General features: G+C 38.6%; 1 protein-coding gene across 2 annotated transcripts; it reads right to left on the bottom strand.

Annotated features, from left to right (window-relative positions):
* Positions 1–42910: 42910 nt before the first annotated feature.
* ENC1 (ectodermal-neural cortex 1) lies at positions 42911–57303 on the bottom strand. Of its 2 annotated transcripts, XM_081321909.1 has the most exons (3): positions 57157–57303; positions 49670–51471; positions 42911–46071 (listed from the first exon to the last, which is right to left on the bottom strand). In XM_081321909.1, the coding sequence occupies exon 2, from the start codon at positions 51457–51459 to the stop codon at positions 49690–49692; it is 1770 nt and encodes a 589-aa protein (XP_081178035.1). In that variant the 5' UTR covers positions 51460–51471; positions 57157–57303; the 3' UTR covers positions 42911–46071; positions 49670–49689. The 2 variants fall into 2 exon arrangements, with proteins under 2 accessions (XP_081178035.1, XP_081178034.1); XM_081321908.1 differs by lacking the exon at positions 57157–57303 and having other exon boundaries at positions 49670–51647.
* Between the last annotated feature and the right edge of the window lie 14786 nt (positions 57304–72089).

The following is a 72089-nucleotide window of genomic DNA, read 5'->3' as shown; positions in this document are numbered from 1 at the left end:
GATCACACACAATAGACCATCCAAGAGAGAGGCAATAAAATTTAGGAATGATCAAAGGATAGGAGGACATCAGTCTATGCCAAGCGATCTCAATAAAAATCAGAGTATTGTGTAAGGTTCCTGACTAAATTAAGCAAATACTAAACTAAAAATAACAGGAGAATGAAAACCCAGAAAAACTTTAAAGATAAGGATATAATGAAAGCAGGAGATATTTGTTTGAAAGAAAAATCCAAACATCTATATACAAGTAGCAATATCAGTGAAAGGAGGCATTTTTAAAAGACTTCCTTTTCTTCTGCTGCTGTGTTCTAAAATGTTTCCCAAAGAAACATACGTAAATCAGTATAGTTAGTTACTTAAAGCAAAATTGTTTTAAAAGGGAAACAATTATCATTAGGGGTTATTAGTCCTAGTGGCCAGTCATTTAAAATATTAGCCAGCAGTGTGCTACAACTGCCAAAAAAACCAACACAGTGCTAGGCTGCATTAACAGAGGGATAGAATCAAGATCATGTGAAGTGTTAATACCACTTTACAATGCTGTATCCAGTTTTGGTCACCACAATGTAAAAAAGATGTTGAGACTCTAGAAAGAGTACATAGATCAAACTCAATTTCATTGAGGGCCGCATCAACATTGCGGTTGCCCTCAGGGGGCCGGGTGGGTGTGGCCTGGATGGGCGTGCCTAAAGTGCGTATGGCCTACTGGGTGGGCAAGGCCAGCTCTACATTGTTCGCATCAAGAGTGCCTATGGGGGCCTGGGCAGGAGTGGGACAGATCTGAGGGTCTCTGGCAGGAGGAGGGTCTCTGGGCCAGGGCCAAGGCAGTGGGGGCCGTTCCCTCACTGTTTCCAGGATGGCTTCGCGGGCCGCATGAAACCACTTTGTGGGCCAGATCTGGCCCCCGGGCCTTGTGTTTGACATGTCTGACATAGAAGAACAACAAAGATGATTAGGGGACTGGAGGCTAAAACATATAAGGAACAGTTGCTGGAATTGGGTATGTCTAGGTTAATGAAGAGAAGGACGAGGGGGGACATGATAGCAGTGTTCCAATAACTCAGGGGCTGCCACAAAGAAGAGGGAGTCAAGCTATTCTCCAAAGTGCCTGAAGGCAGGACAAGAAGCAATGGATGGAAACTAATGAAGGAGAGAAGCAACCTAGATTTAAGGAGAAATTTCCTGACAGAACAATTAACCAGTGGAACAACCTGCCTCCAGAAGCTGTGAATGCTCCAACACTGGAAGTTTTTAAGAAGAGACTGGACAGCCATTTGTCTGAAATGATATTGGGCCGTGGTGGCGAACCAATGGCAAACCTATGGACTAGCCCATATAACAGTAGTAGACAATCTGCCTCTCTGTGGGCATGTGCACCGTTGCCCCAGTCCTAGGCCTTCAGCTGGGTTTTATAAAACCTTTTCACTTTAGGCCTCCACTGCCATGTGCAAAAAGAAAAAAAATCAGTCAATTTTAACTTCTCACGGGGAAAAAAAGATCTTGCAAAGTTGGAATTGATTGAACTTTTTAGTCCCACCCAATCTGCCGTTACCACTGCAGCTACACCCACCCAATGGACTACACCCAACCAGCACCTGACGATACATGTGGGGTTTGGGTTCCAGTTTGGGCACTCGGTCTCTAAAAGGTTCGCCATCACTGGTATAGGGTTTCCTGCCTGAGCAGGGGGTTGGACTAGATGACCTCCAAGGTCCCTTCCTATTATTATTATTATTATTATTATTATTATTATTATTATTATTATTATTATTATTATTATTATTATTATTATTATTATTTTGCATAAAATGAATCATCATTCCATCTAGTCAATAGCAGCTTTCAGATGTTCACACCTTTCATGCATGTCTCTTTGACTTTATCCCTTGATGAAATTGCAAAAATTGGGACATCTGCAAAATATCAGCAGAAAAGTAGAGCATTCTACCTCTGCTGCAACTAGTAGTCATCCAAATTTTTGCCACACAATTCTGGTAGCCATAGTGAATACTGTAGCTCATGTGCAAATTATCAGTTGATGTTGCAATCATCTCTAGGACTAGCCCAGAGGTAGGCAACCTTGGCTCTTTTATGACTCACGGACTTCAACTCCCAGAATTCTTGAGTCAGCATAGCTGTCCATGAGTCATAAAAGAGCCAAGGTTGCCTACCCCTGGACTAGCCCATATAACAGTAGTAGGCAATCTGCTTCTCCCAAGTCAATAATGAATTAGTTGCAGTTCAGCAATATTTAGACAACCACAGGTTTTCCATCCTCCTGTAGTTCAAATGGTTCCATACTGCCAAAATTTCAGGATCCACATCAAAATAGGATTCAAAAAATAGTCATAACTTAATATTATATCTATATATCAATTTTCCATCAATGAACTATAGGAAAGGCACAGCTGCAAGACCTGAGATACATTTCATTAGTGGTATTTATTTATTTTTTCAGATGTAATGGCTAACCAATTAACACCACTAAAGGCACCCCACTTCATCCAACTTAAATATAAAGTAGCAACATTTCACTAAAACAATGCAAGAAGCACAATGCTATATTAACCCTTTATATTCCTTTTGTTCATTATTATATTTTAATGTTACTCATTCATACTTCAGAAAGCTCATACATAAAAGCTTCTACTGAACTTGTTTCATTTTAAACTTATACTTAAAACTTCTTTAAAGAGAAGTTCGCTGAGGATGAGTTCCAGCACAAGTCTGAAAACTCAAAAGACTAAACCTCCGGTCCCGGTAACTGACCCAGATTGGATCCTGCAACTTAAAACATCTAGATGATGAACGTACTTGTGATGCTAGAGAAAGACCTGTTACAGGTTGTTGCAAAAGGGATTGTATTTACAAGAAGTCAATAGGAAAGTGAAATGAAATACGGTAGCAGAGCAATCCTCAAGGAAAACCAGTTCACTTTGTAGTAGGCTTCAATTTAAAACATGTAATTCAATAGTTTATAGAATAAAAACCAGCACTTTCATTTTGTCCCTTCTTTGTGCAATAGCTACATGGAATCCAGTGTTAAACATCTAACATCTAATCAGAAAGATAACTGAGTAAAATGGCAAAGGCTATAGAAGCAGAGAATGACCAGAAATACCATTAAAATCAACAGGTCCAAACCAGTTATTATGATTTAATCCCATGGAAAATATAACCATTGTTATATAAATGAAGTTTACAAGAAATTGCACATTTTTCAGAGAAAATAGCACACCATAAACAAGAAAGAAATATACACTGGCTTTTTTTTAAAAATGATAGTGTAGAATATTGTCTTTCTGACTGAAATGAGCAAAGGAAGCAAAATCTGGTTCAGTAAGTAATGGAAGCCTGTTGTTCTTAAAAATCCAACCTTCTTTCAAACAGCTGTTGTCTCCCTGCCAAGAAAAAAATGAAAGCCACTCTCCTTTTTTCCTGTCATAGTAAGAACTCAGCAACCTGCTGGCTTTAAGAAGCCTTACTTTCCTACATCATAATATAAATAACACTACATGTTTATCTCAGCAACAATTATTTGATATAATGTGCTTACCTGTGTTTCTCAAAAAATAAGACTTGGTCTTATCTCTCTTTTTTTTGCCTCCAAAAGAGGCACCAAGTCTTATTTTCAGTGGGTGTCTGTGCAGGAGGTGTACTCACCTCCTGCACAGACAGCTCCACCCAGCTGAAGGAGCAGCTTCCCTCTGCAGCTGCATTTCGGCCTGCATTTTGCATTCAGGCCTTTCTGGAAGGCCTCTGTAGCCAAGTACTGAGCTAGGATTCAATCTATGGCTCAGTCCTTGGCTGCAGAGGTCTTGCAGAATCACTATGGATTGAATCCATAGCTCGGTTCTCGGCTGCACAGGCTTTCTGGAAAGGCCTCTAACTACAAAATGCAGGCCTGGCTGCAGAAGACGCTGCAGAAAAAGTGGGCTGGCAAGGAGAGGCCTGGCTGCAAGGTAAATGGGTACAGGGTGGGTGGGGCAGCTCCACACCCCCATCCCCATGCTAGCTTGATTTTTAGGTGTGTGCCTTGCCCCAAAACTAGGGCTTATTTTGGGGGTAGACTTTATATTAGACCCACCCAAAAAATCAACCTAGGGCTTATTTTCGGGAAAACACAATAGATTGACAAATGGGCTGATTAAAGCAAAAAACTTTATTTCTCTGGCTTCACCTCTAAAAACAAGAACTATAGAGAAATCTAAAGCTTCATTTGGACTAAGTAGCTGTTTCACCACTACAATGTGTGTGTGTGTGTGTGTGTCCATGTGCATGTGTATACACGTGCACACATTTTTTGTTCCCAGGCATGGAACTAGAATATTGGCATGGGAGCTGGGAGAGGGAGCTTCCAAGTGATAGGAAAGACTGTTTGTTTTCTCCCAAATATTTCACAGTCCCCCATCTACTTGATTGGAAAATATTACTGATTACAAACCATTTACTCCAACTAAACATGATATTTTTAAAAAAAAACTGCTGAAGTCTGTTAGTTTACACAAAATTATAATTACTTTTGTTTCTTATAGTAAGAATATTTGCCTGGCTCCATTTTCTACATAGTTGCACTCCAGTCCACCCACACAGAATTGGACACCCATGCAATTTTCTTAGCAACAGGGCCCTTTCTGGACAGAGAGAGAGATTTTATTTCCCAGTCTAGCAGAAGCCATGAACTTCCTGAATGATCCCCTGAATATTAACTGGGTCTGACCTTGATTAGCTTCCAAGATAAGCCACATTGTACCAATGTGCATATCAATAAGTAGGCTTCCTAATCCATCACCCTTGCCTTCCATCTTTCCAGGGTATTGATCACTTAATGGGGAGCTGTTTTTATTTGAAATGCACATCTCTAGATTCTCATGCATATGTGAGCTTGAACTCATGAAGCAGAGACAGATATTGTGCCTTTCATATTTCAGATAACAGTTCCTCCAATCCACTGACACTGGTCTTAGGGACTTTGGTGGACATGTATTTAAGTTTAAATCATCTGCTTGGCCCCTTTATTCCTCACATTAATGTACACTCACAAACCAATAATCTCCATAACATTGGTGACAATAAGGTAAAAGGTCTCTTTCTTCAGGGAAGAACAGGCAACAGTGGAGGTGGTTTGTATCACATAATACTAAATGCATGTTTCCTTACCCTCATATAGGACTAATAGTTGGTCTTGAAGTATTAGTGACCTTATACAAGCAGAAATCTGTCAAGAAGAATTAAATACAAAGCAGCCTGACATTTTCCCATGAAATTGAAGTAAGAATGATATATGGATCTTCATGGCCAACTACAGCTAATGATTTTCTGAATTTAATACTGAATTTAATTTCTTTCAATCAGATTTATTCATAAGACCATTTACACTTGTGTGCTATTTATAACAGTAGCATTTTTATCTTGATTTTCATAGTTTCCACAATTTGCAGATGAGATTTCCATGTAGATTCTTTAAATCAGTCTCCCTAGTGTAGCATCAGCAGATATGTTGGAAATGCAAGTTTCAGAAATCACAGCTACTATAAACCATAACTGTACTGTATTAAAATGTGCTGGTTTTTCTAGCTGTTTACCATATTAGGCAGAATGCAAGCTGTGATATTGAATGACATTTTCCTGGACCACAATATATTTTCTTCGGGGGAAAAACATCTTGAGCACTTCTAGTTTGGCACTAAATTAGAAGCAGAAACATGTCCACATGGACACAGGCCAAATGGATTGGGCATATCTATTTAAAGCATTTAAACTCTACTCTTCAGCCTGCAAGGTATTGGAATTGGCTTTCATAATAATGATGATAATTATAACAACAGCAACAATGACAATAAACAAGAAGTTGTGATCTCAGAGTTATAGCCTAAAAGTCAGAGCCTAGAGGGGAAAAGAAAGAGATGAGAAAAGAGAAGACTGGAACACTCAAGCATCATATCTTAATGTTTCTGAATTCCAGTACTGTAATGGGCAGCATCTAAAGGATACCCCAGTGACATCCTTGCCCTAGAGCAGGGGTGTCAAACTGCCAGCCCAGGAGCCGGATGCGTCAGGGTGAAACCGCACCCACCCCATTGCTGGCAATGGAAAAAAAGTCGCGACACGTCGCAATACGTCTCGTGACGTTGCGAGTTTGACACCCCTGCCCTAGAGCCAAAGGTTCGATGATAATAAAGCATCCAACCTCGTGTCTACACGGTCTGGTCAATAAAGTAGAGATGGCAGCTACAATAATGTGATCAAAGATCTTTTTGCTTTTTAGAACATCCAGAAGCAGAACATCCAGATTCAATCACAGTTTTGTTTCATACAGTATCAACCTATATGAAATATACATAGCATGTCTATATGTGTGTTATGTATGTGTACACTTTTGAGAGCAGGCAACAATTTCATTTTTAATGTGTGCCAGTGTGCCCACAGTAAAAAATGACAATAAAGATTATATTATTTTATCTTATCTTTTTATGTACATCAAAAATGTCATTTTGTACATGTACAATGGCAATATCCATTGGAGCTGGGTAACTATAATAAATTTGAATAATAATAATAAATAATAAATAATAAACCTTTATTGTCAAAGTACAACATGTGTACATTGAGATTAGCTGAGCCTCCCCCTGTGCTCTCTCCCCCCAACACACAGTGACAACAAACCCTCCATCCCACCACACTATGTGAACCAACTACACCACACACCGGCCTCCCAAGTCAATTCTGCATAAGATTATGTCCCTAACAGCCCACGGATAAAAGCTATTGTTCAGCCTGTTGGTACGGCTGGCTATATTCCTATATCTCCTACCGAATGGTAGGAGAGTAAAGAGATACCGTCCAGGGTGTGAGTCATCCCTGAGAATCTTCCTCACTCTTCCAAGGCAACTAGCCCTGGCGATGTCATCCAGTGGTGTCAGGGAACAGCCCACAATGTCTTGTGCTGTGCTCACTACCCTCTGTAATACTTTCCTATCCGCGGCTGTCAGACCAGCATTGTTGTTAGTTGCGAAGTCGTGTCCGACCCATCGCGACCCTATGGACAATGTTCCTCCAGGCCTTCCTGTCCTCTACCATCTTCTGGAGTCCAGTTAAGCTCACGCCTACTGCTTCAGTGACTCCATCCAGCCACCTCATTCTCTGTCGTCCCCTTCTTCTATTGCCCTCAATCTTTCCCAGCATTAGGCTCTTCTCCAGTGAGTCCTTCCTCCTCATTAGGTGGCCAAAGTATTTGAGTTTTAGCTTCAGGATCTGGCCTTCTAAAGAGCAGTCAGGGTTGATCTCCTCTAGGACTGACCGATTTGATCGCCTTGCAGTCCAAGGGACTCGCAGGAGTCTTCTCCAGCACCAGAGTTCAAAGGCCTCAATTCTTTTGCGCTCAGCCTTTCTTATGGTCCAACTTTCACTGCCATACATTGCAACTGGGAAGACCATAGCCTTGACTATACGCACTTTTGTTGACAGGGTGATGTCTCTGCTTTTTAGTGTGCTGTCTAGATTTGCCATGGCTTTCCTCCCTAGGAGCAAGCGTCTTTTAATTTCTTGACTACAGTCCCCATCTGCAGTGATCTTGGAGCCCAGGAAAATAAAATCTGTCACTACCTCCATTTCTTCCCCATCTATTTGCCAGGAATTGAGAGGGCCGGATGCCATGATCTTAGTTTTCTTAATGTTTAGTTTCAACCCAACTTTTGCACTCTCCTTCTTCACTCGCAACAAGAGACTCTTCAGTTCCTCTTCACTTTCTGCCATTAGAGTGGTATCATCTGCATATCTTAGGTTGTTGATATTTCTTCCAGCAATCTTAATTCCAACTTTTGATTCATCTAGCCCTGCCTTTCTCATGATGTGCTCTGCATATAAGTTAAATAGGCAAGGCGACAGTATACAGCCTTGCCGGACTCCTTTCCCAATTTTGAACCAATCAGTGGTTCCGTGTCCAGTTCTCACTGTTGCTTCTTGGCCCGCATATAGGTTTCTCAAGAGACAAATAAGATGTTCTGGTACTCCCATCTCTTTAAGAACTTGCCACAGTTTGTTATGATCCACACAATCAAAGGCTTTAGCATAGTCAATGAAGCAGAAGTAGATGTTTTTCTGGAACTCTCTAGCTTTTTCCATGATCCAGCGTATGTTGGCAATTTGATCTCTAGTTCCTCTGCCTCTTCGAAATCCTGCCTGTACTTCTGGTAGTTCTCGATCCACATACTGCTGGAGTCTAGCTTGTAGGATTTTAAGCATAACTTTACTAGCATGAGAAATGAGTGCAATGGTGCGATAGTTTGAACATTCTTTGGCACTGCCTTTCTTTGGAATTGGAATGTAAACTGATCTTTTCCAATCCTGTGGCCACTGTTGAGTTTTCCAAATTTGCTGGCAAATTGAGTGTAGCACTTTTACTGCATCGTCTTTTAAGATTTTGAATAGCTCAGCTGGAATACTGTCACCTCCACTAGCTTTGTTGTTGCTCAGCTTTTCTAAGGCCCACTTCACTTCACATTCTAGGATGTCTGGCTCGAGGTCAGTGACCACCTCATTGTGATTATCAGGGACGTTAAGCTCATTCTTGTATAGTTCTTCTGTGTAATTTTGCCATCTCTTCTTAATCTCTTCTGCCTCTGTTAGGTCCCTGCCATTTTGGTCCTTTATCATGCCCATTTTTGCATTGAACGTTCCCTTCATCTCTCCAATTTTCTTGAAAAGATCTCTGGTCCTCCCTATTCTATTGTTTTCTTCTATTTCTTTGCACTGTTCATTTACGAAGTCATTCTTATCTCTTCTAGCTATTCTCTGGAATTCTGCATTCAATTGGGCGTATCTTTCTTTTTCTCCCTTGCCTTTTGCTTCCCTCCTTTCCTCAGCTATTTGCAAAGCTTCCTCAGACAGCCATTTTGCTTTCTTGCATTTCTTTTTCTTTGGGATGGTTTTGGTTGCTACCTCTTGTACAATGTTGCGAACCTCTGTCCATAGTTCTTCAGGCACCCTGTCTATCAGATCTAATTCCTTAAATCTATTTGTCACCTCTACTGTATATTCAACAGGGATATGATTTAATTCATACCTGACTGGCCTAGTGCTTTTCCCTACTTTCTTCAGTTTAAGCTTAAACTTTGCAACAAGAAGCTCATGGTCTGAGCCACAGTCAGCTCCTGGTCTTGTTTTTATTGACTATATAGAGCTTCTCCATCTTTGGCTGCAGAGTACATAGTCAATCTGATTTCTGTGTTGACCGTCTGGTGATGTCCATGTGTAGAGCCGTCTCTTGGGTTGTTGGAAAAGGGTGTTTGCTATGACCATCGTATTCTCTTGACAAAATTCTATCAGCCTGTGCCCTGCTTCATTTTGTACTCCAAGGCCAAACTTGCCTGTTATTCCGGTTATCTTTTGGCTTCCTACTTTAGCATTCCAATCCCCCATGATGATAAGGACATCATTTTTTGGTGTTAGTTCTATAAGGTGCTGTAGGGCTTCATAGAACCAGTCAATTTCATCCTCTTCAGCACCGGTGGTTGGGGCATAGACTTGGACTACTGTGATATTGAATGGTTTGCCTTGGATTCGAACTGAGATCATTCTGTCATTTTGAGGATTGTATCCCAGTATTGCTTTTCCTACTCTTTTATTGACTATGAAGGCTACTCCATTTCTTCTGAGGGATTCTTGCCCGCAGTAGTATACCTGATGGTCATCTGAATTAAATTCACCCATTCCTGTCCATTTTAGTTCGCTGATACCTAAGATGTCGATGTTCAGTCTTGTCATCTCTTGTTTGACCACGTCCAGCTTTCCTTGATTCATGGATCTTACATTCCAGGTTCCTATGGAGAAAAAATCTTTACAGCATCGGACTTTCCTTTCACTACCAGACATATCCACAGCTGAGCGTCCTTTCGGCTTTGGCCCAGTCGCTTCATTCTTTCTGGCGCTACTAGTACTAGCCCTCTGCTCTTCCCCAGTAGCATATTGGACGCCTTCCGACCTGAGGGGCTCATCTTCCAGCGTCATATCATTTTGCCTTTTGGTACTGTCCATAGGGTTTTCATGGCAAAGATACTGGAGTGGGTTGCCATTTCCTTCTCCAGTGGATCACGTTTTGTCAGAACTCTCTGCTATGACCTGTCCGTCTTGGGTGGCCCTGCACGGCATAGCTCATAGCTTCATTGAATTACGCAAGCCCCTTCGCCACGACAAGGCAGTAATCCATGAAGGGGCAGACCAGCATACCAAACCACAATACCATACAAGAGGACGCTCTCTATGGTAGACCGGTAAAAGAGGGTCATTAGCTGTTGTTCTACCCTGTTCTTCCGCAAGATCCTAAGAAAGTGAAGCCTCTGTTTGGCCTTTCTAGCCACCTGGGTTGTGTTAACTTTCCAGGTCAGATCTTCACAGAGGTAGACTCCCAGAAATTTAAAGGAGGAAACTCTCTCTACACAGTCCTCCCCGATGTAAAGTGGGGCAGGTTCCTCCTTTTTTCTCCGGAAATCTAACACCATCTCTTTCGTCTTGCCGATGTTTAGGTGCAAGTTGTTGTTACTACACCATATGGATAGTTTTTGTACCTCCGCCCTATATGCTGTCTCATCCCCACCTGTAATAAGATCCACCACAACAAACAAGAGATGTGATGGGGAAAAATATGTTGCTAGGGCAGGTGGTTCCATGACTATATGGAAATGGAGAAAGTCCCAGATTTTCTTTTTCAGTTTGGTTGCAGCAGTCACAAGTTTTGTTTGCATATTAAGACCCTATTGAAATGGTATATCTATGCATATGCCTGCATTTTCTTACACTGTGGAACAGATTGTAAAGATAGGACTCTAGCATTCTTTAATTGCAGGAGCCAAGTAGGCTTCGTTTTTTGGAAAATATGTGTAAGATAATGGAAGAAATTATGTTTCTTTCAACAATGAGTAGTATATAGACCAGACATGTCAAACACAAGGCCCGGGGCCCGGATCCGGCCCACAAAGTGGTTTCATGTGGCCTGCGAAGCCATCCTGGAAACAGTGAGGGAATGGCCCCCACTGCCTTGGCCCTGGCCCAGAGACCGTCATTCTACCAGAGACCCTCAGATCTGTCCCACTCCTGCCCAGGCCCCCATAGGCACCCTTGATGCGAATGATGTAGAGCTGGCCATGCCCACTCAGTAGGCCATACGCACTCTTGCCACGACCATCCAGTAGACCATGCCCACCCTGGCCATACCCACCAGGCCCCCTGAGGGCAACCGCAATGCTGATGCGGCCCTCAATGAAATTGAGTTTGACACCCCTGATATAGACATTTAATACAATATCAGTAGAACAATGTTTTCAGGAAGAGACCTAAATATGGGAAATATTTTTAGAAATATTATCAAACAGCTTTATGTAGCTTTTTGTACATTTTAAAGCTTGGGATGCCCTTGAGATTTTGCAGTAGGGAACATGTAATCATAAATAAGCCATGGTGAATTTGTAACATTCCTAATAAACAGTCAGTAAACTTCTTTCTCTAGATATCAGATAAACTGAAACAAAGCCAAAATCCTAAATGTTGTTTATGCTTACTTTTTCTTCTTGCATGACAATATTTATATTTTTAATAAATTCAGATTCCCAATTAATAGAAAAAATGAGTCAAATTCATTGCTTATATGTTATCAAGTAATCCTTAGTATAATTTTCATTAAAAAGACAAGAACTATTTGAACCAATTAATTGTATTTATATTTGCTGTGAAGGAAATCAGAAACTTCTATTACTTTTAATACTTTCTGCACTTTTTTCTATTCTTTATTTTCTATTAGTTGTATTAGTTTTTATATTCTCTTTAAAACCTGCAATAAAATTTATTTAAAAAACCCAATCTCAACAATTGCTTTTAATGAACATTCACAGAGGAAGTGGGGAAGTGATATGACAATATATATGTGATGGAAAAGGCGAAGTTGAGACACAAGAACACGATGCTGGCATCTGTGTTTTAACTTTGGCTTTTCCATTTGCTATTATCTGATCAGGGACACTGAGCAGAAGTTTCCTTCCTTTTGGGAATAATCTTCTGCACATAGGAGCTTTTACTAGTACTTCATGAGAAGGAAAAGCATATTTCACACACATCAAATGATAGGAGAACACAGGAAATAGGAACTACATTTCTAAAACTTCATGGAGAGGGTAGGGCTTCCCACCCCCATCCCCAGAATTATACAGGGTTCAGACCAAAGATAGGGCAGACCCAAGGTCTAGTTATATCCTTGCTACAAAAATAGCTATTCCTATTGAGCAACAGATAGTCTTATACTTCATTACTATTACTATTAATAGCATTATTAATAGTATATCACTTCAATCTGAATTACTCCAAACAGCACACAATTAGACCAGCAATATATAATACATAAAATAAATTCATTCAATGAAACCATTTTGCATAAAAATAAGCACATTTGGAATTGAGGTCAATCAGCCTTTGAATGCTTTCCAAACTAGCCAGATTGTCACAAGACTTCCTCTCTGTATTGGTCCAATTTTAGGATATGTGCTGCCTAAGTGAGCACATCACAAGACTTCCATAGGCCACAATACCTAGAAATATGTTCTCATCAAGTCTGGTGTAATGACAAATTCAAGAGTTATTACCTGGACATAAATTACCTAGTTTGCGAGTATCATATTAATTAATTATATTAATTAATTTATTATTTTTTCTTTTCTTGTTTAAATTGTAATCATTTCTTAATTTGCATTAAGATAGAGATAGGGATATATAAATATTCACAAATTTTATGCAGATATAGCTATATCCTCAACTTTCTTAAAATGACTTGTACCTATTCTTGACTGTCTTTTGTTTTGTTTAAAATACAGTTCCTATTAAAACAGTTTGGGGAAATCCTAGCTGGAGAAAGGAAATAGTTACATGATGCCAATACAGGAAACTGATTTTCTCTGATCTAGATTGGGACATAAGATGACACAGCTGAACAAAGCTTGGTAATGTATTATTCTTTCATAGCAACCCATCATTCACATTATAAGCATCTGTAATAGCTATAATGGGGCAAATTTAATTTGAAGATGAGGATTCTCTTTGTAGAGGATAGCCAAAATTTATTCTTCAGGCAGTTACAAGCCTTAGAAAAGACCATGTGTATTTGTCTCTAAAGTGCCAAAATCTCTTTCTTTTTTTAATCTTAAAGAGAAATATTAGAAAGCACTTTGCAGATAAATTAGAAAGACAGAAACAAAAGAGTACAGGATACATGGAGGCATTGGGGAACAAAGAAGAAAAGTTTTATGCACAATATAGCAAAAAAGTGGCAACAGATGGCTGACCTTGGCTGATCTCAGAAAATGTTAAGAACATTGGACCTGGTTAATACTTTCATGGGAATTCATCAGGAAACAGATTGAAATTTTTAAAAAAAACCACTTACAGCAGACACTATTGGACACAAAGCAGAGAACACTATAGCAATAAAGAATATAAAATATGGACATTTCCTGACAGCTAGCACAAAATAAAGAGTGAACATAAATTCACAATTATTTTATCTGCAGTATTATTTTTTTATTATTTTTTTCAATCCCTATGGCAGATCTACATAACATAACGTGGTACACCAAGCTTTTTTTGAGTGCCATCAAACATCACTGGTAACAGAAAAACAGAGTTGGAAGAGACCTTGGAGGTCTTCTAGTGCAACCTTCTCCTCAAGCAGGAGACCCTCTACCATTTCAGGGCCAGGAAGAATCCACCACCGTCCTGAAAAACACACTGGTGTCTCCATGTAATGAGATATAAGAATGACCTTGGGAGACAGGAGGAACATTTGGACAAGAAATATCTCAACCCAGAGAAGAAATGGAGACAGATAAAGCATCTGAGACCCTCCCTAGATTTTCTGGAAAGCAAATGCTTTCAGGCTTGCACAATTATGTTACTGTACAATAGAGATGTTCATACTGAATGATTTTGGTTTCTCATATAGACTACCTTGAAGGGCTGACACTCCAACATCCAACCCTACACTGCCAACTCCATTGTTGCTGCCACACTGTTAATTCCGGAAAAACTGATTGACCCCCCCAGCTATTCCTTTGTGGCCCACTATTATTTTCATTATCGGTTTCTCTTCTATGAGTTTGTACTATAACTTACAATAATAAACTCATAGTTTTTTAGGCTACAGTCCTCAATACAATGGCTTGGAAAAGATTATGTAAAACATATAATATACTGGCTTCCTTGCTTCCTATGATATTCAAAATGTCATTGTAACATTCAAAGACATCTGCTTCAAAACATTAGGTGGAATAGAGGCATAGGCTATCTACACGAGATCTCATGTTTGGTCAATCTCTTCCTATCTAAATTCACCTCCTTTGTTCAACTTTTTAAAAATCTGAAAGTGAATTCCCCCCACTGTCTTTATATAAAACCAGTTTCATCTTGAATAATGGCTGCTTGTGTAACTCAAGGACTTCACAACATCTCTGTACTTTTAATTAAGGCTCAATTGAAAAAAGATATTTAACCAGCATTCATCTTCAAATTTAAATCTTGTTCCAGTAATTAAAAGGATTTTCTTAATCTAGTTCTTAGTGTTAGGAGTTCTTTCAGTCAGTTAATTAAAGACTGTTTCTTAAGCTTTTCAGTCAAAGAAAAACAGATTAAAAAGTGTCACAGAAAAAAGTACTGAAATTATTGCTTGGTCTCTTTAATTAAAAGCAATGGGCCTAATTTATTACAAATGGCATACACATTCATGTTTCAAAATGTTTTTAAACCACTTTGGTATACTTAAACGAAGAAACAACAAGCTCTCCAGCTGTTGCGCAGATTTAACATTTATAAAACTGAAGTAAATAGCATGTTTTCCCCTTTTCATCTGTTTTGATGTGGTAGGCTGTGTCTAAGAGATGGACATTGTATAGATTAGGTTTTTTTCCCACTCTTAAAATGATTAGAGAGTCTCAGATTTAGAATATTTTGAATAATAGGTCCTTTCTAAATGACTTTCAGAATAGAAGAAAGAGTTGGGGAATGAAAGAGACTGTTTCCAACAGCAGTGTTTCCTGATGGTATTGCTACTAGCATCAGATCTAATAGGACTTTTAAGGAATCCGTTTCACCTCTTAAGCCCCAAATTCTCCAAAAGTCTGGAGCACAACTATTAGACTTATTTCAAATTCCCAAAGAGTCATAAAAGTGGTACTAAACAGGATACAAATGGTCTATAAGTTACCATGGAATTAGAGGAGCTGCATTATTCTCTCTGTCCCCTTCCAGCTTAATCATTAATTCTAATGTTAATGCTATTACATCCTGCAGGAAAAAAAGCCTTACAGAACAAAGACCTCCACACCAGCAAGAGGGCAGCTGCAACTAGCAAGACACCCTGCAGCAAGAAAAATGAAGGAGCACTTCTTCTCCCATTCTTTTAAACTGCCACCCATTTATGCTTCCTTCTATTTGGCCTCATAATTTAAATTATATCTTCTTCAGTTCTTCTTTGTCCTTGAGACTATAGATGCATTATTGAGTTTCAGAGATCTCAGCAATGTCTAGCATGAACTACAAGATCTAAAAGCATTCCTGGCAATTCCTCCAACCTCATCAAAGTTCAAATACTGAGGTAGAAGCAGGGCTTTTTTTGTCATAGAACACTCAGAACGGAGTTCCGGCACCTTTTTTGGATGGAACCTTGTAGGGTAGGCAAGGCGGGTTGTATGACATGTGTGAGTTCCGGCACCTTTTTCTTTTACAAAAAAAAGCACTGGGTAGAAAATACAGATACATATCTCTGTCTAATCTGTATATTCATTGTTAATAACCATGTTACAAGCAGCTTACCAACCATTACCTTACAAACAACAATGTTCAATAAAAACTCTCTTTAAAATAAACCTGATATTTAAAAATATAAAACATCAAAAAATACTTTAGTAGAAGCCATCAGTAAGAAAACAGAGGGCATAAAAGCAAAAATAAATGAAAAGCCTTGGTATAGAGATAAACCTTAAACTTAGACCACAAAGCTGACAAGGCTTGGTACCAGCTGCATCCCAACAGGAGGTGAATTCCAAACCCAGGTGTTTCTATGAAGCAGGTCTCTTGAGGTCCCTCTCAAGTAGATCCCTGGCAAATATTGCATAGCAGGCCACTTTCAGTCGACTATATTTTATTTCATCAGTAAAATAATGTTTTCCAAATGCAAAGAGTAATTAAAATATTCAGCCTAGTTCAAAACTAAAAAAAATCCAGCATCAGTTATTACTCAAGTCATGTCAATCCAGCAACAACCCAACAGCAGAACAAACATTGGGCCCTATCTAAAAAAATGAAATTCAATGGTGAGAAAAATAAGATTCTACATTTAGGCAAGAAAAGTATAATGCAGAGGTATAGAATAGGTGGTACCTGGCTTAATAGTAGTAACTATGAGAGGGATCATGAAGTCCTAGTGGTCAATCACTTAAATATGAGCCAGCAGTGTGTTCCAGATGCCATAAAAGCCATAAAAATCAAGATCACATGAAGTGTTAATGCTACTTTATAATACCTTGGTAAGACCACATCTGGAATTCTCTTACAGTGGAATGACTTGCCTCCAGAGGTTGTGGGTGCTCCAACACTGGAAAAGTTTTAAGAAGAGACTTGTCTGAAACAATATAGGGTTTTCTGCTTGAGCAGGGAGTTGGATTAGAAGAACTCCAAGGTCCCTTCCAACCCTCTTATTCTGCTATTCTATTCTGTATATTTGAGATTCCCCTAAAGATCTAGCCACTTTGGTGTAGTGGTTAAGGCAACTGGCTAGAAACCAGGAGACTGTGAATTCTTAGGCACAAAGACAGCTGAGTGACCTTTGGCCAGTCACTCTCTCTCAGCCCTAGGAAGCAGGCAATGGCAAACCCCTTCTGAAAAACCTTGCCAAGAAAATAGCAGGGATTTGTCCAGGAATCAAGTGGCCCAAAGTCATCAATCCCCCTCTCCCTGCAAAAAGGCCTAACAGAACAGGACCCCATGCTATTCATGAGATAGTACATTCTGCTTTATATGCCTCACCCATGGGAAAATATATTTGTTCATTAATACTCCCTCACATTCTGAACATATTGTTTTATCCTAAAAACTAATTTTCATTTTAGATTGCTGTTTCTTCTAATAGGATGAAAATCCTAACATCACTCCCAAGATTTTCTTCATCCTCATCCCTGGTTAGTATTAACAGTAGGACTCCATGATCCCTCTCATAGTTACTACTATTAAGCCAGGTACCACCTATTCTATACCTCTGTGTTATACTTTCCTTGCCTAAATGTAGAATCTGCCCTATGGAACACTCTGCCCCTTTTTAGTTTGGCAGACCTCTACCAGCTTAGCCTTCTGTAAAGCTTTGAAGACTTGGATTTCCCCCCCAAGCAAAGAGATACGGTTGGATAATGGCACAATAGAAGGTTGAATTGGCACCAGATCTTTGTTGTATCTACTGCTTTAATTTGTTTAGTTTTATAGTTTAAATATGTTTCTATAGGTTGTTTTAACTTTTGTTTGGGATCTGCCCACATTTGGTTAGAAGATGGGTGGCTATATTAATGTTTTAAATAAATAAATATCAGTAAGTAGTAACACCTGCCTCCTCTTGTATGAGCTTAGAAGCTAAGCAGTCGTGATTAGTATGTGGATGGAAAAATGCAAGAGCAGAAAATGCAAGATGGGAAGCTGAAAATGATAGACTAGCTGGCAACACCATTGCCAAGAAAACAGGAAGGATGTATGCATGTAGTTAAAAAAATAGCACTGAACTTGAGAGCAACTTTATCTTTTTTAGGTACTTTAGAGATTAGCTTCTATCATGATTGTCTGCAAGGAGTCAAAGAGGACAATGACAAACATTGTCAGGTGACTTAAGTACTTGTATTTGATGATAGGATGCAAATACAAAAGATTGGCTTTTCATCATTTCATCCATTGCAGTTTCTAGTGGACATCTGTGGCTATGGTTCAAATTGACAGAGCGAGATTGGGGCAGAAGTGCAAGCCCCAATTAGCAAAAAGACCTGCACAACCCATAAACACAAAACAAAATACAACAGAACTAGCTATATACTGAAGTAAGTAAAGCAATGCTTCGCCATCTGAAGAGAAGCGATTCCTATAAAACCATCATGGGCAGAGTCTAAGCAAACACCACTTTAGACAATGCTGGGTTGCATGAACTAATGATCTGACTCAGTACTACTTCACATGCTGTTTCAGTCACATTGTAGCTGCCTGTTCAGCAATGGGAATGCCAATGAGCACAAAAAGTTGATCTGTCCAAAAGTCTTCTCTATTTGATTTCAGCGCCTCTCTGGGCATGCATTCTTGTGCAGATGGAAAAAGAATCCCTGCATTGCATTAAGGCCAGCACAGAGAGCAGCTTATATAAATATTAAAATTTATAAGGAATTATAGACTACAGGTAATCCTCAATGTACAACTGTAATTGGATTGGAATTTCTGTCGCTAAGTAATACAGTTGTTTAGTGAGTCATCACATAATCACACCCATTTTTATTACCTTTTTTGCTGCAATTGTTAAGCAAATCATATGAATCTTTTCCTCCATTGATTTTGCTTGTCGAAAGCCAGTGGGGAAGGTAGGAAATGACAATCATGTGACCCCAGGATGCTGCAACCATCGTAAATATATGCCCCGATTGCCAAGCTCCAAATTGTAATCATATGACCACATGGCCACTGTGATGATTATAAGTGTGAGGACCAGTCATAGGTCATTTTCTTCAGCATTGTCATAACTTCAAAAGGTTGCTAAACAAATGGTCATGTCAAGGACTACTTCACGGGGTGTATTAGAGTAAGGGACTGACACATATTTACCCAGAGTTAAATATTCTGCATGCTCTAATGATGCTTAGATAAATGAATCCCTGTTGTCAGTTCTCTGTGACTCCATGTTACATTGACTAGAAACATGACAAATGACATGTCACAACTTTATTTGAATAAAGTTTAGTCACAGCAGTCGCTAGCAAAACTTATAACAAATTTAACCTCACTCTCAGCAGGAAGGCAATTTCCAGCAGTTTTCCCATGTTAGATTTTAAGTATACCACAGTTCTTATCTTGTAGACAAACTGTAATGTAGCATACATTGGATATAAATTTGTTGAAAGCTGTCTTAGAATAACAATTGTGCAATGAATGAACAGAATCAAGCTTGCCAGCTCTTTGTTTTTTTAACAGCCAAATCATCAGTCTAAATTGTTTCCGTGCTTTCTGAATAATGCTGCATTCTGGCTACCTTGAAAAGCTATCAAGAGCATAGAACCAAACATAAGCATTACATCACCAGACTAATTTCTCATTGGATGACCAATGATGCAGCAATTTCTGTTACCTAGCAACATCTTAGGGTAGTTAACTCCTTTTGCCGGTCTTCCTCACACAGAAACAGTAAGCCACATTTTAAGTATCTTTCAAAAGGGCTGCTTTCAGAAATACCAGTGGTATGTAGTACAAATCTTTAAAGATAAAAGATGTAGACATTGTTCCTTGTTTACCAGTTCACCAGCAAAACACATTCTTTCTGTGCAGAATGGTCCAGGCTCAATCTTGAGATCATGGGATATTTGAAGTCTGGGTCCCACCAAACTCAGGGCAGTTGGAACAAATCCAGTAGGCTACATTAGTAGATAGAAAGAAGGCAGCTTTTTATGTTTTTATGTTTGGGGCTTGCTTTTCAGTATTGCCTCAATACTATTATTGTTCATTTTCATGGGCACCCTAATGCTTTCCATCAGTGTTTCTCAACCTTGGTGGCTTGAAGATATGTGGACTTCAGCTCCCAGAATTCCCCAGCAAGCATGGGCAATATTCCATTACCTGGAGGTTGAGACTGGATCCTTCCACATGGAAATAATATATTTTGCTGTGTGGACTTCAGTTCCCAGAATTCCCCAGCCAGCTTGTGTGATGTGAAATAGGGCCTCCAGGCAGATGATAACTGGATAACACTATTTTTGTTTTCAACAGGCTCACCACGTGTATGATTTCCTGTTAAAAGTTTACTTGTTACTAGCATTTCTAGCATTTGTTCCAATTTCATGCTTTCCTGCATTCCCAAAGAAACCTCCAAAATAGTCCTTCCACAATTGCTTCATATCAGTCCCATCCAAAATACTTTATATCATTTTTAAAATTTCATTTTTATTTTATTCCATTTTATTTTTCCATTTATTCTGCTGTGGACATCTAATATAAATTGGGGTTAAATTAGGGTGGATAATCTCATGGTCATGAGTCACTTTTTAAAAAATGTATTTTTGGTATCCAAGAGCACTAGACAGTTTTAATTTAATTTTAATTTAATAATATTTCTATACCGCCCTTCTCCCGAAGGACTCAGGGCGGTGAACAGGGCAAGAATAAAAATACAGATTACAAAAGTTAAAACAAGATTAAATAAATGCCCATATACTAAAATACATCTTTAAAACCCAATAAAATAACAATAACAAACCCCCCCAATCCCCTCATCAGGCCAGGCCAGCTTGTTCAAAAAAGTATGTTTTTAGCTCGCGGCGAAAGGAGCGAAGGTCGGGCGCCATCCGGAGCTCAACCGGTAGCTGATTCCATAGCTCCGGGGCGCCCACAGAGAAGGATCTCCCCCTGGGGGCCACCAGCCGACATTCTCTGACCGGTGGCACCCTGAGGAGGCCCTCTCTGTGGGAACGCACAGGGCGGAGGGAAGTCGATGCTGGCAGCAGGTGTTCCCTCAGGTACTCCGGACCCCTGCCATGTAGGGCTTTGAACACCATTACTAGTACCTTGAATCTCACCCGGAAGGCAACTGGCAACCAATGCAGCTCACGGAGCAAAGGTGTAATGTGGGAGTATCGGGAGACTCCCAACACAACTCTCGCGGCTGCATTCTGTACCAGTTGGAGCTTCCGGGTGGTCCTCAAGGGCAGCCCCATGTAGAGAGCGTTGCAGTAGTCTAGTCAAGAGGTCACGAGCGCATGAGTGACCGTGCATAGATCATCCCGGCTTAGATAGGGCCGCAACTGGCGCACCAGGCGAACCTGGGCGAAAGCCCCCCTAGTCACAGCTCCTATGTGGTCTTCCAGGGTGAGCCGTGAATCTAGGAGGACTCCCAAGTTGCGAGCCCTATCTACGGGGGGTAATAGTTCACCCCCCATAGCAAGAGGTGGAATGTCCGAATAAACCCGGGATGAAGGTATGCAAAGCCACTCAGTCTTGTCGGGGTTGAGTTGAAGTCTGTTCCTCCCCATCCATACCCGAACCGCCTCCAGGCAATGGGACATCACGTTGAGGGCATCACTGGGGTGGTTTGGGGTCGAAAGGAAAAGCTGGGTATCATCAGCATACTGATGATACCCAACTCCAAAACCATGAATGATCTCACCCAGCGGTTTCATATAGATGTTGAACAGGAGAGGCGAGAGGACCGACCCCTGAGGAACTCCACAAACGAGAGACCTCGCGGTCGACCTCTGCCCTCCTGCCAACACCGACTGCGAACGTCCCTGGAGATAAGAGTAGAACCACTGTAAAACCGTGCCTCCCACTCCCAATCCCCTGAGACGCCGCAGCAAGATACCATGGTCGATGGTATCGAAAGCCGCTGAGAGGTCTAATAGGACCAGAACAGAGGAATGCCCCCTGTCCCGAGCCCTCCAGAGATCATTCACCAGCGCGACCAATGCCGTCTCCGTGCTGTGCCCGGGCCTGAAACCCGATTGGTATGGGTCTAGATAATCCGCTTCATCCAGGACCAGAGGGAGCTGATGTGCCACCACACTCTCAACAACCTTCGCAAGAAAGCGAAGGTTGGAGACAGGACGAAAGTTGTTCAATACAGCTGGGTCCAAGGCAGGCTTCTTGAGGAGAGGCCTCACCACCGCCTCTTTCAAGACGGCGGGGAAGCTACCCTCGCTCAGAGAAGCCGATATAACTGCCTGGAACCAGCTGCGTGTCCTCTCCCGGGCTGCATAGACCAGCCAGGAAGGGCACGGGTCCAATAAACATGTGGTGGTGCTCAGCCTCCCCATGATCCTGTCCACTTCCTCTGGAGTCACAGAATCAAACTCCTCCCAGGTGATATCGACAAGACCGCCCGCGTCCTGCTCGACAGACTCTGCCCAGTCAGAGTCCAGACCGGTCCGAATCCGAGCGATTTTGTCCGACAGATGCTGGTTAAACTCCTCGGCACGACCCTGCAAGGGTTCCTCCCTCACCTCCTGATTCAGGAGGGAGCGAGTCACCCTAAACAGGGCGGCCGGGCGATTATCTGCGGACGCGATAAGGGTGGCGAAGTGGTTAGACCTCGCCTCCCTTATCGCAGCGAGATAAGACCTAGTATAGGTTCTTAGTCGCAATCGGTCGGATTCGGATCGGCTGGATCTCCAACCGCTCTCTAGGCCCCGTCTCCGACGCTTCATCTCCCGGAGCTCCGCGGAGAACCATGGAGCTCGACGGGATCTGCACCGGGTCAGGGGCCGCAGGGGTACAACTCGGTCAAGAGCCTCAGTGGCTGCCCTTTCCCAGGCTTCCACTAAGGCGTCTGCCGAGCTGTGAGCAAGGGAGGCAGGTGGGGACCCCAGCGCCGCCTGGAACCTCTGGGGATCCATTAAGCGTCTGGGGCGGTACCATTTAATTGGTTCCACACACCCACGGCGGGGGGTGGCAAAATGGAAGACCAGCCGCAGGAGATGATGATCGGTCCATGACAGGGGCATAACAATTGGGGAGCCCCCACCAAGATCATCTAACCACCGTCCAGATAAGAAAACTAAGTCAAGGGTGTGGCCTCCCTCATGAGTCGGTCCCGAAATTACTTGCGTCAGGTCCATGGCCGTCATGGAAGCCATGAACTCCCGAGCCAACTCAGATGATCCTCCCAGCGATGGTAGATTGAAGTCCCCCAAAACTATAAGTTTCGGGAACTCAATCACCAACCCAGAGAGGACATCGAGAAGCTCAGGCAGGGCTGCTGCTATGTGACTAGGCGAAAGGTACACCAGCAGCAAGCCCAACTGCGCACCAGGGCCGCATCTCAAAAAGAGAGACTCACACCCGACTATCTGGGGAATGGTGGCCTCCCGTGGACACAAGGCCTCCCTCATGGCAACAGCCACACCCCCACCCCTACCCTGAGCCCGAGGCCGGTGTAGCACCCGGAAACCTGGTGGGCAAAGGTCAACCAGAGGAATCCCTCCCTCTGGGCCCAACCAAGTCTCCGTGATGCAAGCCAGGTCCGCCTGCTCACCCTCGACCAAGTCACGGACGAGAGGAGCTTTATTAGCGACAGACCTGGCATTCAAGTACACCAGCCGGAGCTCAGGAGGCTGCACATCCTCACTCCCAGAGCCTCGGGGCGGAGCCAGAGGGTCGGAGTGCCCCACCGCTTTTAAGCAGCGGAGAGGCCTTCCCTGAGGACGATACGGCCCTCTGCTCCTGCACCTGCTGCCATTCCCTAACGTCGTGGGAATAGGTATTCCCACGACCAGCCCTGGAGCCCCGGAGGCAACCGACCCCCGCTCCTCCCCCCCGCGATCTACCTTGGCACTGGCCTGAACAGAGGTTGTTGGACTGCCCCCCTTGTCCAAACAACCAAAAAGAGTACCCTCCCCCCTCCCTAGCCCCCTAAAAAATTTAGAAAGAAAACTAACCAGGGGCCTCCTATTGGGTTTCCGTCGAAGGCCCCTACCCGTTTGTAGTTTGTCAGTGAGATGACAATGTCACAATGAAAGATGTACCTAGATTATTTTACATTCTGTTTCCTCTCTTATGTCTATTTTTTTTATTTTTTTTTAGTTTAATTCCATTTATATCCCCCCCTTCTCCGAAGACTCAGGGCAGCTTACAAGCTTACTCCCATTGTCATTCTTAAGTTCTGTCTTGCATTTCAAGTTAGAACAGATATTTGCCCAGGTTCGCCTGGTGCGCCAGTTGCGGCCATATCTGGACCGAGATGCCCTACGCACAGTCACTCATGCGCTTGTGACCTCCCGGTTAGACTACTGCAATGCTCTCTACATGGGGCTGCCCTTGAGGACCACTCGGAGGCTTCAACTGGTGCAGAATGCAGCCACGCAAGTTGTTATGGGAGCTTCCCGATACTCCCGTGTAACACCTCTGCGAACTGCATTGGCTTCCAGTTGCCCTCCGGGTGAGATTCAAGATGCTGGTGATGACCTATAAAGCCCTAAATGGCTTGGGTCCGGACTATCTAAGGGAACACCTGCTGCCGGCATCAACCTCCCATCGTCCTGTGCACTCCTACAGGGAGGGCCTTCTCAGGGTACCGCCAGTTAAGGAATGCCGGCGGGTTATTCCCAGGGGGAGGGCATTCTCTGTGGCTGCGCCGGTCCTATGGAACCAACTACCCACGGAACTTAGGATGTCCCCCGACCTTGGTTCATTTCGCCAGGACCTGAAAACCTGGCTCTTCGAGCTGTCTGGCCCAGACTGAGGGGTTTTTAATTTTTAATTGGATTTTAGATTTTAATTTTTAGGGCTTAAATTTAATTAATTGTTTTAACTAATTTTAATTTTTGTATTTTATGTTTTAATTGTCTTGTAAACCGCCCTGAGTCCTACGGGAATAGGGCGGTATATAAACTAAATAAATAAATAAATAAATAAATAAATAAATAAATAAATAAATAAATAAATGAATGAATGAATGAATGAATGAATGAATGAATGAATGAATGAATGAATAAATAAATAAATAAATAAATAAATAATAAATAATGTCAGTTTTGGATAAAATATTATCTAAGTGATAATAGTAGCGGTTTGATTTTTAACAAATTGCATATAAATATTTTATACTTATGTGCAAGATGATTTAAATATTTAGAAAATAGATCAAAATTGCCCAAGAAAAGGCTTTAAAAACAAATCAGGGCTATTATTAAAATGTACCTTTAGCTATATCTTAGCAATATTGTACAGGACGGTATGTGCACTAGCGGTTTCTTCCAAAGCAGCCATGATTTCTTAGCTTACAGGTTAAATAGTCATATATAACTAAAGAATAAATAACATTCTTACTTTTAGTATTCTTTCTTTTAAAGTATTCTTATGGAAGAAAGTTTTACCCACATGTTATTTAATTTCTGTAATGCAACGTATACTGTTTTTTGGCCTACTGTAGTTTATGTGGTTTGTTGCAGTGTTTCTCAACCCTGGCTAGGGAATTCTGGGAGCTGAAGGCCACACATCTTAGAGATTGAAAAACATTGGTTTTGTTTCAATAGAATTTTGCCATCATTCTTTTTCTGTTGACTCATAAGTTATTTGTGTTTGGCTTGTGTATGATTCTTTATTTATTGCTGCTACAAGACAGAAATTTATTTATGACATGTGTAGCTAGGAAGAATATACTAGCCAATGCCAATTTTAGATAGCTCTAGTTGTTAATAAAGATGCTCATCCTCAATGGTAACATGGAGATAATATTGGGCTAATTGGAATATTGTTGTGACTCAATATGCACAATTGAATGTTTGATTCAAAAAAGAGAGAGGGAAATTTCAAGCTGTTGCACAAAGGATATCTGAGATCTGAAAAATTTAAAAGCATGAGAAAGAAACTCAAAACAACTTTTCCTTGACTCTGTTAGGTATAGGTTGAAGTAGAGGCTTTGATGGGTTTTCAAAATTCTGTTACAATATCCTAACTGCATCAAAATACATTCCAAGATCCTCATTTGATTACCTCAAAGGTCATGCTCTGTAGGCATGCATTTATTTTTCCTCCCGAGTTTTGATGCTGCCTGGGCATATATTATGTTATTATCCTAATGCATTTTATATAAGCCTGCTCTGAGAAATTAGTGCAATATTCTGCCAGAACAGCATTGGTGTGGCTCTTCATTAGCTGACTGAAGATACTGGTGTTGACCCAGGTGCTGGGAGTGAGAAGAAAAGTACCATTTTGTATGTATTTGTAAATTTGAGAGATTATCAGCCCTCTGTTGCATTCCCAATACAACTCTCCATAGGTCTCAGTACAACCTTCCTGCCTCTTATTTAGTTGTATTTAGTATTTGATTCGATATGCACATTCAGGACCCAACTGAATATGTATGCTAAAATTGAAAATGTTATGTATGTTTTTAGATACACATATTTGTGCTATATTTCCCCCATATAGATTGCTTTAATGCTGTATTCTGAATTACAACCAAGATTCAGCATGTGTGCAAGCACACTAAATTTCAGTCACAATAAGAAAGACTTTTCATTTCCAGAACAAATGGAATGTTCAGGCCTAAAATTAAATACAGCAAAATTATCTGCCACTTTTCAGAGATTTTTTTTCCTGTGTCTATCTTCTGGCTCCATACTGTGCACAAAGGGGGGGTTCTTCCCCATCCCCTCAATTCCATTTGTCATTTTTCACTGGCAACAATATGGATTTTCTTTTAAGAGAAAAAACAGCCGGTGAATTTGGACAGCTACTTCAGACAAAACAGATGGTCCAAGGCAAGCAGCATTGAGTAGCATCTTTCCTTGATACCTGCTGGGAATACCGTTCTTCCTGTGTGTTCTGGAAAAAGCTAAAAGCGAGTCTAAGGACCACCTGTAGCCTATCCAAAGTCTGCCAAGAGCCCTTGCAAAGCCAGCCCCAGAGAGGTGGCAAGGACTATTTGATTCTAATCCCCTCTCTAACAAGGCTTTCATTCAGACTTTTCCCCCAGATGAGAAGTCCTCCTTTTTCAGAAATCTTTGAGTGAAAACAAGGCATTTCTGCTCTTAGAGGTCAAGATCTGATTACAGGCAGAGATAATATATAGCTGGCCATGTATGCTGATTTTAGACCTATGTTTGCTTTATGTAACTACAAATAAGGATAAAATCAGGTGGAAACAAATAAGGGTAGCAGTCAAATTAAAATCTTTCTATCACTTTTTTCTTTGAGCTTTTTCTCTGAAATTGCTGCATTTGGTTTCTATTGTTGTTCCCCAATTTTCAAAATGTGTTCTAAAAAGCTAAAACATAGAACTTTGTTTACATAGACATATAAATCAACTATATATTAATTTGAAGTATTCTCAATAACTTTACTGGAATACAAAGTAATCATGCTTACATATGAACAAACACAAGACAAACAGTTTTTAAATGAAATAAATTTAAGCACAATAGCTACTTATTTGATCTTAGACTTCCAACTGACTTGTATTCAACCTTAAGAGGCAACTTTTCATCTATACAGCAAGACTCCACCACTTGCTCCCCAACCCTGCTACCAAATCAATTCTCAGTTTATCTATATCTAGTAAATAATAGCCATAACCACTTAATTTGTCCCCAGGAACTGGAAACTATAGATCCTTTTTTCAATAGTTTTCCTTTTGTTTGCTTGTTTGTTTTGTTTACAAACATAAAAATTGGAATTGGAACTCCCCAAAACCAAGCAAAAATGAACTGAACATTCTTATTAGGCAGCACTGTCCTCCTGAAAGAAGAGAAGAATATTTCCCAAGCTTGGGGCCAGAGTCCAGCATACCACGCCCAGGAAGAGCTTCTCTTTGAAGTGGGTGAAGGTGAGGTAGGCAAGAGCCTACTGAACCTGGCCAGGTCTCATGGGGTAGTCCTCAGGAGAGGATGGATGCTGTCACAGGAGCCACTGCTGTGAGTAGAAGGCTCCTGAAGGGCCTGGTTCCCATGCATTGCCTGGTTCAGCACCAGCAGTTTTAACATCCAAGGGGGTCACAGCAATGAAGGGACCCGAAGACGTTTTAAGTGAATCTGGTCCATGGATTTCTTTCTGTATATTTTTAACATAGTTCACATAGCACAATAACATACAATATTGAGTGCTTGATTTTTGCTTGAGGTGTTTGAACAGTGGTGGGATTCAAATATGTGAACAACCAGTTCTCTGTGTGGGTGCTGCTTCCGGAAGTTCATTCTGGGCCTGGGCAACAAAAAACTAGCTACTGGTTCTGCCAAACTGGTGCAAACTGGCTGAATCCCACCACTGTGTTTGAACCTAGACACTGAGATTTGTAGAGCATGGTTTATTGCATACATAAGCTAGAACACTGAAAAACAAACCTGGTTAAAAAAAACCCAAGATTTAGTATGCTGTATGATGTCAGCCAGAGGCTATAGTAACATTTTGAATGCATTTTAAATACCAAAAAGAGACTTGCATGTAATAGAAAATAAAGACATGCAAGATATGCCTCCACATTTCAACAATTATTTGACTGAAATTAGACATTTTCCTTTTTTAATATGATTGAGGGTTTTTTCAGGAATTCACTTTACATAAACAAAAATCAAAACTTTTGATTGGGAGCCACCCCGAGTTGGTTATAAGATAATTGTCTATATAAAAGTTTTAAATAAATAAGTAATAAAATTCATTATTGAGTGATTTTTGCCAACACAGTCAGTTTTGTTCAGCATCTGGAAGCATGCCAATACTTATTTCTGCCAAAATCATTTGAACAATTTCATGCTAAAACCATTTTCTGCCCTCACTCACATTTATCATCTGGTTATGCAGTTGTTAGTTGTTCATCCTTGTTTCCCACTTGATTCTGCATTGCAGTTGCTATTATTGCTACTGTGGGGTCAAAATGGTCATGAACATCTTGTCCAAAAGGAAAAATTGCTTTGAATAGTGATAGGGGTGACAAAAGAAAGAAAGAAAGAAAGAGAGAGAGAGAGAGAGAGAGAGAGAGAGAGAGAGAGAGAGAGAGAGAGAGAGAGAGAAAGAAAGAAAGAAAGAAAGAAAGAAAGAAAGAAAGAAAGAGAAAGAAATAAAGAAAGAGACCTCTTTGATACTAGAGATAAAACTGGACATATCATGCCAAAACTGGTGAATGATCTTCAGCCCTAAGTGGTGTGGTTAACCTGGCTGAATTTACAGTACAAAACATAAGGAATTCTATAGCAAAAGTATTTGTAGTGCCACATTACATTTTACCCCTTTGTCTGCTTTGATAATCCTGCCCACTGGAAATCCAGCTGTAGAAAATATAGAGAAAATGCTTTCCTTGTACATATATCATGAGATAAGGAAGAAAACAGCTTTCGGTAAATGATATGCTTCATGAGTACATTTGTCAATGCCTCTGGGTTACAAAATTTGTGACCATAGTTTGCTACTCTCTTTTCCACCTGTTCAATGTCTCTCTGTAAATTCAGTTTATGCAAGGATTTCACATAACGTATTGGAAACCTACATTTGTATGTGTGCGTGCATTTGCAGCACTGGATATATAGTAGAATTCTCTTCTATTGTAGTTCAACAGAATAAAAGGAAATCTGAAATCAAACAATGGATTTTATTAACTTAAAGATTTAAAAATATACTTGTTTAGACCATCATTTTATTTAATGCAGCATCCAGTTTCACATGATTGGCAAGCAGCTGTCTGTGGGAAAGGTGATAGATAGGACATGAAGTTAGTATTCATCCCTTGCATGATCCCCAAAAACTAACAGTCTGATCCCTGTGATAACCTGTGGCCATAAGAATTAGGATTAGCCAATGACAAATAAAAGCCATTGCACACTCTGTATGTGCATCACTGTTTGCCACAGAGATCACTCTGAAGTGAAGGTATATGGATATAAATATTCATTTTCCTGAAACTGCAAAGACAAATTGGAAGAAAGCAACGTGCATCTAGTAAACTTTATTAATGCTAAATGTGATTCTCGCTCAAGATTTCTAAGAACATTGGAAAATTTCTCAATAAATGATCTGAGTTTCCCTTTGATAGTTGTCTCTGGCAAAAATAAGAATTCATGAAATGCTATAATTTCATGAGTTGTGCCTGGATAAATCCAGAAGGATAATATGTAGGTGTTGGACATATGGATAGAAGGAAAGATATTTGTAAGAATTTATGTTACACAAATTTACACCACCCTCAGGCAGCTGTTTATTTGGCTCTTCCTTGGTTAAAAATAATCAAGGAAGGATGAATTAATACAGAAAGACTGCTTTAGAACGAAAATGTAGAATTATTTTCTGTCACTTAGCAACCATTCCTAATATGGCCACATCCCTTCTATGAGCAAGCTTTTGTAACAGTACATTTGGTATCAAGAGTTTTGACCTAACTAAAGACTTAATATTTCCTAAAGAATAATGGGCCCTTCTTAGAAACATTTTTTTTTAAAAAAAACTATAGACAGACTTCTTCCCTCTCTCTTATACATTTTTAGGCGCCTGGATAGTTGCCAATAAATAAATATACAATGACAGAAATCTTATGTCTATAGATTTGTATCTTTAGTGTGAACCTCTTTAGAAAGGTACTGTCACAGAATTAATGAATTTGCCTCTTTTTTTCTCTACATCCTTCTACTAGATTATCTTTGAACCAGGAACTAACTTTCTGCTTAACCTTCCCTGATAGCTTATTTTGAGGATAAGAATGAGTTAATCCTCCTCTCATAAATATCACTGTGAATTCTTTAGAAGGACAAATACAAGAGATAGATCAGAGTGGAGAACCCCTGGCCTATAGATTAAAGTCAGGCTGTGGTGCCTTAAGTCTGCTCTGTATCCTTTGTCTTTGCACTCTTTCTGCACAACTCAATTACATTTAGACAAAATATTCTGTTTATGCATGTGGAGCCTTTTCCCCCCAAAACCTGATTGCCGGGGAAGGGGATTTTGGCTGCATTCAGAGAGGAAAGGTCATCGCTCTCTTACAAAGATGGTGAGATGACCTTTCCTCCCTAAATGCAACCAAATGCAGACACATAAACACACACACACACACACAAACACACACACACACACACTCTACTCTTCAGTAATTAGGCTGAAAGACAGAGTAAATGTATAATTTATGCATGAGGTACTTAATCTTGCCAGTAATGTATACTTCTTGCGTAACTTCTCTGATTCTTAATCCAGTTTCATGAGCATTTGGAATTATGCTCATCATAGCATTTCAACCAAAGGTTAGCATCTTAAACCTCTATCTATGCATGATCCATGCTGGGTGCTGAATCTGATCATCATAAAATATAGAAATTTCAACAAATATTTGCAAAATCTAAGATGCACCAACTGGGTTAATCACTTGGTTACTATTACAGGTATTGCATTATGACTTGTATGATTTGGTTCATCAAACAGTCAGTCAGATGTTCAGATTAGATTTAACATTTTTGTCTGCCTAAAGAGTCCTTCCCAAGGATCTGAGATAAGCAGACATTGTTTAATAATATTAAAAATGTTGTCACAGGATGTAAGCTGTACTAAGCAGGGCTTTTTTTCTCATAGAACGCTCAGAACAGCATTCTGGCACCTTTTTTTGCAAAAAAAAAAAAAAAGCTCCGTCTATTGGCTTTCAAAAGCCTATTGCAGGGATAGGCAATCTTGGCTCTTTTTTATGACTCGTGGACTTCAACTCCCAGAAATCCTGAGCCAGCCACGCTGAGGGGAAAGAGAAAGGTTTCCAAGCTGAGCCATGCTGCCTCAGGAATTTTGAGAGTTGGTTCTTGAGTCATAAAAGAGCCAAGGTTGCCTACCCTGCACTAGAGGAGGACATTAAAATTATTTACAAGGTTTTACTTCTTTAGGAACTAAACTTTTAGAATCTAAAACAGCTAATTCAAAAAAGCCAACAGGAAAGAATCTCACATTTTTCATCTGCTTCTGTCTTTTGGAAGGTAAAATTAGATAACAAAATAATCTATTTCCTATGTTAACATCTCTGCAAAGAAATAAGGTAACAGGAAAGAAATGAGAAATATTTATCTCAATGTAATACAGTATGTCTAATTTAGCTGATGCTAGAAAAAAATAGTATCTTTTGTAAATACTCTTGAAAACTATTTTGAATCGATAACCATCTATTACAACTAAACCACTTTAAATTAAACAATTCTTAAGAATGAAATATTCTTTTTTTTTTTTATTGAAAAGTTTTAAAATACAGTTTTCCCTTAAGAAATATTCTTAATTTGGACTTTACTTTTACTGTTTGGACTGTTGTGTGTTTTGAAAAATAGATTATTTAGAATCTAGTTATGTTGCACTTCAGTCTTTAAATAATTAACCTAGTATATACATAACAATATATTATGTTTTCCATGGTGAGCTTAACATCAATAACAACATTTATTAAAAAGGCTAAAATAATTTCTGGTGGTATTATCTGTACATTAAAATTTTGTTTAGTCACAATCTTTCACTTTTCACATTCTGGACAAGCAGTGGTCATGTATCTTAGCAAAAGATGTTACGTATGTGCATAAGCGTAGTCAGTAGCATATGCCTTTTTAAAAATATCAAACATGCAAAGAAACAAAAATAAATCCAAAATATGTGTATTACATCCAGAAATGCCAACTTTGCAACCAATATTTCTCATCCATAACTATGGCACCCTAAGGATACCTGCATACATGCAAATGCTTCTCTGGGATCAGTAACGCAGCAGGGATTGCTTTTTCCTTCCACTAACAGATTGCTGGGAAATACCAAACATGGCCTTGAGAATTCCAATGTTTGTTACAAATTTTTCTGGATGTGGTTGGAAAGAGGCCTAGAAATGCCAGCACAAATACATCACACTTGCTGAACGTGCACACGCAACTAATTACAATCTTCAGTTATATGTGATATATCTAAAATGATTTTAAGGACTTCCTCTGCATAACAACGGCAGCTACTGACTGGATCTCCAAACTCGACATTAAACTCTGAAATGTTATTTCTGTTTTCCTCTTAGGTTTTATAATTGCTTCTTTTTTTAAAAAAAATTGTTTTAACTGTTCTAACTTGTAAATATGAAGTGCTTTTAATTCTGTGTGTGACCAGCCATACGCTAAATAAATAAATATCTAAAATGAGATGGGCTGTCTCAACTGCAACTTGCAAACTGTTCCGTTTTGTGGCAAAACAATCCAGGACAAGCTGATCAGCAGAGCTTAGAGAGGACATTAACACAATTTTTGGGAAGGAAAGAAACAGAAGGACAGTTTAACATCTTCCAGTTGATATTATGTTATGTAATATCTTCTGGAAGTTGAAGTCCACAAGTCATAAAAGAGCCAAGGTTGCCTACGCCTGGCCTATTGGCTTTCAAAAGCCAATAGGAATTGCTGCTGAGCACGCCAAAAGACCCGGCCGTCAAATGTTGCACAGGCAAGCTGTCTGCAGCAAAGGCAGGAACTTTGCACCCCTCCCTGCTGCCCAACTAAACCATCTCAACTAGGTAAGTAAGATATTATTTGCAAATAGGATGGCAATAAACAATTTAGGCTGCATTTACATCAGGGCTTTTCAACCTTTTCAGAAATTGTACCACTTTTAGGACAATATTCAAGCACCAGCAGTGCTTAACAAGGTGTCAAAAACTTGATGACTAAAAAAAAGGGGGGGTATTTTGGGTTTCATTGGTTAGATCATTTATTGTTATAGAAATGGCTAGTTTATAATATTATAGAAAAAGAAAAAGTTGAGGTTCAATGTTAATGCTTCCTTCTACTCCTGTAACAGAGGAAGTCAGAAGTCAGTGCCTTTTCTTTTTCCCTTCTCCCCCTCACTTTTCCCTTTTTCTCTCACCCTCCACTCGCAAAAGCCCCCCACTCACTCAAACTTTGCTCACAAAAGCCTCCAGTCACTCTCACTCATTCCTCCATCTCTTTCAAAGGCACCTCGTTCAGTCTCTCCCCCACTCACTCCGTCTCTTTCAAAGGCCTCTTGCTCACTCGCTCACTTACTGCCCCATTGCTTCCAAACGCCATTTCACTTACTGGCCCATCGCTTCCAAATGCTTCCAAATGCCCCTTGCTTGCTCACTCACTTACTGCATTTGGAAGCGACGGGGCAGTAAGTGAACGAGTGCTGGTGCCAGAGGCCATCAGCTGTTTGGTGCCAGAGACCACTGTCTTGTGGAACACAGCTCTGGGTCGGGGTTCGGAGCAGCTCCGGGTGGGGGCTCAGCATGGGCTGCGGCGTGGCAACTGCAGGGAGGGGAATCGCACGGTGGATGTGGGGAGTGGAATCCCTGCGGCATGTGGCTCTGAGCCGCAGGGGCAGGGGTGCAAACAACAGGCAGCGATGCCGTAGCAAGACACTGGCATCGCTCCCAGTGACAGCACCTCTGAGTTCTGGCACCTTTTTTTCAGAAAAAAAGCACTGGTACTAAGTAATGCTGCTGTCAGGACCCACCCCAATCCACGTCTTAGGAAAACAAAAACTCTAGTCCAAAAGGAATTTTTACTAGGACATGCTTGGTTGTGTAAATACAAGACAGGACTTGGTATTGTTTTACAGAATGAAACTTTATAAAGAGTTCCCGGTTCAACCCCCCTTCCCTCAACCCCATTTGGTCAGCCCCCCATCATTTTACTTCGTGTCATCCCTTTCCTGGGAAAAAGGGAACTTCGAATCTTTATGGTTATTGCCTTCTTCCTTTACAGATTCAAATGGAGACACAGGCCAGATGCCTTCTTCCTTAACCCTCCCCTTTGTTCCCCCAGTTCAAAAGGTTTCCCTTGGTCTTTGAAATAACCTAAGGCAGGCTGAATCCACATGCGCTCCTCCTTCCTTGGGAGATGACAGAATCCATGGGGGGTATAATGTTTTAAACATACATTTATGAATGATTTTGTCAAAGCCAATGGTGCTCCAGACGTTTTGGAATTGCACCTACGATCCTATTACTATTGCAGCTATCTTTGTTTTCTCTTGTCATAGACATTCTACTTCTATTTGCCACCTTTACATTTTCTCCAATTCTTTCTATTCTATTCTGCTGTCTCCAGGTACTGCAATATCTAATATCTCAACTTTTTTGTCAAAAATTATTATTATTATTATTATTATTATTATTATTATTATTATTAGTATTAGTATTAGTATTAGTATTAGTATTAGTATTAGTATTATTAGTATTATTAGTATTATTAGTATTATTAGTATTATTATTATTAGTATTAGTAGTAGTAGTAGTAGTAGTAGTAGTATTGTTGTTGTTGTTGTCTGTTCATAACAACATGAAGTCACAGCTGCCAGTTCTTCAGCTGGTGTTGGCCTTCATGCACATCAAGTTCTTCCCAAGAACCTAAGATGATGCAATGTATCAGTGTACAGTAGTATGCATGCAGATCCAAGCAGTGTGACCTTTTGCAATTGACAGATGGAAATTTTGTGAATGCACAGATTTTCTAAGAGTCATCCAAGATTTTTTTGATATGGCAGCCAGAGTGCCAATAACCACTAGGACCCATGACCAGTTTATACCATAATCTTTCAGTTTCAATTTTCAGAACTTAATAGTGATTTTCTCCAATTCTCTGCCTTCTATTCTGCTATCTTCTAGTATTGCCACATCAAGTATCTGTAGTCTCTTCTTTTCAACCACAGTTATATCTGGCATGTTATGAGCCAAGATTTTATCAGTCTATATTCAAAACTCCCACAATATTTTAACCTGTTCATTTTCGACTATTTTTTCAACTATTGTTCCTGCCAATTTTTCATTACTGGTACATGATAATTTTCCCAGATGTTTCTGTGAACTATTTTGGTGATTATTTATGTCATTGTTATTATTATTATTTAAATTCAAATTTAATATAGCTGCCCAGCCCAGTCAACCTTAGGGGCTTACAAAACATAATACTAAATTGAAACAATTAAATGTAATATGAAATGTAAAAACATAAACAAAGTGAAATAAGATAGCCTGCCATTTATGATTCAGCCATTGCTTGTTTAGTTAACTTAAAACTATCTTCAGCAATCTGATACCTTAGATTCAATTCCCATGATCTGCTACCTAAGTAGTCAGAACTGAAGCCTAGCACATTTGAAGAGCAGCAGATGCGCGATGGCTGAATTAAAGCATCACAAAAAGCAATATAGAGTCCCAGACATCTCAAAGTATCATCTAGCATGCAGGAGTAAAATAGCAAGTCTAAAGACATAAGAAAAGGATTAACAGTCACCTTTGTTGAAATTTTGCTTCCTATTTCAGGGCTCTCTATCTCTTCAGAAATAATGGTTGCTCAGACAACTAAGCAAAATAACATACAGAAAGAAAAAAAAGTGCCTAATCTAGTTTCCCAGGATTCACAAAGCATTATTAGTCTAAAAGCCTAACGTAAACCTGATTATATAGGATCTATAATTTGCTTAATCAAACACATGGCCATGTGTTTGATCATGCCTTGCACACATTTCTACTCTGCAGGTTGGTTTGTATACTTGATTATAAGGTCACAACTCATTAAGGATGCTTTTCATTTGTGAATGATATGGAAGTGACATAGAAGACAGATTGCCTTGTCGACAGTTTTAGGCACTGCAGCAAATGCCATCTCATGTATTTATTAACAGAAAGCCAAGTTCACTTACTTGGCCAAGTTTGTGACTGCTTGTTTTGAATGCAGAAAATCTGACATTTCTATTTAAAAGGCTGACTCGTTCAAACAGATCAAACTGAAAAACAAAGAATCTTAAAAGAGAGCAGGAGACATTAAGCTGCTAACATTAGTTCGCCTCTGGGCAGGAGATTGAGCATGAACAAAGTATATCTGATCATAAGCTTTACTGTAATGGGATGTGGGAATTAACTTGAGAAACAGGTGGAGAAGTGGCAGATTAGGCAACAGTCAGACAAGCAACAGCTTAGCCCACAGAAGAAATGGGGGCAGGACAAATTCTCAGAAAGAACCCTCCCTAGCTTTTTGGACTATAAAGGTGATGCGGAAGAGATGTACTTTCAGACTTGCAAGGTTCTGCTAATGTAACCTTGCAAAAAAATTAGAACTAGTATTTCTGGGTGTGCTTCTTGTCTGGACTTCCTCAGAAGGCTACACTTGGACTGCTGCTCCAAATTTTAGCTCTGAGCTAGCACACCTGATTCTACTTAGTCAAAAACAACAACTTTATTGATTAGCCCTTGGGCCATATCAAAGTGCAAAGTTCCAGCAACAAATTGTTACTAAAATTTGATAAAGGCAATTTAAAATGGAATTTGATAAAATACAATTTAAAATGGAATTAAAATAAAATACAATTTAAGATAAAATAGTAATAAAATACAATCTAAAATGAAATTGTAATAATGTACAATAATTTAAGATATAGATAAAATATGATAACATTATATTCCGGAGTCGCCCTTGCAATCTACCCCAATCAGTCCCACATATGCAGACCTCAACCGGATCATTTTGTTTAAGTACTGTGCTACGTTAAATGTTATTTTCAAGTTCTCGCCGGACATAAGGTAAGTTATTTTGATGTGGGGATCCCAATGGGTCATTCGTTTGGTATATAGACCAAGATACCTGTCTCTCACCTTCTTATACAGACAACAGTCAAATAGGATGTGAGCCAGGTCCTCTACCTCTGCCGCTCTGCAAATGCAGAGATGCTTATTATACGGTATAGCATGAAATCTTCCATATCTGACCATTGTATCAAGCTGTTCGAATCTCGGTCTCATAAATATCTCCCTAAGATGTTTTGGGAGTTGTAACTTCAAATAACTGCCTACTTGAAAAGTACGTTTGTATTTACTCAGCCATTTCAAGTTACCCACCTTACTAAGGATAGCTATATCAATTTGTGCTTCTATATCCTTAATTCTTTGGGCAACTCTTTTTTTAGATTGTTCTCCTGTTACGCAAGAGACAGGAAGGCCACAGCTTCTTACAAAATTTAGTCATAATAAATAAAGTCACACTGGGATGCCTAAATAACTGCAATATGAAATTTCTGTAAGCTATAGTTCTGTAAATCACTTGCTGGAGCCCATGTGTTAAAAAGTATAACAAGTAGAGGGAAAATTGTCTTCAAATCAAGTTAGTTTTCTTCTTTGTTGATTCATTCATATTTCATTTTTCTTGATAACTACAGCAAAGGCAGCCACAGCCACATGACCAAAGCCCCACCTCTTTTTAAGTATTACAAGATAATTTAAAAGGGGATAGGGCTTCAACCTCATGGTCATGGCCACTATTCTGACACACATTTGACACGCACACACACACACACACACACACACACACACTCCATTGACAACAGTATGGGGATTTACATTTGAGACTGTCATGCTGTCCATTCAATTTTTTGTAGGGGTTAGTTATTTTTTAGGACAGAATTAAAATTTAAGCATTCTCCTTTCCATATTTTACATGTATCATTTAGAGAATTTTAATCAAAAAGAATTTTGAGTCAGTTCAGTGAGAAAAGGAAAACTGTTTATTGTAAGGAAAAGTTTATATGCTTATCTGTTTTATGGCATATCCATATCTACCACTTCAAAAGGAGGTAATTTATCATGGGGGGAAAAACAGAACAACTTTGGGCCAGGTAGAACTAATTTATATCTAGTGGTACAAATTTATAAATAAATATTACAACTTAATTTTAGACATGCAGAACATCTCACCAATCTAATCTGCAATACTATGACTAGGTATTTTATCTGTCTGCTCAATCTGCTGTTGATGGGTAACTTCAAGGTACTCGTAAGTTTCCTTATCTTTAAACTGGATATGAATGGGGTAGTTGTCTAGATAAGTGATGCCTTCAAAGAGAAAGCTGTCCTTGGACAGCTTTCTAGTGTGTCCAGCGAAAGTAAGGCACATCTCTTATTCCAGTTCTTCCGAACTCACACTCATTTAGTTTCATCTTTCTGCAGGATAGCATAAACAGACAGAATTTGTGATGTGTATCAATCGTTCATTGTCCCTAGGCCAATTGTTGGGTGGAGAAGGCATAAGTACCCCTATAGAAAAAGTCATTTTTATTGAACATTGTCTCTATGAATGACCTTGACAAGGGAGAGTTTTTGTTCTATAAGGTTTGAGTTGAAGGACAAAAAGAAAAAAAAAGTAGAAAAAAAATAGAATAACGTTGCTATAGTTTGCATCATAAGAGCTTTTAAAATATTTCCAGGGTATAATAAATACGTCATATAAAGCAAGTCTGTCAATTATGCATAAGTATAATAAGGTAATCATAAATCTATAAAGCTGGCATTAAATAATGGACTTTTAAAAATTAAAACATTAAAATTATAAAACAGCACATTTTATGGATTATCTTCAAATTTTAAGACTATACGAATGTCATACAAACTGTGATATGGTTATCCTTTTAAATGACTATACATTTAAATTCTGTTCTTGATTGTAAGAATTACTTTCTTGATGCAACTATTTTAAAATGTTAAAATGCCTAATTTTTGCCTTTCATTCATATTTTTTTCCTAAGATGTTGCCTTAAAACACTGAGGTTTTAACCAAAATGCTGGAAATAAACAGTGGAACCTGATGAACACATTTATTATTGGATTTTCTTTAGTGAGAATTGGTTTGTTGGTTTTGCCTTGCTTTCTCCATTAAAGAAAGGTGCTGATAATGTCCAAATGCAGCTTGCAAAGTGATCTTCAAGACTTAATTCATTCGGCACACTCAATTTCTAAAAGCTACATTATGCATGTGTATAGTTTGAACTGGTTATGTCACATAAACTCATTAATATGGAAATAATTTCTGCTTGTTAAATTAGTTAATTATTATTCAATTTATTTGCAATCCACATTGCCATTCAAAACGACGGCGAGCAACTAGATTTTTCTGAGTAGGGTTTTTCACTTTTCTAATTTAATAACAGTATGTTTAAAGAACCCCTGGTGGTGCAGTGATTAGAATGCAGTATTGCAAGCAAACTGCCCACAGCTTGAAGTTTGATCCTGATGAGGCTCAAGGTTGATTCAGCCTTCCATCCTTCCAAGGTCAGTAAAATGAAGACCCAGGCTATTGGGGACAACGTTGACAATGTAAATTGCCCAGATAGTGCACTAAAGCATTCTAAGTGCTACTACAAATGAAGGATAATCTTGCAGGATCCAATTTGAGTCGGTCACTGGGATCAGAGTTTTAGTCTTCCAAGCTTTTAGACTTGTGCTACAGCCAATCCTCAGGGAACTTCTTTCTCTCCAGAATGTGTGCACTTAGCAGTTCCATGTGTATTTATGTGGTGCCTGGCTGTATATGGATTTTAGTTGTTAATTGGGGTGTTGGTGGCTATTATATTGCAAGGCTACCAGCATTCTATGCATTCTAAGTTTCAAAAGTAACCATCCACTGTCACATAAAAAGAGTTGTCAGAACACTGTATGACAGGGTGAGAACCCACTAATATCCAGCAAGCAAAGCAACTGGAGAGCAGGTACTTATGTGAACAATTCAGGCAGAATGGATACTCACAAGTATTTATTACAAGATGACTGCCCAACATGTAGGAGAAAGGAAGAAAGAAGATACAAGCCCCACTATATGGCACACCCTGTCATACTTCAAAAAATGTCAGAAGCAGTAGAACAGCTTCCAAGATCTGCAAGTGGCCATTGCCCACTGCCCAGGGACTGTCCTAAGAGGACAAATCCTGCATTACAAAGATTGCTTGGAGATGAGAATTTTTTTTATTGTAATTTACCATATTCTCTGCGTGGATTGCCCGTGACTATATAGAACTGATGGGGAGGAAGCTAACCAGCAGATTGCAAGAACATGAATAAGGAGACCTGAACTCATTGGTAGTCTCACATTTCAGTGAACAAGGACATACTTTCAGTTTCACAGCTACTAAGATTGTTGGCTGAGTAGGGACAAAAATAGCTAGGGAAATGGTTGAAGTCAACAGGAGTGCTGATTTACCACCAGCTTAACAGTATTTAGGAACCAAGTGTGTGCCAGCACAAGGAAACAACAATCAACTTAATAACTGGTCATTCACATTCTAATTATCAATTAAAAGCTGCACACGAGGCACTGCCACATAAATACTACACAAGGAACAGCCCAGTGCACACATTCTGGAGAGAAAAAAATTCCAGTATGAGTGCAAAAGCTTGGAAGACTAAAACTCTGGTCCTGGTGATCAACTTAGTTTGGATCCTAAGTGCTATTGCTATTAAAAGTCACTAAGATATTTTACTCAAAACATAGAAAAGTGCCATGCTAAGGAGCTTGTTTAGATGGAGTAAAGAACTGAGTTTTAGAGATGTATTCCAAAGTTGAAGAATTTGATTTATCTTCTGATAATTCCACAATATTGTATACCATTAACAATGTCCATCATGAATAAATAAATTGAATCATGCTATCAAGATCTCCCACCCCTTCTTTCTGATAGTGAATACTGGACAATTGAAAGGATGGTGTTGGCCACTGCTGTTCTGCACTGATGTAAGAACTCATTTGTTCAATGTCTATTTCTAAAACCTTGCAGAGCACTACAGCTTTCTCTCTTCTTTGTGTCTGAAGTCTCTCTGCACTTACCACTGTACAAATGTGCAGCTTAAACGTTCTGCAAAAAAAGCAAATTCAAATACTGCATTAAAATGTTTCTGCATGTTTGCCCAACAAATGTGAATGCTTAGATGAAAGAGCCTTGGTGGAGCAGTGAGCTAATGCCTCCTTAAGTAACACCAGCTGCCTGCAATTAGTGCAGGTTCGCATCCCACCAGGCTCAAGGTTGACTCAGCCTTCCGAGGTAGGTAAAATGAGGACCCAGACTGTTGGGGGCAATAAGCTGACTTTGTAATAATGCCGCTTGGGGGGGGGTGAAAGCCCTAATAAGCAGGCATATACATAGAATGAAGGCTATTGCTAAGCACATTGATTTGTGCTTTAAATTGTAAGCCGCCCTGAGTCTTCGGAGAAGGGTGGGATATAAATGGGATTAATAAAGAAATAATAAATAAATAACTGAATGAAATACAGGAACGATCCTTAGGTAGTTCTAGAGTTGTGAAAGCTATAACTGCTTACATGCTTATTTATAGATCAATATGCAAAAGGTCTATATAACCCAGATGTATATAAAATCCCATGTACTGTCTGAAAATTTGCAACTTTTTTGTTATTGAACATGTATGTACCCTGCAGTGTTTTCTTTTTTCACATTTTTTTTAATACTGTATGTTCCAGACTGGAGGTTATAAATACTATGAAAATACATGGATGCATATATATGTAAAGCTAGTCCCCCAGTTACAACCAGTCACCTAACTACTGTTCAAAGTTATGAGAGGCCTCACCAGAACTACTGACAACTCAGTTCTGGAGTGCCAAAAACCATTCCTACCCTCCCAAGTCATATGATCATATTTTGGGCGCTTTATTTTTTGCCAAGAACCGGCATTTCTAGTTTCCTTTGGGTACAAGTTTGTTAATAACCAAGTTTGCTTAATCGCTGCAAGACATAAAATCAGGCACGGTCACATGATGGCCTACTTACCGTAGCCTGACTTATGACCATAATTCTGGACTCAGTTACGATTATAAATTGAGAAGTTCTTGTAAAAATTAATAGAAATACAAACTAATTCCAAAAGTTCTGTTGTTTTCTTATATTCCTTCTAGCTGAAGACTGGAAGAAGCTATGTACATTTCCCCCCCCCCAAGTTATGCAGAGAAGTGGAACCTAGTTCTCTCGTCCATAATCACTTCACACTGATTTCCTCTATATTGTGTATTTAATATGGAAAAGAGAAAGGCACCAGTTATTTTTCACTTTATCCCTCAGGAATAATTCTGACTTGCATAATTTATTTCTCAAGTAATATCAGTCTCCAAGCCCTTTTTCAAAAACTGAGGGTAGATTTATAAATGCTTGCCCACAGAATCATTTCAAAGCTCCTGTCATTTTAGCTGTGAATTTTAAAAGCTGATTCAGTTAAGAGTGACAGACTGGAACAAAGGGGAACATTCCAGTGTAACCAAAGCAGATATTAGAAAACAATCAACTCTTAACTGATTTGAGATACCCTTTTTATTAAGGCAGGACTTACACACTGAGCTAAGCATTTGTTTTGTTTTTATTAGGAAATAAAAACTTCAGAAGAGCATATTTAAGAGAAAATCTCTAATAATTTATTGACCTTCAGTTTCACATTGTGAAAAAAATGCATTTTACAAAACCTCAAAACATGGTAGCATACAAAGAAACACAGACATTTTACTTCACTTATTTTTGTACGTGAACCGCATCTTCAGTTGCCAGACAAGGGACACTATTCAGTTCTAATCACTCTTATTCAGACAGGTGTCAGGCCTAAAGAAAAGGGGCTACACAATTATACCAGAAGTGGTAGGTTGTCCTTTGTTTAATGTTTCCACAGCAACTGGCCCACAAAATACAAAGAACTTTCTCGTCTTATGCCAAGGTTTTTGTGTGCACTCTTATGTGAACCGCATTTGTCTCAGAAGTGTGGGTTATTTTTTCAGACTGGAAATCACCAAGTAGCAAATCAAGATTCCCATGCTGATTCAAAGACTTAAGAGCTCAAAATATTCGCCTGCAGGGCTAGAGAGGCCACCCTGATTTTCCGTTCCCTTCTGCCTATACCCATGAAGTAAATCCAAGCCCTTGAAAGCAGCTACTGCTTTGAAATGCAACTGCAAAAACTTCAAACACTTTAGGAAAGTACTCATAGCGCTGGCACTTACAATTGCTTTATTTGCATGTATGTTATAGGAGCAATAAAATCCTAATGTAAATTAAGAGATATTTGGAAAGAATTTGCAGGCAGGGCTTTATACGAAATGCATTGAATTGATTATTGTAGCTTTGTAAATTAAATGGTGATAGCTTTTTTCTAGATTTTCCAATTTGCCTTGCAAAACTACCAAGCAATACCATCAAGCCCTTCTAGGATATCAACAAACAATAATAAATCATAACCTTATCCTTCCTTAAGTTAATGCAGCTGTACTCTGTGCATTAGCTTGCACAGTGGTGTACAGGTTGCCAAACACCTCAGTGAAATGAATATTAATATAACTTCACCCTTGGATATTTAAATCAGAGTTCAGAAGCAGAGTTATAGTTAAATGAAGGCAACTGACCAATATTTTTTGGTCAGATTGACCAAAGAAATCAAACTTCGGTCAATAATGTATAAATCAATAGAAGTTCACAATACAATGTTTATGTGTTTTATAATTCAGACTTTCTTCAATCCTCTCTGCTACCCATGCTAAGAATCACAATTAACAATTTGAAAAACTTCACATACATTCATTTCTTACTTAAGATAATACATAAGAAATGCGTATATATTAAGAATCAGGAAAAAAACCTATGGCAACATGAGAAAGCTCTCTAAATCCGATGGTTACAATCTGAAACATGTTTACTGCAGAGTAAGCCCAAGTTAAGACACTAAAACTTACTTCTGAGTAAACACATATAGGATTATGCCATGAACACAAATTGTTCTTTATAGTAAACTGTCAGAATTGAGCTACATTATCAAAATGTAAGCAGACATGATCATAACTGTTTATAAGCATGCATGCATGCATTTCAAACTAATTTGCTTACACAACATTAAGACAACCAACCACAATGGAGGACTGGTAGCAGTATACTGTTTGGCTGTACCAATTCTTATGAAAAGCACAACTAGAAAGTTAAACAAAGGAACTATGGGGCTAAGTACACCAGGAAAGACTGAACAGGTTTACTTCTACATTCAAGCCAAAAAAATGTTGGTGGTGTAGTAGGACATTTAAAAATCCTTTAATTGATCGGGACCCTACATATAATACTTCCAGCTGTTCGTCTGAAAGCTCAATTTGCTAATTAATACAAAACAATATATTAAATGAATTTAGCAACTCCCTGCTCCCCCATTGAGCATGCTAATTATTATACCTAATAATATAGATATAATATTGTATCAAAAAACAGATGGGAGAAGAATGGGTCTTAATTCCATTTTAATCCAAGAAGATAAACCAAGAGAATTAGTGTTAACCAGAAACTAACTCTTTTCCCATATAGGGTTACCCATCTCTTAAAGAGAATAAAGTTCCCCTGGTCATATAAATGGCACATTAAACATCCCATGAGCTATAAATAAATAAATAAAACAAAACTAGACATCGCTTATTGGAGAAAAAAGGTTCTATAGAATTTCCCTCCAGTCCCCTTTCCAGTAGTGATGAGGCTGCACAAAAAGAAAGCTACAAAAGCTATTGTCTCTCTTTCTAGATGTTTTCATTCAAAAGGCATGACTAGGCAAAAAAATGTAACAGAAATACTATCAGCGGGGCACAAATGTGATTTAGGGAGTCAATGGCTTGAGGAAAACAACCTCATGGCTTCGTCCTTCAATACATATGGAATTTAAAATGCTACCTTGCAATAGTTCCATTCTGACCCCTACCCAATTCTCTTCTCAAATATTATTCAGCTTTTTTTGTGCAGCGGAGCAAGTCAGAAATCACAGAATGTGCAAAACGTAAGAGTCCCATAAGCCCTTATACTTGGAAATTACTCCAGGCTTTGTTTCAGCATGCAAGCACTGAACAATAAATAGCTGTATCTACAACAAGTAACAATTTAGAAGCAGGACAGTAATAATTAATAAATACAAGAAGAAATAAATTGGATGTATTTAGGAGAGAGGAGTCATTCTCCTTCACATAAGATGCTGGGAAAAATATTGTTTTTTTTTAATAATTGAGCTGCTGCTCCCTAAGAAAGTAATTCAGAGCCACCGTGCAGCTGACCGATTGAATCCGATGCTCCTGGCACTGCCTAGGCCAGGGGGCTGGATCTTCATTCACAAAGATACATCTTGCTGAACCAGGCCTTGTCCGCTTCCTTTGCAGCTGCTGTTGACACTTCAAATTGTCACAAAGGGAGGTGACAACCATTTCAAATTTTGTACACAAAAAAAGCAAAGTCCATGAAAATTGAGGGTTGTGCTGTTTTCCAGCTCTGAAAAGTTCATCCCCCCCTTGCTTCCCCCCTTTGAAAGGATTATTAAACTTGACATTAATCCACAATTACTAACACAAGAACCAGACCATGAGTTCATTCATTCATAATTAAACCATGTGCTGATATACCAAAAACAATTTTCCCGCTCCCATTCCTTCATTTCCAACTTTTAAGAATTTGGAAGGTGCAGAGTATCTTCTTCAAATTCAAAAAAGAAATGTCTTCATCAAAACCACTTCTCCACAAGTTGGTTCCAAGGTTTATTCAGCATTATAATGCAATAAACTAAAGAAAAGAAACAGAAAAATCGTAAACATTTTGGTGGAACAATATAAAGTTTATACATGTTTTAAGTGCTATGAAGCAGATGCCTGTTCATTACATATCTTAAATATTAGATGCTGTAACCTCACTGATCATATGCTATTCCTCTGTAATATAAATAGCAACTCTGGTTTAATAATATTAATAACTTGGAGGACAGAGAAAGAACAGTGCTTGAATGTAATAAATCAATCCTGCAAATGAAGAGAGTTGATTGTTAAGGGGAAAAATAATGTAATGCAACATCTCTATAATAACGTTGGCTGGCACAGTAGCAGGAACAGGCACTCTGGTCATGGGCCAAATCCAAGCAGCAAAGAAGCAGAAGGAAAGGCAGCTTGTTGGAGAAAAGAATCACCAATCAATGCCCTATTAACCATGGAGGATCCTGAATAGAACTGATTCAGAATATAAAAGGCAGACATATTAATCCCCTTATTTAAAACATTTCTGCTATTCATTATGGCAGAACTCTCTTTTGTGGGGCTTTGTTCTGTAATAATGCACTACGCTTCACTGCCTCCCCATAGAAGCCTTTCCTATATGTCAATTATTCAGTGCAAAATATTAGCTTTGGATGCCAGGATTTGGCTTCTGTACTCTACCTTTATTATGCTCAGAACCAGTTTTCAAACTAGGCACCACGCTGGTTTTTAAAGTAGCAATTAATAGCAATGCCAGAACACGTGAAGCAAAGTTTGATGGGATTTCCGCAGCGCAATTGTAAAAATTTGCTGGTTAACTTGGTGCAACTGGTTTGAAGGTGCATAGCTTAAAAGCACTGGGGAGCATCACAGGTGTGTATGTACAATTTACAAAACAACATACACATAATTTGCAATCTCTTGCAGATTAAAAACTAAACCACTTTCATTGAAGGACAATCAATTACATACTCCTAAGATGAATATGAAGCATATATTTTATCCTGCAAAGCAGTTTTATGATTTTTTTCTTAACTTTTTTTCTCAACTCTTAACACAAATAAAAAAATTTTGTGGTTCCTGCTGCTCTATCAGTGGGAAGAAGGTACCAGAAGAAAAATGCTTTTGATTGAGGCACAATCAGAACCATTTTACTTCTGGTCCTTTCTTCCCACTGATACAGAAGCAGAAGTCACAAAAAATATCACTAGGTGCAGCACAAACTGTAGGTTGGTTATGCTTATTCCAATAAATTGCCCAATTAAAATAGCTTTGGGAGGAGTGAGGAAAACAACACTGAGAGTAAACTATTATTTGATTATCCTGAAAAAAAAATAAGATTTTCATATACAGGCACATTGATGCAAATATCTCTAGATATAATGAAAAAATATCAGTAACTTCTGTTTCAATACTAAAATGGAAGAATAAAAGGTCATTTAAATAACAACACATGAAACTATCTGAAGATAGATTACATCTTTCATTATCAGTCTTAAAGAAGTTTGATATTTTATTTAAAATGTTAAGAAATTTATAATTAGGTATGCAAAATTCTCAAATTCAAATCTAAAATGGAAATGAGGCTTCTTTTAATAAAAAGTAACTTATTTTATGATTTTGAATTCATGCACCTAGTAGAAACAATATTACCACCTTATAGCAACCTTTCTTTGTTTAGAACTTTCCAGGACAACAAATGGAAATTGTAGAACAGCTGCCTTATAAGTTGTTAGATAAATAAAAGAACCCATGTCAAACTTTTAATATATAAAACATTAAATATTAGCACTGATAGAAGGAAAATTGATTAGATAATAAAGAGTTTCATGTACTTTGCTGTTTATTAGAAGGACAAAACTGTTTCTCTGGAAATGTACCTAAATCTACTCTAGACCAAAAGAACTGAACAATGAATGCCTTGATGTCTGAGGATCAAGCTTTGACTGAGAAAAACATTTCACAGGTTTATAGAGTAAAAATATGCAATGCAGCTATTCTTTAGAATTAAAGTTGCAGTTCTGCAATTATATTGATAGAGGTATTTGTGTTTTGATGGACCAATTTACAATATACTACATGGGCCTCATCATTGTTTTTTCCTTTACAAAAAAAACTGTTCTGATTTTGTTTCAAGTGCTACTTAGTTTTTTTAATCTTGATACTAAAAGTTCAATTTCACAAGAAAAGACTAATGCCAAGAAATATTTACAACTGGCTTTATGGACATTAGAAAACTTCTAGATGACTGGATAAATTATAGATCTATTTAAACTGCAGTCCCTGAAATATTTATACCAGAGCACATATACTGCTAGTTAGCATGTGGTTTGAAGTCCTTTCAGCTTTTCTTCCACAAGCACAATTAGCAATAAATACAAATGGGCTGCATGCATTCTAGCAAAGCAAAATCTGCATCTGAGCCCAGCATGCTAACTCAGAAACATGCCCTGCTGAACCTAATAGTTCCTCATTTCCTTACTAAAAGCCATAACATCTTGCAATTCTGGAAGAATAAAAAATAGATAAAAGGCAGGCTTATCTTACAGAAATAGCTGGTCAATTTTTAAAGAAAAGAATGTATTGCAAGGTTGGTTTACTGGTATTTTCAAAATTTAAAAATCAGAAGGCAAATCAATAACAATAATAAAAACAGAAATGTAGAAAAAAGGAAGAAATGCAGATATCTGCATGAGCTAGTTCAAATTGTGTATAAGCAGATACCATTACATTAAAATCACCAGCACTGCACCTGCCCACATACATCAGGTGCATATCTGGACCACTGCATTACTTTCAGATTGAATTTATGGGCTTTGTAACATTCCAAGTTGCAAACCAATTATTACTTAAGCTAACTGGCATGGCTTTTAAACATAGGGTCAGAATGATTCACCATTACACACAAAAACTCACTTTTCTAACTCCACCCCACCCTGGGGAAACAGATTCTTATTGCTTCAGTTATTTATAGTCCTGATTCCATAAAGTCCAAGATATACAATCTTATAATATTTCATATAGTATCCTTTCAAAAGATATGCAGGCAATTTATATTGTTGCCCCTATGCACATCAGAACCAGCAATTATTTGCTTGTGCCAATCATTTATTTATACACACACAATATATATATAGTGTGTGTGTCTGTGTGTGTAATCAGTTCCACTAATCACTCTTACATTAATTATGCTAATCTTTTATTTCCACTTAAATGGTAAAGTGTGGATGAATGAAACATTCTATTAGAAAAAAAATGTGATAAAACTATTCTCCTAGATGGTATTTTCTCAAAATCATTTGCAAATGGGGAAAAAAGAAATATGTCTATGTGAACAACCTATAATTACCTTCAAGAACAATCTTACATAAATATACCTATGAATTAAACAATCATGGATACAGAAATTACTAATAGGGATAGTTGTGCATGACCAATTCATGCCCTATTTAACTAGCAATAACTAGGAAAATTCTTATATATGAACAAAGTATCCTATGAAATAGATCTTAATTTATTCATGCACTTGTTGAGTCATAACAGCTTTTTCGCTTCCTGTTTATTCGAATGAATCTCTGTTTATATTTGTAAAAAGGTGAACTTAGCCACTATATTTTCAGTAAGTAATTTCTCACCTGTATAGGCACACATGTAGTTAAGAAGGGAGATGTTTCCATGTGCTCACAAATGCAGTTGGGATTAGTGAATAGGGCACTGTGGTTATGCTGTTCCACATATCAAGCGTGGGGTCATAACAATCTAATGTTTTGCACCTCTGGATTCCAAAGTAGCCTCCCACAACATATAATTTGTTTCCAGATGCAACGGCATGGCAACTCATTCTCTTAGCTGTCACATCTCCCACTTTAGTCCACTGATAGGTTTCACTGTTGAATTTATAAGCTGAGCAAGCAGAGAATTCAGTATCTCCACCCATAATAAAAATTTGGTTACCCAGAACAGCTGCAGCTGTGTATCGCCATGGCTGAGGACAAGTGGCTGGTACAGTCCACCTGTTTTCACTCAGGTCGTAACATTGTACTTTTGGAAGCTTATCATGACTGACACTGGTACCACCAAAAGCAAAGAGTTTTAACTTTGCACTGACTACAGCAGCGTTGCTTACTCCTTCTCGAAGTGGGGCAACCATCGTCCATTTGTTAGTCACAGGATCATACTGTTCTACTTGCTTTAAGGATACTGAAGGAGAGGCTGGAAGACAACCAGTGGCTGCTGTGTGACCTCCTACAACATATAGACAGTGTTTGAGTTCAGCAGAACCATGGCCAAACCGAGCAACTAGCATTGGAGCTGCTTTGGACCATTCTTCATGAAGTGTATCATATACCCAAACATCTTTAGAGACTCCATTTTCAGATCCTCGACCACCAGTAATATAGACTTTACAGCCAATTGCGCATGCACTGAATTCCTTCCTTGGGCTTGGGATGTCAGCTTTTGGAATGATCTCCTTTGCTTTTTGGTCGACAAGATATAATTTGTCACACATAAAAGTCTGGCCTCCCAGAAGAAATAAGGCATGTCCAGTTTTTCGAGGCCTAGCACATAAACTAGTGACTACACCATCATTCTGCAGAATCTTCAATTTGCATCTGATTGCTTCTTCTACAATCTCTTTACTTTTTCTTTGTTTGGTGATAAGCTCTTCAGTAGCTACATTTTCCATTAGATAGATGGCTGGCAAAAGAGCCAATCTCACAGTCTGCAATAATTCTGGCAGATAACAGTGGCGTTTATTTAGATCATAGTTAATCCAGTTCATGGCAGACTCATAAACTAATCGTTCATCTTCAGTCTCTAATTCTTCACTAGAGAGCAGCTGAACAACCATATCTTTTGGAAGCTGGAGAAAATCTTCACTTTTACTGATGGTCTGGAAGTTGCTAAGGCACATCCTCCAAGAGAGCTCATAAAGTTTGGTACACTGGTGAGCATCAGACAGAAGCAGCATGCCAAGACAATTAGTATGATGAAGGTTCTTCTCTAAGAATTCTGCACAAGCATCTCTAATGTCTTGGAATTCCAACATATCACCTGCCTCCAAAAGGGATTCTGCATTTTCTTCATTGATGATGACCCTTGAAGAGTACGCATAGTCCAGGAGAAGTTCTAGAACCTCTGGATGGATGGAATTGTGGAAGTTGACTTCACTGGCTTGGCTTTCTTTAAGACCACCACTGAACATGGCTTCAAAATATCGACTACAGGCAGCTAGGACAGCTCTATGGCAAGGGAATGACTTGTTCCCAGCATGGAGAAGTACATCTGTAAATAAACGCTGTTGACGCAGAAGATTCAGATGAGTGAGGACACTATCAGCATATGAAGATTTGTGAAATAAATATATGTTTATAGAGCCAGTGCTGGCTCTAGACTTCCGATTCTCATGCATGCTGACTGACATTTTCTTCCACACCTAAATATTAAAAAAATAAATTGATTATAAGTCTCAAAATACAATATGAAATGTTTTAAAAACAATTACCTATACACATCTACTCAGAAGTCTATCTACTGACTAGAGTTTATTTCCAAGGCTTTTTTTTAAAAAAAAACTAGCTGTAAAACATGCAAAGCACAGGAATATGCTAAGCAACATCAAACAGGAGTTAAGGACAACCAATCCTTTGGCTGTTTTTCCTAATATATATTTCTTAACTGGCAGAGTCTAAAAATAATTGCTCAAGACAGCAGGATTATCTTGGCAAACCAGACCTCCCACTTTCGTAACGATATAAGTGGCAGTTTCAGAATGGGTGAAAAAAAAAGACAGGCCTGATTTTTTTCCCACACCTTTCCAGCATACAGCAGCTGATTTAATAATTATGTACTGACACACATATTTAAAAACGTGCTTCTGCCTTGAATCATAGTGTAGGACAAGCAACAAAGACGTTACAGTCAGGAATACTTCAAGGAACACAACCATCCACAAATTAACCTTATTAAGATTATATCCTGATAAAACCAATTCCCCCCATACCATGAAAATATGTAAAAAGTAAGACACAAATAGGTCATTCCCAGCATATTTTACTTTAATTACTATATTACCAGTAGATTTTTACCTCAAAGCTATATATCTCTCCAGCAACAGATATTTTAAGATAGCACACATATGATTTAATTATATACTGAGTTTTACTCAGCCTAGTATATTCCAGATTTCTTGAATCTTTATTCCCACCAATTTAGCAAAGGGCCCAAAATTATGAAAGGAACAAGGTGCTGACTGGAAAAACATAAATCCTAAATAGGAATTTCCACCAATGCTGGAAGAGGGAAGGAAAATCCCCAAAACTTCAATATGCAACATGTTTACATAAACAGAATCAGAGTTTTCTCAAGGTAAAATCATTGGAATAAATTCAGTGGAAAACAGAATTTAAAACCTATTACAAAGAAGCCAGGACAATAAGACACAATTTCTGAACTAATCCATCATGCTAAGCATGCCACTGATATTACCTGAATTCATATAACACACTAAAGGAAAAGGACACAAGATTCTGGTTTGGAATGTTGTGTGAACCTAGCCATTTTGCTGGAGCAAAATTTTAATTCTGTCAATGGAAACAGCCCTGAGCATTCTTAATATTCCTGCTGATATTGGGAAAATCTGCCAACATGTTCTTTACTTTCTAGCTATGCCATCCCAGATGAATTCAGAATCAGCAAAAAAAATCACCTTTCTATGTCCTTGCAGGCGTGGTCATCTATCCTTCCTCCCACATATTGAAGGAGCCATTCTATGTGCTCATAGATAAGACTTGATAAGAGAATGGTTCAACCTATGACAAAGACATGCAAATTGCAATTTCTTGTCTTATAAGTACAAATTCAAGAATGTTGCCCTAATTTGGAAAAACAAGTAATGTGCCAGTTTCATAGGGAATGGCAAGCAGATGATCGGGGAGGACTGTTGTCTCTGATGGAGAACTCTTTCATTCATAACAGAATCTAAGTCCCTGGAAATGTTCCAACCAGCTGCACAGGTCCAACCTGTTCAGGTGTCATAGAAACCACCACTGCCCATAGAAAAAGACTATCTCCACAACTGAGGACAGAGTGAAGAAAGAGAAAAATATAATCTGACATAACCTCCATAAAGCTTTCCCACAAGACTGCCTGTCACCAGACCAGAAAGAGTCAATAGTAGGCTAAAGGAAGCTGAATTACTCATTAAGCTGCTATTCAATGATGAGTCAGACACCTGAGAGGACTTGGTCAGGACTTAGAAATGGGTAACAGACTATAAGCTCAGGACAGAAAGCCTTCAATAAAAGCCTTCAATAAAATTCAATAAAATGCTTTACTTCCCCTCAGGGAAAAGATAAGCAAGTAAGGAAAGTGAAAATTCATGACCTATGCTTATGGGGCCTATGATTCCTCAAAATTTTCCTGTTTAGTATTACTTTGTGACAGCAACCTTTGCTAGTATTTTGTCACTTGTAAAGGTGCTGCCACTACTAAGTATATATGTAGAAATTTCTAAGAGAGGAGAAGTTCTGCAGTTTGATTCTAATATTTATTCAAAACCAAGTAATACAACTTGGAGAAATAAGTTTTACTTTTTTATAGCCAGTATTTATCATTTTCATGCTTTTAACATATCAACTGTCCAGAGCTGCAGTCTGAGAGCTGGGCAGCCATAAAGGAAAAATCAAACTTTTGTATGAGGAGATATCTGTAAAAATTAAGCATCAATTATTATACACACTATGGTATACTTTGATAGCCAATTATTCTCATTTTTTACTTTGATCATTTAGTTACTACCATAAAGGACTTTTCTTTCTTTTTTTCCTAATTTTTTCCCTTTCAAAAATAATTTGTATTCTTGGAGAAAACGTGATTGTTTCAACATCTGTTATATCTACTTGAAAGAAATGGTTAAAAGATAAAACTACCCATCACTGGGAATGTTTGTTAATTTGTTAATTGAGGAGCCCACAATTGTAACTGTACTTCACACTTATTACATCTGGAATGCAAAATGCACATGACCACTAGATAGCAGCAAAAATGTATTGTAGCTTTTTGTTGCCATCTACAAAATTTCAACAGCACAGCTATGATATGGCTGTTTTATCCTGCTTAACATATAAATTAAAATCTTAAAATAATTTCCTATGAATTAAAAGATTCCTCTGACTAAGCTAGCTTTCACTAATCTGGCACCTTCTTTATATGTACGGAAACACCTACAATTCCCCAATAGCATGGGAATGTATAATCCTAGGTCATTTATAGAGAAGAACCTCGAATACATGAATTGGTTAAATTCACCTCACTATGTTATTCCCATTTTTAAAAACAAAGTTAAAATACTTTTGAATAACCATCTCCCACACACACTTTCCAGGTAATTTTTTTTAGCAAACTATGAGATTGTAGATGCTAATCCAAACATATTTTGTGTTAAAAAAGGCTGCAAATTCAGAAATATTTATCCCTAGGTAATTTATCTATTTTAGTGTTTGTATTCTTCTAATAACACTAGATGAAAATATACTGCAACACTGTAGTTATGTATAATTTCTTCCAAGATATGTTTGCTTCTTAATATGTGCTCAGGCATTTTTATCCTAAATGGCTCAAAATGACTACTGCAATAACTATTGAAGACTTGACTGATTGTCTCCCATGTGGTTCTATGCTAATACCTTCTTTATGTAAGCTGCCTATTATTCAGGGTCCCTATTATTTCTGGGTCCCATGACCTATCAAATACAGTCCATTTTAAACTTTCTGGTATCACTGCAAACTGTCTTAAGTATGAACTACATGATCTGAATAGCCATTTCCAGTGCTATAATTCTAAGCCATGAATAGTTTTACCAAGTTATTTACAATACCAAACAAACCATCAAATAAAGGCAATGCCATTCAGATAATTTATCTTATAAAACTTAAATTGTATATCTAGAATATACCAAAAATAACAGTTCAGCCATACACATGGTTTAAGTAAACCTCAAAGAACTAGGTGGGATTTATTTGCAGACATAGAAAGCAAATTTTGTATAATGGTTAAGGCATCAGGCTAGAAACTGAGAGATTGTGAGTTCTAGTTCCAATTTAGGCTTAAAGCCAACCTAGTGGCTTTGGGTTAGTCACTCTCCCAACCCTAGGAAGGAGGCAATGGCAAATTACTCCTGAAAAACATTTCCAAGGAAACTGCAGGTCCAAGCAGTCTCTGAGAATTGGACAAGATTAAACAGCAGGGAAAAAAGGTACACAAGTATTGAAGTGTGAAATACTGCCTGTTAAGAATTCATTGGAACAATTATAGAAGTAATGGATCCTGCTCTTAATGTTTTTCCCCACACATCCTAGATCAGAAGAAATGACTTTGTGAGACAAACTTTATCCTCAACCTATGTTTTAACTTCAACCTGTTTCCAACATTACTCTATCAAAAGAATTCCAACATTATTCAATAGCAGAAAGCTATTGCTATCTATCATTACTTGTTCTTCAACATCTGGAATTTCAAACTATGTCATTAATGAATTTGGAAGCTTTACTTTGTTCCCAAACCAAACTGATAGTATGGTCAAGTCAATGGAAGTAATCAAAGGACTGACAATAACCATTATTTCTTCGTTCAAAGAGATATAAAAGCACATTACTGGAATGTTATCTTCCACTATTCTGAATTTGGATAGCTCTTCTAAAAAATATTCAAAAACATGCACACACAGGTGTGAGCATTCAAGCTTGTCAATTTTATAGCTTTTATCTTAAAAAATCTTTTAGCACCTAATCCAGTATGTACACGGTATCTTTTTAATAATTTTCTGTTTTTCAATGCAGCAGTATGCATTGAAAACAGCCAGAGGAACAAATCTTTTACTTCCTTTGTGTAAGGGCTCAGATTTCAAAAGAGGTATATGAGGGGTGGGCTCAGTTACTAAGCAAATACTGATAAGCTTATCATACTTTACCACACATATCATTAGGTAAAGAATCTGCTGTTTTTTGCTTTGCTAATTTTGGTATGCAGTGATCTCCTTGCCATTACTATAATTAATGGCATTCTATTCACTAGAAACAGCTGGATGACCAATAGACCAATAGGGTTTTTTTTAAAATAAGAAAAAAAAGAAAATTACTGTCTTCTGATAGCGTTAGTTTAGTTTTTATTCCATAATACTGTACATCCTCTCCGAGTGTTATTTTTAAGCTGGTAAATTTAAGCTTCCTTTTTCAATGTTAGAAGAGACAGGAATAAATGTTTATTTAAAGGAAGAGTTTTCTATCATGTTTCAACACATCTCGTTTTAAATTCTCAGGGCCAAATGGTGCTCGAGGCTAAAACTTGAGATTTTGAACGGGCATAGCTCGGACTCCTCTTCTTCCCTACTTTACGCGCACCTTCTGCAACTCCGCGGAAGAGCAGCGAACCACGTGCGCCCCTCTTCCACGAAATACAAAAGCTCCGTCAACGGCTGCCTCCCGCTTCCCCTCTTCGCTTTGAAGTGGAAGGGGAAAAAAAGAGGCAGGCAGCCCTGGGAAAGGAAGGAAGGAAGCAAGCATGCAGCACACCCTCCGACCCTCCTCCTTCCTGTAGGGCGGAAAGGAGTAAATGTGTGCTGAGACTGGAAGTGCACCGACCCAGTCCTCTAAGCATGAAGAATTAAGAGGCTAAGGTCGACCTGAGTTCGGGAAATCAAGCGAGCTTAGAAGTTGCACCTTCTGACCCCGCACTTTTTTTCCCCTTTTTTTGTTTTTACAGAGAATAGTTTCGGTACTCCCTCAGCCTTAAAACTCCGTGCAGGGTACAAACCGCCTCTCTGCCACCCATTAGGGACCTCTGGACTGAAAGCAAAACCGCTTTCAGTTCTCCCGCTGCAACCCCTCTCCTCAAGAATACAACAAATCGCGCTGAATTCAATTACTTCTGAGTGAACCACAGCGAGCTGTGGCTAGCTAGACTCAGGTTGCAGACGAGGCAGAGTCTTCTTCCACCACCACCACCACCACCCCCTCTGGCAAAGACCCACAACCGGCGCTCGCCGAGCCGGCTTAGGCTCCCCCTGCCTAGGCGCGAACCTGTTCACGCGGCAACAGGTCGGCGCGCGAGGGTCCCACTTACAGCCGCCGCTTCCTCCGGGCGCTCGGATCCTGCCTCCTGGGAGCCGTGCAGTTCACGGCATGGGGGGAGCCAAGCGTCGCGCACGTTTCAGCGGCCGCTTCTCCCTGTAGTTCGGTCTCGTGTGGAGAGACCGAGAGCGCCCACCTTCCCCTTCCAGCCACCACAAGCGCAGCGCGGGTCCTTCCTCGGCGGCTGCCCGGTTGCCTCAGCACGCTTGTACCAAGGGGGAGAAACGGCGCTGGTGGTGGCGCTGCCGCTGGTGCTGCAAAGAAGGCGGGCAGAGGCCGAGGAGGAGGGGCGCCGCTCCTCCTGTGGCCTCGGCGAGTGCGAGGCAGAGAGTATATGGGCCTGTCGGCGGGGAGGGACCGAGATGCAAAGAGTGAATGACACGCGGGAGGCGGGGAGGAAGCCGGGCGGGGCTGGGCTGCCGAAAGACTCTCAGAACGTCGCCCGGGAATTACCCGGGGGAGAGGAAGAGGAAAAAAAAGGTGCGGGCGGGAATGTGGATGAGGCGCTTCCTTTCCTTTCGCTCGGAAGCGGCGTCGGTGTGAAAGGACATCCCGGCTCTTGTTTTTACACCGGCCCGTGCACGTTCCACAGATTTCAATGTGGGAGACGGTGGGGCAGAAGGGCCCAGGTCCTTTCTTGCAGAAGAGCCTGTTTTGCAGTTAAGAACGGCATTCCTTCAGGGGTGTCTTTCAGATACATTAAAGTACATTCTAGCTGGGGTGGGTAGGTGGGTGATGGTAGTCCAACACACAGTTGCAGAATCTTACAGGTTAGTGAAAAACGGTGCACAGACGCAAACACACCTTACCTTATGCTTCCTATTAAGGATAATGAACACACATTGTTACTTCTTCAAAATAGGTTCCATACCAAAGGAAAAAAATTCTATAGAAATAAATAATGTAGTTCCCATCTTCAAAAAAGGGAAAAAAATAGATCCAGGAAACTACAGACCTATCAGCCTGACCTCAATACCTGGGAAGATTCTGGAAAAGATAATCAAACAACAAATCAGCGAACACCTTGATGCAAACAAAGTCATCACTAAAAGTCAACATGGGTTTGTCAAAAACAGATCATGCCAGACAAATCTTATTACATTCTTTGACCAAGTGACAAAACTAGTGGACCAGAGGAATGCTGTAGATATAATTTACTTGGACTTCAGTAAGGCATTTGATAAAGTAGATCACAACCTACTACTTGATAAGATAGAAAAATGTGGGTTAGATAGCATTACCACCAGATGGATTCCTAGCTGGCTGACAGGCCGTACTCAGCGTGTGGTCCTCAATGGAACTGCATCTACATGGAAGGAAGTGTGTAGTGGGGTGCCCCAGGGCTCTGTTCTGGGCCCAGTGCTCTTCAATATCTTCATTAATGATTTGGATGAGGGGATAGATGGGGAACTCATCAAATTTGCAGACGATACCAAGCTGGCAGGAATAGCCAATACTCCAGAAGATAGGCTTAAGATACAGAAGGATCTGGGCAGACTCGAACACTGGGCACTATCTAACAAAATGAAATTCAATGGTGAAAAAAGTAAGGTTCTACATTTAGGCAGGAAAAATCAAATGCATAGGTATAGGTGGTACCTTGCTCAATAGTAGTAACTGTGAGAGGGATCTCGGAGTCTTAGTAGACAATCACTTCAATATGAGCCAGCAGTGTGCTGCAGCTGCCAAAAAAGCCAACACAGTGCTAGGCTGCATTAACAGAGGGATAGAATCAAGATCAAGTGAAGTACTAATACCACTTTACAATGCTTTGGTAAGGCCACACGTGGAATACTGCATCCAGTTTTGGTCACCACGATGTTAAAAAGATGTTGAGACTCTAGAAAGGGTACAGAGAAGAGCAACAAAGATGATTAGGAGACTGGAGGCTAAAACATATAGGGAACGGTTGCTGGAATTGGGCATGTGTAGTTTAATGAAGAGAAGAGTGAGGGGTGACATGATAGCAGTGTTCCAATATCTCAGGGGCTACCACAAAGAAGAGGGAGTCAAGCTATTCTCCAAAGCACCTGAAAGCAGGACAAGAAGCAACGGATGGAAACTAGTCAAGGAGAGAAGCAACCTAGAACTAAGGAGAAACTTCCTGACAGTTAGAACAATTAACCAGTGGAACAACCTGCCTCCAGAGGTGGTGAATGCTCCAACACTGGAGGTTGTTAAGAAGAGACTGGACAGCCATTTGCCTAATAATTATTAGGAAAGCAATCCCGAAGCTGGAATTAGGCATCATAAAAAAAAGCTGAGGTTAACACTGGAAGTGTATCTGCAGAAAAACACTGAATTAGTAACCTCCACTGAATTTAACAGAGTAGATAAAATAGGAATGGAAACTACAACTCCTGCCTCTTGTAAGCATGCATCATACTGTCCGCAGCTGATAGGACCTGGAGATTTCCTACTTTTGTTCTTGAATAAAATGATCATGCAGTCCTCATCAGGTTCCATATTCATAAAGAGAGCATTAGAGTAAACTTGGCATAAGAAATAGCACCTTGAGAGGGCCCATATTTTGTCAGGTTAAACCATGTTTTCTTTAACCATGTTTTAATAGGCCAAAATCAAGTTCACATAGAAGGTTAAGCCACAAATTGTGGCTTCCAAATCATAGTATAGTAAACCAAAAATGGCCAATCAACATTATGGTTTGGTGAAAGAAGGAATAAATTTCAGAGCATAGAGCTCACACACATTATCACTGTGCCATACTCAAGAACCAGTGATTATAACAACCATGACAATAGGGTGAACTCAGGCATAAAGAAGAATAAGTAAGATGATCAGGGGAAAGATGTATTTTTGTGCACTTACCTTATATTATTAGCATGTTAAAGAATTGAGCTCTTTTAGGTGACAGATGATCCAGACTTTTGCTAATAACTGAATGTGCTTACTGGATTATCAGTAATCTAAACATATGGTTGAAGGAGATTTTATCAGTCTTTCCCACCCTTTTACCAGATTGGCACATGGGAGTTTTCAGTACATCTTTCAAGCCAGACGTTTGCTAAGCAAAAATCAGTCCAAATGCAGTCATATTAACCCATCAGTAATCTACATCCTAAAATAGTTTGCAAGAAAGTTGTTGCTTTATACTCCATGATTGACTAAACACTGTAAAGTACTTAGGATCCAGATAGCTTGATGCAGATGCTCTCCATTATGTCTGCTGGGAGATGGTGAATCACCTAGAGTTTAAAAATAGCCCTACAGGAAGCAAAACGAGACTCTAAATTTCTCCCAGGAGGAAGTTCATGATTACACTTGGCTCATTGGCAAGATTTTTCTTTTCTTACAAAGAAAAAGAAACCTTACAAGATCATAAAACTAGAGGAGAAAATAATATTTATGACCCCTAATTTCTCTCTTTTTTCCAGTGATAATTTAAAATACAACAAACCACAACAGCAAGGATCAACTAGGAGATCCAAAAACTCAGTATATTTGGGGGGTAGGTGAAAGAAGTACTATAATTGGTAAAATATAATAAATAATAGTAGGAACCAGTATATTATCAACATGTCTGGATGTTCCTCTGTGCTAAAGCTCTGTTACATTCAACTTAAATTAGACCATGCTTGTGGCCTTCCAGAGAAGAGTGATGAAAATCCAATCCCTAATATATATAGTGCTGCTTGGTACAGATGTCTTCAATTTAGCACCATAAATATTCCCATTGTTTTAAATGGTAGGATTTATAAAAGAATAATCATCAGTCTTCCTTTGCATACAGTACGACATTTGAAGAAGTACCACCACCCCCCCAATTTAGAAGCTTTCTTTGAAGATATATATAGTCTTTATTGAAGAAAAAGAGTCATAAGAATTAAAACTATGGGCTTCAAAGCTACACATGAACAGTTGGCACTTCTGTTGAGCAGGAACACAGGTTGCCTTTTTAATAAGAGAACTGAAATAAAGGATTGCTTTAAAAAGCCATTTTTAAAAGCTAGATTTGTCCTTATACATCCAAATGTACTAAAGTAAACAAACATAAAGGGACGCGGTGGTTCAGTGGGTTAGGACGCTGAGCTTCTCGATCAGAAGGTCGGCAGTTTGGCAGGTGGAATCCCGAGTGCCGCGTAACAGAGTGAGCACCTGTTACTCGTCCCAGCTTCTGCCAACCTAGCAGTTCAAAAGCACGTAAAAATGCAAGTAGAAAAATAGGGACCACTACGGTGGAAAGGTAACAGCGTTCCATGCGCCTTTGGCGCCTAGTCATGCCGGCCACATGACCACGGAGACGTCCTCGGACAAGCGCTGGCTCTTCGGATTTGAAACGGAGATGAGCACCGGCCCCTAGAGTCGGAAACGACTAGCACGCATGTGCAGGGGAACCTTTACCTTTGCCTTTTAAACAAACATATAAATGAAACCCATATGTATTCTTAGTGAAACTTTTTTCAAATTACTCAAGATACTTATATATCATTTTTAAATGTAATGTATTAAAATCAAGTGTATTTTTATAAGATTACTCCAATGGTACTGTCCTGTACATGTGTCACTGAATTTAACAGCATTACATGAATGAAGCTGAATACTATTGCTTGCTTATTTTCATTTCTTTTTGCTTTCCAACATATCCACTAGTAATACTGCAGATAGTGGAAAAACTTTAGGAAAGTTTTGAGTACCGTATATTGTGTATCTTTAGCTTATGAAAACTTTCTTTAAAGCTAGATGCTTCTCATTTTCATGTGGAGTTGTACATAGACTGGGTAGATTGCAATTCTAGGATAGGCAAACTAATAATTTCTTACCTCTGTAACAAAATGCACCAAAGTAATACAGTATGACATAGCTCCTGTTTTCAGTACCACTGAATAGACACATTCTGAGCTTTTTGTCACATTCAAATATTTTAACAATGTTAAGATAAGGGGAAAAATTAAATATCTTTAACATAAAATTTGCATAAATAAATTACAAGCTCTGCCATTTTGGGGTATGCATGCAAGATTGGAACACAGAAGGTATGGAACTTATATTGCAATACTATAACATTCTTACATCTTTTTGACTCCTTGATCCCCACCTCTAGGAGGAGCATGGACTGCTTCCATGCCCTGGTTGTGATTGAATTTACTTTAGGTTCCTCTTAAATATAGTGAGAATGTTGAGAATTTATGTAATGGGCACTTCCAGCAATGCAAACATTCTAGAGCTTCTTCTAGGTAAATGCACTTATAATGATATGAAGTTGAATTGACTCTGCCTCTAGCAGTAAAACCTACAGTAGAGAGTTTCTGGAAGGTTTATTGTATTTTTTTTGTTTCACTACAAGCATTACCTGGATATGAATAAGAAATGAAAGGAAACATAGGTCCTCCACCTATAAATTGTGGGGTGAAATTCTCCAGAATACAGCAAAGAATCAAACTCACCTTTCTTTTGTGAGAAAGTGATGTTAGCAGTTGATTTTATTTTGCACATACTGGAGACAGACAGGTTTGTTTTAGAGCTATATTTCCTGCGATCAAAATGGCCATCTTGGTTGTGCTTTCCTATTATTCCTTTGTTCCTGTGCCTAATCCTTTCTCAAATCCTAACAATTGCCCATGTTTTCTTTGCTATTTCATGTTTCTCAGTAAATTCTAAATGCTACACCAAAGCAACATTTTCTTTGGTGTCAATCTGTGCCTTGTGGATGTAATAATCTGGTAACATGCCTCAGAAGACTTAAGCCTCACTAGATTCACAACCAAATATTGGGCTTAACATGCTATTACATTTCTCAATTACCAGAAAGAGAAAAGCATTTTTAGCCTTGCTTCTATAATCTTGATTGAAGGGAGGAAAAGAAAACAATGCAGTAGAACAACATCTTCAAAGAGATTTGCACAGTTCCCACACTCCAAGGGTTCTGTAAATCCTTGAAAACATAACTTTGCTCCCAGGTCAAGAGTTTAGCAGTTTATTCAGCCTGTCATTGTTTGTTTGTTTGTTGTTTGTAATGTAAGGTGCATGTTGTCCAGGTGCACATGTTCAAGTTTTTCCTCCCAGTCTTTAGAAATGGGCAGCATATTAAAGTAAATAAATAAATAAAATGAGGCAGCAAATACCAAGTCAAGGCAATCACTGCAGCATAATTCCAGGCTGTCCTACCTGGATTGGATTGACTTGATGGTAAAGAAGGCCTTACAATAAAAAATATTGCAGGCCTAGAGCCATTGATTGAAAACACACACTCATTACCTGTTCTCTGAAGTCAGGTTGAAATCTTCAGACATCTGTGGGTTGTTGTTGTTTTTTGCTTTGTTTTGTTTGTTTTGACTGTACAGCTGAGTTTTTTGTTTTTGTTTTTTGTTTTTTTTTACCCTAAACATGTAAAATGGATTCATGATAAATGGACATCTGAAAATCTAACTCTAGAGAGGAGCAAGGTTTGATCCTACCAAGGGTACAGTCTCTTGTAAATATGAATTTATTTTTCTAATGTGCATAATAGCCCTTTGCATGCTTAAACTAGCAGAGACATCACCCTGTCAACAAAAGTGCGTATAGTCAAGGCTATGGTCTTCCCAGTTGCAATGTATGGCAGTGAAAGCTGGACCATAAAAAACGCTGAGCACCAAAGAATTGAGGCTTTTGAACTATGGTGCTAGAGAAGACTCCTGCGAGTCCCTTGGACTGCAAGACGATCAAACCGGTCAGTCCTAGAGGAGATCAACCCTGACTGCTCTTTAGAAGGCCAGATCCTGAAGCTAAAACTCAAATACTTTGGCCACCTAATGAGAAGGAAGGACTCACTGGAGAAGAGCCTAATGCTGGGAAAGATTGAGGGCAATAGAAGAAGAGGACGACAGAGAATGAGGTGGCTGGATGGAGTCACTGAAGCAGTAGGCGTGAGCTTAAATGGACTCCAGAAGATGGTAGAGGACAGGAAGGCCTGGAGGAACGTTGTCCATAGGGTCGCAATGGATCGGACACGACTTCACAGCTAACAACAACAATGCTTAAACTATTCTGTCTTCTCTTTAAAATAAGCTTATAGATATTTAGAATAGAATAGAATAGAATAGAATAGAATAGAATAGAATAGAATAGAATAGAATAGAATAGAATAGAATAGAATAAAGATTTCTAACAATTAAAATATTCATTAGATGACTGAATTTTACAATAATCAGGCAATGCTATCACAATCTGGCTCTAGATAAAGCCAATATTGACAAATAATAGGAACTGCGGTGCAGGGCAAACATGATTCAGAAGTATAATTCTACAGTCTGGTAATTGTCTAGTTAAATTCAGTGGAAGGCGCTTCCACTAGCTTTATCTCTTGCTTTTTCTTTGCTTTTTCTTTTCCTTTCTTTTTCTTTCAAGCTGCTTTGTAGCATTGTCCTACCAATTCAAGAATCAAGTGGCGAATTTGATAATGTCATCATGCCAAATCAGTAATCCAACTTGATTCAAGGCCTAAGTGATGCTGCAAATCTATTATCAAACAGAAAGAAATAAGATCCGTAGTATAAATTATAGTTTCCTATATTAATGGAAGCTTGTATTCTAAAATGTATCTCTACGTGACACTTTGTGAGATTTCCTGTTACTATTCAAAAGCAGGTTTAAAGAACAAACAACATATACAGTATGTTGTTAGCTCAACACAGAATGTATTGTTACTGTTAAGGTATGAAAGACATGGGATAGCATGCTATGTGTCTAGTTCAGGGGTCCCCAACCCCTGCTCCATGGACCAGTACCGGGCCATGACATGCCAGCAACCAGGCCGCACAAACAAACAAAGCCCCATCCGTGGGATACAGGCAGCACACAAAACCAGACTCCCTCCAGTCCACGGAAAAGCCTCTCTTCATGTAACCGGTCCCTGGTGTCCCAAAGGTTGGGGGCCTCTGGTCTAGATGTCATGGTCTCTGAAAAAAATTATTAGCCGTTTGAAATTACCAGGTGGTTTCAGGGACAGCTGATATAAGATACAAAGCACCATAGTAATCTGAATGATTAATCCTAAAGATAATGATAGTAGAACTTACAGTCCAATATGGTTTGGCACACCTCTGCTGATGTCTAAAATCTTGGAAAAATTCAGAAATTTGCAATTCATCAAAACCTGTGGCAAGGCTTGCTGAGCCATCTAACCTGTCTTATATTAGATGTGAACTTTCTAGAGAAAGTGTTTGGAAAGAAAATTCAAATTTAAAAAGTCAGTGAATTTTCAAATAATTGAACATTTTATAAAATGTTTGGAGACAGCTTTATTCATTTTCTTTAAAAATGTATTGTGTTTGTCGTGACACTTCTGTAAGGATTCTTGCCAGAAGCCAAGGATGAACTATTGAATATAATGCATCCCATGATATTACAAATAGACCAGGGACTCTGGGCAGGGAAAAAAAAGCAGAAGTGTGCCAGTTCCAAAGAAATGTGAATATTTACAGATGCTGACCCTCGCATGCAAGGCATGTCTAAATAGCAGGTCTCCTTGTGAATTAGGACTTATAGAATAAAAATACAAATGCTCTTTATCCAGCTTTAATATGACTGTCTTCCTTTTATACATGCTGTCTTTAGGAACCTAAGCAACCTTAAGAAATTATGCATTTAAGAGCAAAAGCCATATTGCTAAATATAAGAAATTCAGTAATGTGTTTATAGTACATATATAAATGTTGATGTTAGTTAAAAATAGTACACCCACAAAAATTTGGGTTATTATCATGTATTAAATATTTCTCATTACCCAGAAATAAGATGCAAATCCATTTCTGATTGTTCATTTTCATACATTAGTAACAATTTAAAATTGCTGATTCATAAGATTTATTATTGTTTGTAGCTAAATAGTTTTACAAAAGTGACCATCATAATTGTGTTCTAGATTTTGAACAGAAGTAGCAAAATTAAGTCTTTTAACTGCTTCACACATTTAGCTACTGGGGCCTTGAAGGGCTTTGTAATATAATCAATAAAACACATCTATTTCTACTGCCTATTGATCTGAATCTGTGAAACTGTGTGACCTTCATAGAACTGAAAGTTTGGTTTTGGAAACCAGATGATTGATTTTAATTAAATTACAAATCCAGTGGCTGCTAAAACAGTAAAGTGTTGCTGTTTTACCTTTGTGTACTTTTGATAATATACGACCTTCAGAGCATGTCCAGACTTGTCCCCACCTGAAAGAAAAGATCTGTAGGGAGCAAATATGTGCATACTGCTTTAATTAAAGGGCTCAATTCAAAGCTGTTTGGGAAATGAAAACAGTAAAGGCTGCTTTTTATAATGGGGAAGGTATCTGATCACTGAAGAGGTGATACTTAAATACAGACAGAAAGCAATGGTTACATAAGACCGTGTGAAAATCTGTGTTTAGATAGTAGTCCTATTATTGTCTCCCATTACATAAAATGATTGGTTTTGTTGTCAGGAGTCAGTCATAAGCCATTTATTGAAATGGAGGATTTTCATGTATAGAAAACCCACAGCCTGACCTTTTCCTTAGGGCCAAATAAAGATATATATATCTCCATATGTTTTGTATATTTATCAAACATTGGAAGGAAGGAAGGAAGGAAGGAAGGAAGGAAGGAAGGAAGGAAGGAAGGAAGGAAGGAAGGAAGGAAGGAAGGAAGGAAGGAAGGAAAAATCATGAATCAAAAAATTGGGTTTTGAGCTGGGAGGAAATACTAATATTTGTTCCCTTAGTTCAGTTTGTGTTCAGAATTGAGGTGTTGAGCTCTTTTTTCTTCATCACTTAAGTGCATAAATATTATATCCAGGGAGAACAAAACAGCTGTGATGGTGATCTGGAAAATGACAGCAGGAAAAGTGTTATACACCTTTGTTCCATTTGCCCTTCCATTCTCAACTACAGCCCCACAAAAAGCAACAATGCTACACAGTATTCTCCCACCTCTAGCAGGTAGGCTATATATCTTTTTGGAAAAATATATTCTGGATATGATTTCTATTTCACTGAAATAAAATGTTTTCTCTTAAAGCATTCATTGTGAAATTTTTCTGCCTCAAATACTAAATTTTACAAGTGATCTGGGGAATATTGTCTTTCTGTTGCAATCCTATCATATTTTTCCCAATATAAAAGACAGAAAAGCTTTCTATGTTTTGATTGACACCTGATTGACACCTAAGATCAGCCATCCCCAGTAGAAGTAGGGAACTGTAAGATTCATTTTCTGAGTGGGTAAGCCCTTCCACAGCAAAATGTTTGAATGGCTCTGACATGCTTTTAAACTTTCAGGTATGCCTGTAAATATTGCAACCACTCTTTCTGGCAGGCTGGAGTGTTTGAGCTGCAAATCAATTTGCTATCTAAACCTTCTGCCTATAGATTGCAAAGTTTGAGCCTCACTCTTTTACTCTTTTATCTGAGTAATATGGTAGTACAAACAAAAAAGATATCATTCAAAATTTATACACTAGTTTCAAGCATTGGAGGCTCCCCTCCTTTATCTTCTGCAGAGTTTAATAGAGCAAGAATTCAAGTAGTCCATTAGCTGAGTAAAATGCTGCTACCAGGCCTACAGAATACAGATTAAAATCCATACTTAATTTGCTAGTGAGTTTTAAAGAAAAAGATGTATACTTTAGGTCAAAATACCAGTATCAAAATTAGGTTGTATAAACTGTATGTATCACTGTGTTATTATGAGAATAAAAGCACTGTATTGGGAAAAACTTTTGTACAATAAAAATATGTTAAAAGAGATTCTTAACGCTTCTCCATAGGAATATTAATTTGAATATACAGTAAAACACATTTACTGTAGGATAACCATTCTTTATACCATTTCAATAATATTTTGGCATTGATGATGCTACCTAATTGGGTAATGAAACAGACAAATAAACTCAGAGAGCACCAAACACTCCACAATAATATTTGTGTTTCTTCTTTATGATGAACAGTATATAAAGTGATATATGGCCCAGTCTTGCATTATTATGATTGTGCATTAAAATCTTTGTGATTCCCCCTCCCCCTCTCTCTTTCTCCCTCCTTCCCCTCCCTCCTTCTTCCCTTCCTTTCTAACAGGCTGAATATAAAGAAGAAACATAAAAAAAAATATTTTAGTTTTCATTTTACAGGATACATTATGAAGTATAAATAATCTCCCAATATCCAAGTCTGAGAACTAACACAGGACATTTTACTATCTAAAACAGTGCTTCGCAACCTTGTCAGCTTTCAGATGCATGGACTTAAATTCCCAAGAATTGTCATCAATGGCCATGCTGTTTATAAAATTCTAGGAGTTGAAGTCCACACACCTATAGATTGCCAAGATTTGGAAACACTGGAATAAGATGTCCCATTTTATGATGTAAATAGAGTTTGTGGATAAGCTGGGAGGACAGGTGGGTGGTGTAGCTTGACGACACAATTGGGGGAGGGAGGAATAAGTAGCAGTCAGTGATTTAGCATGTTAACATAAAAGTGTAGTTGGAGAAACAGAATGAGAGAACTGAAGCCACAAGATGTAATTAAAGTTTTAAATGTCTGTAAAAACCTCTTGAATCCTCATCCAATTTGTACCCAAAATCAGTTAAGTTTGACTTAAAATTAAGCCCTAATTTAGTTGAAATGGAAAGGTTCATGGGGACAAAGAGTTATATAATACCCTAGTTTATTTAGTGACAGTTTGAAGTTACAATATCACTGGAGAAAAAAGTTACAACCATTATAGCATCCCCATGGTCACATAATCAAAATTTGGATGCTTGGCAACTGGTTCATAATTATGATGGTTGCAATGTCACAGGATCATGTGATCACCTTTTACAACCTTCTGGCAACCAAAATCAATGGGGAAGTCAGATTTACTTAACAACTGTGTTACTAACTTAACAACTGCAGTGATTCACTTAACAACTGTGGCAAGAAAGTTCATAAAATCAAGCAAAATTCACTTAACTGTCTCACTTAGCAACAGAAATTTTGGGCTCAATTGTGGTTGTAAGTTGAGGACTATATGGACTGCTGCTTGAGAGAGCCTCTTCCGCCTAATGATTGACCCACCTTTGCCAAACATGAGAAATTGCTGTTTTGTGCCTTGCACATCAGCTGCTTTTAAAATGCATAGTATAATTATTATCAGAAAGAAAGGGTAAAGCTAATTTCCAGTGTATGGATGAATGCTCACTAAGAACAGATTAATTAGCTATGTGCCATCAACTTGTTTTCAACTCCAAGGTAAATTTTCTCCATGACAATCTGTCCCATTCATCACCACTGCAACTGACTCTATTCGCCCTGCTAAGGGCCATCCTCTTCTTTTCCCCTCTTTCCCAGCATTACAGCCTTTTCCAAAGAGGCAGGTCTTCGCCTTATGTTTCTGAGGTGGAATAATTAGTGCTTCGAGTGAGAACTCAGGTCGATTTGCTCAATGATCCATTGATCTGTTTTCTGGGTGTCCCTGCTATTTTCAGGACTCTTCTCCAGCACGCAAGTTCAAAGGCCTCAGTAGTCTTTCTATCCTGTGAGGACAGTCAGATATCTTCAAATTATGATAATAATAATAATAATAATAATAATAATAATAATAATAATAATAATAATAATAATAATAATAATAATAATAATAATATATATATAATTTATATACTGCCTAATTCCCAATGACTTGGGACAGCTTACCACCATTTAAACAGTTAAAGATAACAATAGAAGAAAGCAGACACACACACAAAACGCATGCAAAAAAGCAGCACAAGACAGAAGGACATCTATGGCAAAGAAAGGAACAGGGGGGAAAAAGGAGGGGGCATCAGTGATTCTCTCTAAAGGTCTGGGCAAAGAGCCCAGGTCTTTAAGGCCCTTCTAAACACCAGCAGGATGGGAGCTGTTCAAATCTCGGGGGGGATTTCATTCAAGAGAGCTGGATCTAACCTAAGGAAACAGAGGAAAGGGGTTGTATTAATTTTTGTTTTGTTTTGCAGGAATGTTACTGAAAATGTAATGACACTTTAGATTTTTTTATAATACAAGAGTGCCCCCTACTGTTTTTAAAGTGAATTTAAAAGCACAAATACTGCATGGGTGATAACATAAAATTGTTCTTGTCCTTAGTCAAAAGTATTTAACAGTGGAACCAAGATTCAGGAATTGGTGCAAAATGTAACACAGTTTTAGGTAATAAATATCAGAGCATACCAATGCTACAAATCCATCCACATGTCTCTTTCATTGGGGAGAACAGGCACTGATGAAATAAATTCCTGCATGAACAATGTTGGTATGGCTCCTGCAGGATTTTGGGAGTGATTTGCCCCACAACTCATCTCTCAGGCCTTTTTTGAACAATCAGATTAAGCAATCCTACATCTCCAAAAAGTAATTTATGATCAAATATATGATTTGCTCTCCTCTGACCCTGCTTTTGGAAAGTTTTTGGATCTCTTAATCTCATGATATAAGACCAGTTCTTATTTTCGGGGAAATAAGAATCCTTTAAACTAAACAGATTAATATCTTCTCCATTGAACAAATTTATTAGTATTTTCTTCATCCCATAATAGACATTCATTAGACTTCACTGGACTTTCCCCCCCACTTCCCATATTTATCCCAAATATTCCTTAGGTTACCTAATAATATTCCATAGTCTTTGGAAAAATGACTATTATTACATAGATTCTGGAAAAGAAATGTTTAACAACCTATTAGGTCCCTGTGGGAGGTCTGCCTTCCCATTAAGATGATAGCCCCTTCATTCCTGGTGTTTGGAAGGCAGTGAAAACTTTTTTATAAAAACTTTTTTTTTCATACCTAACCAATAACTATATAACTGCCCAAATGACTATTTTTCTGTTTTGTTTTCACTGATAACTTTATGTACAGAATACAGTCCTTTTATGGAATACTTTACATTTTTTATTATATATTGCCAAGAATCTTGTAGTGGAAGCAGGTGATATAAAAATTATTCATAGTAAATTTTAATAAATAAAATATGTTGATGATAGTTGTATAATTATGCCCCAGAACAAGCCAACAACCCAGTTAAAGTGTGGATCCAGGGCGAAAAAGAATGACACAGTGAAGAAATTCTTCTGATTGTGGTTTTTCACAGATAAAATACATGTTCCAGGATAATGTTGTATGATCCAATCTGGGTCAGTCACTGGATCCAGAGTTTTAGTCTTCCTCAGAATAGCCCAAAGCACACATTCTGGTGAAAGAGAAGTTCCCTGAAGATGTCTATGGGAGATTCTTAGTTATGGTTGTCCCAAAGGTGCTTTTTTAAGAGGCAACTGGACTTTGAAGACATTCGCTTCTCATCCAAGAAGCTTCTTCAGTTTAGAGCTATCCAAATGTATTGAACTGAAACACTTTATATCCCGCTAAGGTTGTATTACCAGTAGGAACTTGACCAGGCTTCTAGCTGGATAGTGAACTATGGCTAAAATAAAAGGCAAATATCTTGGTTGTTAATGTGTGAGAGAAAAACAGCTACAGATTAAGACATTCAGTGTGGTTCCTTAAATCTTCAATACAGAAAACCCTATGGAGATCTTTAAAATAGAGATTTTGGAGGTTTGTGCAAAGTTTTTTTTATCTTGATGGTAAAATGAGAAAAGCTAAAAAAAATGAAGAAGTAATTATTAAATACAGCAATAAATATAAATAGAACATGCGTCTATCCTGGGCAGGAACAATCAAAGTATGTAGAGATTAGCTTTACTGCAACAGCCCATGAAAACTTCATTCAACTTTGTCAATTCATCCTAAATGTAAATTTTACCAGTTATGTCCTAGCAGACAGATTCATTGTTCAAAGATTTGTCTATGACATATTGACATCTTCTAACTACTGCGATACAATTTCCATTCTGAGTTATTAAAATATATCTTACAATTTAGCTGCAATAAAATGTATGAGTTGAACATGCCTCTTTTGTGCATAACACGAAATATCA

This window comes from Vipera berus (assembly GCF_964194415.1).
Source record: "Vipera berus genome assembly, chromosome: 2".
NCBI lineage: Eukaryota > Metazoa > Chordata > Lepidosauria > Squamata > Viperidae > Vipera > Vipera berus.
The sequence above is the reverse complement of the archived record's forward strand: the minus strand, read 5'-3'. Positions and strand labels throughout refer to the sequence as shown.

Coding starts and splice junctions, on each gene's coding strand:
- ENC1 (XM_081321909.1), bottom strand. CDS start 51,459: ATGTCAGTCAGCATGCATGAGAATCGGAAGTCTAGAGCCAGCACTGGC.